Below are 72,089 nucleotides of genomic sequence, written 5' to 3'. Positions count from 1 at the left end.
AAACCCCATTCACACGTGGCAGGATCCTGATACACTGTGAAACCCCATGCACACCTGGCAGGATCCTGATACACTGTGAAACCCGATACACACCTGGCAGAATCCTGATACACTGTGAAAACCCCATACACACCTGGCAGGATCCTGATACACTGTGAAAACCCGAAACACACCTGGCAGGATTCTGATCCACTGTGAATCCCCACTCACACCTGGCAGGATCCTGATCCACTGTGAAACCCCCATACACACCTGGAAGGATCATGATGCACTGTGAAACCCCAGACACACCTGGCAGGATCCTGATGCACTGTGAAAACCCCATGCACACGTGGCAGGATCCTGATCCACTGTGAAAATCCCATACACACCTGGCAGGATCCTGATCCACTGTCAAAACCCCATACACACGTGGCAGGATCCTGATGCACTGTGAAACCCCCATACACACCTGGCAGGATCCTGCTACACTGTGAACACCCCATACACTACTGGCAGGATCCTGATGCACTGTGAAAACCCCATACACTCCTGGCAGGATCGTGATCCACTGTGAAAACCCCATACACTCATGGCAGGATACTGATCCACTCTGAAACCCCACTTACACCTGGCACGATCCTGATACACTGTGAATCCCCACTCACATCTGGCAGGATTCAGATGAACTGTGAAACCCCCATACACACCTGGAAGGATTCTGATACACTGTGAAACCGCCATACACACCTGGCAGGATCCTGATCCACTGTGAATCCCCCATACACACCTGGAAGGACCATGATACACTGTGAAAATCCCAGACACATCTGGCAGGATCCTGATACACTGTGAAAACCCCAGAAACATCTGGCAGGATCCGGATACACTGTGGAAACCCCAAACACACCTGGCAGTATCCTGATACCCAGTGAATCCCCATGCACACCTGGCAGGATCCTGCTACACTGTGGAACCCCCATACACACCTGGAAGGATCCTGATACACTGTGAAACCCCGTTCACATTTGGCATGATCTTGATACACTGTGAAACCCCAGACACATCTGGCAGGATTTTGATGCCCTTTGAAAACCCCATACACACCTGGCAGATCCTGAAACACTGTGAAACCCCATACACACCTGGCAGGAAACTGATACACTGTGAAAACCCCATACACACCTGGCAGGATCCTGACACACTGTGAAAACCCCATACACACCTGGCAGGATCCTGATATTTTGTGAAAACCCCATACACACCTGGCAGGACACTGATACACTGTGAAAGCCCCATACACACCTGGCAGGATCCTGATACACTGTCAAAACCCCATACACACCTGGCAGGGCACTGATACACTGTGAGAACCCCATACACACCTGGCAGGATGCTGATACACTGTGAAAACCCCATACACACATGACAGGACCCTGATACACTGTGAAAAAACCCATAAACACCTGGCAGGATCCTGATACACTGTGAAAACCCCATACACACCTGGCAGGATCCTGAAACACTGAGAAAACCCCAGACACACCTGGCAGGATCCTGCTACACTGTGAAAACCCCATCCACACCTGGCAGAATACTGTTGCACAGTGAAAACCCCATACACACCTGGCAGGATCCTGATACACTGTGAAAACACCAGACACACCTGGCAGTCTCCTGATACACTGTGAAAACCCCATGCACACCTGGATGGATCCTGAAACACTGTGAAAACCCCATACACACCTGGCAGAATACTGTTACACAGTGAAAACCCCATACACATCTGGCAGGATCCTGATACACTGTGAAAACACCATACACACCTGGCAGGATCCTGATACACTGTGAAAACCCCATACACACCTGGCAGGAACCTGATACACTGTGAAAACCCCATACACACCCGGCAGGATCCTGATACACTGTGAAAACACCATACACACCTGGCAGGATCCTGATACACTGTGAAAACACCATACACACCTGGCAGGATCCGGATAAACTGTGAAAACCACATACACATCTGGCAGGATCCTGATAAAGTGTGAAACCCCATACACACCTGGCAGGATCCTGATACACTGCGAAATCCCCAGACACACCTGTCAGGATCCTGATACACTGTGAAAACCCCATACACACCTGGCAGATCCTGATACACTGTGAAACTCCATACACACCTGGCAGGATCCAGATACACTGTGAAAACCCATACACACCTGGCAGGATCCTGATACACTGTGAAAACCCCATACACAGCTGGCAGGATCCTGATACACTGGGAAAACCCCATACACACCTGGCAGACCCTGATCCACTGTGAAAACCCCATACAACCTGGCAGGATCCTGATAAAGTGTGAAAACCCCATATACACATGGCAGGTTCCTGATCCACTGTGAAAACCCCAGACACAGCTGGCAGCATCCTGATAAACTGTAAAAACCCCATGCACGCCTGGCAGGATCCTGATCCACTGTGAAACCCCAAGCACACATGGCAGGATCCTGATCCACTGTGAAAACCCCATACATACCTGGAAAAATCCTGATACACTGTGAAAACCCCATACACACCTGGCTGGATCCTGATCCACTGTGAAACCCCATACACACCAACAGGTTCCTGATGCACTGTGAAACCACAAACACACCTGGCAGGATCCTGTTACATTGTGGAAACCCCATGCACATCTGGCAGGATACTGATACACTATGAAAACCCCATTCACACCTGGCAGGATCCTGATTCACTGTGAAACCTCATACACATTTGGCAGGATCCTGATACATTGTGAAATCCCCATACACACCGGGCAGGATCCTGATACACTGTGAAAACCCCGTACATACCTGCAGATCCTGATACACTGTGACAACCCCATACACACCTGGCAGGATCCTGATACACAGTGAAATCCCCATACACAACTGGCAGGATCCAGATTAACTGTGAAAACAACTGACACACCTGGCAAGATCCTGATAAACTGTGAAACCCCATCCACACCTTGCAGAATACTGTTGAACAGTGAAAACCCCATACACACCAGGCAGGATCCTGATACACTGTGAAAACACCATACACACCTGGCAGGATCCGGATACACTGTGAAAACCCCATAAACACCTGGCAGGAACCTGATACACTGTGAAAACCCCATACACACCCGGCAGGATTCTGATACACTGTGAAAACACCATACACACCTGGCAGGATCCTGATACACTGTGAAAACTCCATAAACACCTGGCAAGATCCTGATACACTGTGAAACCCCATACTCACCTGGCAGGATCCTATTAAGTTGTGGAAACCCCATACACATCTGGCAGGATCCTGATACACTGTGAAAACCCCATACACACCTGGCATATCCTGATACACTGTGAAACCCCATACACACCTGGCAGGATCCTGATACACTGTGAAAACTCCATAAACACCTGGCAAGATCCTGATACACTGTGAAACCCCATACTCACCTGGCAGGATCCTATTAAGTTGTGGAAACCCCATACAGATCTGGCAGGATCCTGATACACTGTGAAAACCCCATACACACCTGGCATATCCTGATACACTGTGAAACCCCATACACACCTGGCAGGATCCTGATACATTGTGAAAACCCCATGCACACCTGGAAGGATCCTGAAACACTGTGAAAACCCCATACACACCTGGCAGAATACTGTTACACAGTGAAAACCCCATACACATCTGGCAGGATCCTGATACACTGTGAAAACACCATACACACCTGGCAGGATCCGGATACACTGTGAAAATCCCACACACACCTGGCAGGAACCTGATACACTGTGAAAACCCCATACACATCCGGCAGGATTCGGATACACTGTGAAAACACCATACACACCTGGCAGGATCCTGATACACTGTGAAAACTCCATAAACACCTGGCAAGATCCTGATACACTGTGAAACCCCATACTCACCTGGCAGGATCCTATTAAGTTGTGGAAACCCCATACACATCTGGCAGGATCCTGATACACTGTGAAAACCCCATACACACCTGGCATATCCTGATACACTGTGAAACCCCATACACACCTGGCAGGATCCTGATACATTGTGAAAACCCCAGACACACCTGGCAGGATCCGGATAAACTGTGAAAACCACATACACACCTGGCAGGATCCTGATAAAGTGTGAAACCCCATACACACCTGGCAGGATCCTGATACACTGCGAAAACCCCAGACAAACCTGGCAGGATCCTGATACACTGTGAAAACCCCATACACACCTGGCAGGATCCAGATACACTGTGAAAACCCATAGAAACCTGGCAGGATCCTGATACACTGTGAAAACCCCATCCACACCTGGCAGAATACTGTTGCACAGTGAAAACCCCATACACACCTGGCAGGATCCTGATACACTGTGAAAACACCAGACACACCTGGCAGTCTCCTGATACACTGTGAAAACCCCATGCACACCTGGATGGATCCTGAAACACTGTGAAAACCCCATACACACCTGGCAGAATACTGTTACACGTTGAAAACCCCATACACATCTGGCAGGATCCTGATACACTGTGAAAACACCATACACACCTGGCAGGATCCTGATACACTGTGAAAACCCCATACACACCTGGCAGGAACCTGATACACTGTGAAAACCCCATACACACCCGGCAGGATCCTGATACACTGTGAAAACACCATACACACCTGGCAGGATCCTGATACACTGTGAAAACACCATACACACCTGGCAGGATCCGGATAAACTGTGAAAACCACATACACATCTGGCAGGATCCTGATAAAGTGTGAAACCCCATACACACCTGGCAGGATCCTGATGCACTGCGAAATCCCCAGACACACCTGGCAGGATCCTGATACACTGTGAAAACCCCATACACACCTGGCAGATCCTGATACACTGTGAAACTCCATACACACCTGGCAGGATCCAGATACACTGTGAAAACCCATACACACCTGGCAGGATCCTGATACACTGTGAAAACCCCACACACAGCTGGCAGGATCCTGATACACTGGGAAAACCCCATACACACCTGGCAGACCCTGATCCACTGTGAAAACCCCATACAACCTGGCAGGATCCTGATAAAGTGTGAAAACCCCATATACACATGGCAGGTTCCTGATCCACTGTGAAAACCCCAGACACAGCTGGCAGCATCCTGATAAACTGTAAAAACCCCATGCACGCCTGGCAGGATCCTGATCCACTGTGAAACCCCAAGCACACATGGCAGGATCCTGATCCACTGTGAAAACCCCATACATACCTGGAAAAATCCTGATACACTGTGAAAACCCCATACACACCTGGCTGGATCCTGATCCACTGTGAAACCCCATACACACAAACAGGTTCCTGATGCACTGTGAAACCACAAACACACCTGGCAGGATCCTGTTACATTGTGGAAACCCCATGCTCATCTGGCAGGATACTGATACACTATGAAAACCCCATTCACACCTGGCAGGATCCTGATTCACTGTGAAACCTCATACACATTTGGCAGGATCCTGATACATTGTGAAATCCCCATACACACCGGGCAGGATCCTGATACACTGTGAAAACCCCGTACATACCTGCAGATCCTGATACACTGTGACAACCCCATACACACCTGGCAGGATCCTGATACACAGTGAAATCCCCATACACAACTGGCAGGATCCAGATTAACTGTGAAAACAACTGACACACCTTGCAAGATCCTGATAAACTGTGAAACCCCATCCACACCTGGCAGAATACTGTTGAACAGTGAAAACCCCATACACACCTGGCAGGATCCTGATACACTGTGAAAACACAATACACACCTGGCAGGATCCGGATACACTGTGAAAACCCCATACACACCTGGCAGGAACCTGATACACGGTGAAAACCCCATACACACCCGGCAGGATTCTGATACACTGTGAAAACACCATACACACCTGGCAGGATCCTGATACACTGTGAAAACTCCATAAACACCTGGCAAGATCCTGATACACTGTGAAACCCCATACTCACCTGGCAGGATCCTATTAAGTTGTGGAAACCCCATACACATCTGGCAGGATCCTGATACACTGTGAAAACCCCATACACACCTGGCATATCCTGATACACTGTGAAACCCCATACACACCTGGCAGGATCCTGATACACTGTGAAAACTCCATAAACACCTGGCAAGATCCTGATACACTGTGAAACCCCATACGCACCTGGCAGGATCCTATTACGTTGTGGAAACCCCATACACATCTGGCAGGATCCTGATACACTGTGAAAACCCCATACACACCTGGCATATCCTGATACACTGTGAAACCCCATACACACCTGGCAGGATCCTGATACATTGTGAAAACCCCATGCACACCTGGAAGGATCCTGAAACACTGTGAAAACCCCATACACACCTGGCAGAATACTGTTACACAGTGAAAACCCCATACACATCTGGCAGGATCCTGATACACTGTGAAAACACCATACACACCTGGCAGGATCCGGATACACTGTGAAAACCCCATACACACCTGGCAGGAACCTGATACACTGTGAAAACCCCATACACACCCGGCAGGATTCTGATACACTGTGAAAACACCATACACACCTGGCAAGATCCTGATACACTGTGAAAACTCCATAAACACCTGGCAAGATCCTGATACACTGTGAAACCCCATACTCACCTGGCAGGATCCTATTAAGTTGTGGAAACCCCATACACATCTGGCAGGATCCTGATACACTGTGAAAACCCCATACACACCTGGCATATCCTGATACACTGTGAAACCCCATACACACCTGGCAGGATCCTGATACATTGTGAAAACCCCAGACACACCTGGCAGGATCCGGATAAACTGTGAAAACCACATACACACCTGGCAGGATCCTGATAAAGTGTGAAACCCCATACACACCTGGCAGGATCCTGATACACTGCGAAAACCCCAGACAAACCTGGCAGGATCCTGATACACTGTGAAAACCCCATACACACCTGGCAGGATCCAGATACACTGTGAAAACCCATAGAAACCTGGCAGGATCCTGATACACTGTGAAAACGCCATACACACCTGGCAGGATCCTGATACACTGGGAAAACCCCATACACACCTGGCAGACCCTGTTCCACTGTGAAAACCCCATACAACCTGGCAGGATCCTGATCCACTGTGAAACACCATACACACCAACAGGTTCCTGATGCAATGTGAAACCACAAACACACCTGGCAGGATCCTGTTACATTGTGGAAACCCCATGCACATCTGGAAGGATCCTGATACACTATGAAAACCCCATTCACACCTGGCAGGATCCTGATTCACTGTGAAACCTCATACACACCTGGCAGGATCCTGATACATTGTGAAATCCCCATACACACCGGGCAGGATCCTGATACACTGTGAAAACCCCGTACATACCTGGCAGATCCTGATACACTGTGACAACCCCATACACACCTGGCAGGATCCTGATACACAGTGAAAACCCCATACACAACTGGCAGGATCCTGATTAACTGTGAAAACAACATACACACCTGGCAAGATCCTGATAAACTGTGAAACCCCATACACACTTGGCAGCATCCTGATACACTGTGAAAATCCCATACACACCTGGCAGATTCTGATACGCTGTGAAATCCCCATACACACCTGGCAGATCCTGATACACTGTGAAAAACCCATACACACCTCGCAGGATCCTGAGACACTATGAAAACCCATACACACCTGGCAGGATCCTGATACACTGTGAAACCCCATACACACCTGGCAGGATCCTGATCCACAGTGAAATCCCATTCACATCTGGCAGGATCCTGATACACTGTGAAACCCCATACACACCTGGCAGGATCCTGATCCACTGTGAAACCCCGTTCACATTTGGCAGGATCCTGATACACTGTGAAACACCATAAACACCTGGCAGGATCCTGATCCACTGTGAAACCCCCATACACACCTGGAAGGATCCTGATACTCTGTGAAAACACCATTCACACCTGGCAGGATCCGGATCCTCTGTGAATACCCCATGCAGACCAGGCAGCATCCTGATACACTGTGAAAACCCCATACACACCTGGCAGGATCCTGATCCAATGTGAAACCCCATACACACCTGGCAGGATCCTGATACACTGCGAAAATAAATACACACCTGGCAGGATCCTGATCCACTGTGAAACCCCATACACACCTGGCAGGATCCTGATACACTGTGAAACCCCATACGCACCTGGCAGGACCCTGATACACTGTGAAACCCCATACACACCTGGCAGGATCCTGATACACTGTGAAAACCCCATACACACCTGGCCGATCCTGATACACTCTGAAAACCCCATACACACCTGGCAGGACCCTGATACACTGTGAAAACCCCAAACACACCTGGCAAGATCCAGATCCACAGTGAAACCCCATTCACATCTGGCAGGATCCTGATACACTGTGAAACCGCATACACACCTGGCAGGATCCTGATCCACTGTGAAACCCCGTTCACATTTGGCAGGATCCTGATATACTGTGAAACGCCATAAACACCTGGCAGGGTCCTGATCCACTGTGAAACCCCCATACACAACTGGAAGGATCCTGATACACTGTGAAAACGCCATTCACACCTGGCAGGATCCTGATCCACTGTGAAACCCCGTTCACATTTGGCAGCATCCTGATACACTGTGAAACCCCATACACACCTGGCAGGATCTTGATACTCTGTGAAACCCCAGACACATCTGGCAGGATCCTGATGCACTGTGAAAACCCCATACACACCTGGCAGATCCTGATACACTGTGAATACCCCATACACACTTGGCAGGATCCTGATGCGCTGTGAAAACCCCATGTACACCAGGCAGGATCCTGATACACAGTGAAACCCCATACACTGCTGGCAGGATCCTGATGCACTGTGAAACCCCATACACACCTGGCAGGATCCTGATACACTGTGAAAAACCCATACACACCTGGCAGGATACTGATAAATTGTGAAAACCCCATACACACCTAGCAGGATCCTGATACACTGTGAAAACCCCATACACACCTGGCAGGATCCTGATACACTGTGAAAACCCATACAAAGCTGGCAGGATCCTGATCCACTGTGAAACCCCATACACACCTGGCAGGATCCTGATCCACTGTGAAACCCCCATACATAGCTGGCAGGATCCTGTTCCACTTTGAAACCCCATACTCACCTGGCAGGACACTGATATACTGTAAAACCCCTTAAACACCTGGCAGGATCCTGATACACTGTGTAAACCCCATACACACCGGGCAGGATCCTGATACAGTGTGAAAACCCCATACACACCTGGCAGGATCCTGATCCACTGTGAAAACCCAATACATACCTGGCAGGATCCTGATACACTGTGAAAACCCCATACACACCTGGCAGGATCCTGATCCACTCTGAAACCCCATACACACCTGGCAGGTTCCTGATGCACTGTGAAAACACAAACACACCTGGCAGGATCCTGTTACATTGTGGAAACCCCATGCACATCTTGCAGGATCTGATACACTGTGAAAACCCCATTCACACCTGTCAGGATCCTGATCCACTGTGAAACCTCATACACACCTGGCAGGATCCTGATACATTGTGAAATCCCCATACACACCTGGCAGGATCCTGCTACACTGTGGAACCCCCATACACACCTGGAAGGATCCTGATACGCTGTGAAACCCCGTTCACATTTGGCATGATCTTGATACACTGTGAAACCCCAGACACATCTGGCAGGATTTTGATGCCCTTTGAAAACCCCATACACACCTGGCAGATCCTGATACACTGTGAAACCCCATACACACCTGGCAGGAAAATGATACACTGTGAAAACCCCATACACACCTGGCAGGATCCTGACACACTGTGAAAACCCCATACACACATGGCAGGAACCTGATATTTTGTGAAAACCCCATACACACCTGGCAGGACACTGATACACTGTGAAAGCCCCATACACACCTGGCAGGATCCTGATACACTGTCAAAACCCCATACACACCTGGCAGGGCACTGATACACTGTGAGAACCCCATACACCCCTGGCAGGATCCTGATACACTGTGAAAACCCCATACACACATGACAGGACCCTGATACACTGTGAAAAACCCATAAACACCTGGCAGGATCCTGACACACTGTGAAAACCCCATATACACCTGGCAGGATCCTGAAACACTGAGAAAACCCCAGACACACCTGGCAGGATCCTGCTACACTGTGAAAACCCCATCCACACCTGTCAGAATACTGTTGCACAGTGAAAACCCCATACATACCTGGCAGGATCCTGATACACTGTGAAAACACCAAACACACCTGGCAGTCTACTGATATTTTCTGTGAAAACCCCATGCACACCTGGAAGGATCCTGAAACACTGTGAAAACCCCATACACACCTGGCCGGATCCTGATCCAATGTGAAACCCCCATACACAGCTGGCAGGATCCTTTTCCACTTTGAAACCCCATACACACCTGGCAGGACACTGATATACTGTAAAACCCCTTAAACACCTGGCAGGATCCTGATACACTGTGAAAACCCCATACACACCGGGCAGGATCCTGATACAGTGTGAAAACCCCATACACACCCGGCAGGATCCTGATCCACTGTGAAAACCCCATTCATACCTGGCAGGATCCTGATACACTGTGAAAACCCCATACACACCTGGCAGGATCCTGATCCACTGTGAAACCCCATACACACCTGGCAGGTTCCTGATGCACTGTGAATCCACAAACACACCAGGCAGGATCCTTTTATATTGTGGAAACCCCATGCACATCTTGCAGGATACTGATACACTGTGAAATCCCCATTCACACCTGGCAGGATCCTGATCCACTGTGAAACCTCATACACACCTGGCAGGATCCTGATACATTGTGAAATCCCCATACACACCTGGCAGGATCCTGCTACACTGTGGAACCCCCATACACACCTGGAAGGATCCTGATACACTGTGAAACCCCGTTCACATTTGGCATGATCTTGATACACTGTGAAACCCCAGACACATCTGGCAGGATTTTGATGCCCTTTGAAAACCCCATACACACCTGGCAGATCCTGATACACTGTGAAACCCCATACACACCTGGCAGGAAACTGATACACTGTGAAAACCCCATACACACCTGGCAGGATCCGGACACACTGTGAAAACCCCATACACACCTGGCAGGAACCTGATATTTTGTGAAAACCCCATACACACCTGGCAGGACACTGATACACTGTGAAAGCCCCATACACACCTGGCAGGATCCTGATACACTGTCAAAACCCCATACACACCTGGCAGGGCACTGATACACTGTGAGAACCCCATACACACTTGGCAGGATCCTGATACACTGTGAAAACCCCATACACACATGACAGGACCCTGATACACTGTGAAAAACCCATAAACACCTGGCAGGATCCTGATACACTGTGAAAACCCCATACACACCTGGCAGGATCCTGAAACACTGAGAAAACCCCTGACACACCTGGCAGGATCCTGCTACACTGTGAAAACCCCATCCACACCTGGCAGAATACTGTTGCACAGTGAAAACCCCATACACACCTGGCAGGATCCTGATACACTGTGAAAACACCAACACACAAACCCCATGCACACCTGGAAGTATCCTGAAACACTGTGAAAACCCCATACACACCTGGCAGAATACTGTTACACAGTGAAAACCCCATACACATCTGGCAGGATCCTGATACACTGTGAAAACACCATACACACCTGGCAGGATCATGATACACTGTGAACACCCCATACACACCTGGCAGGAACCTGATACACAGTGAAAACCCCATACACACCCGGCAGGATCCTGATACACTGTGAAAACACCATACACACCTGGCAGGATCCTGATACACTGTGAAAACACCATACACACCTGGCAGGATCCGGATAAACTGTGAAAACCACATACACATCTGGCAGGATCCTGATAAAGTGTGAAACCCCATACACACCTGGCAGGATCCTGATACACTGCGAAAACCCCAGACACACCAGGTAGGATCCTGATACACTGTGAAAACCCCATACACACCTGGCAGATCCTGATAAACTGTGAAACTCCATACACACCTGGCAGGATCCAGATACACTGTGAAAACCCATACACACCTGGCAGGATCCTGATACACTGTGAAACCCCCATACATAGCTGGCAGGATCCTGTTCCACTTTGAAACCCCATACTCACCTGGCAGGACACTGATATACTGTAAAACCCCTTAAACACCTGGCAGGATCCTGATACACTGTGTAAACCCCATACACACCGGGCAGGATCCTGATACAGTGTGAAAACCCCATACACACCTGGCAGGATCCTGATCCACTGTGAAAACCCAATACATACCTGGCAGGATCCTGATACACTGTGAAAACCCCATACACACCTGGCAGGATCCTGATCCACTCTGAAACCCCATACACACCTGGCAGGTTCCTGATGCACTGTGAAAACACAAACACACCTGGCAGGATCCTGTTACATTGTGGAAACCCCATGCACATCTTGCAGGATCTGATACACTGTGAAAACCCCATTCACACCTGTCAGGATCCTGATCCACTGTGAAACCTCATACACACCTGGCAGGATCCTGATACATTGTGAAATCCCCATACACACCTGGCAGGATCCTGCTACACTGTGGAACCCCCATACACACCTGGAAGGATCCTGATACGCTGTGAAACCCCGTTCACATTTGGCATGATCTTGATACACTGTGAAACCCCAGACACATCTGGCAGGATTTTGATGCCCTTTGAAAACCCCATACACACCTGGCAGATCCTGATACACTGTGAAACCCCATACACACCTGGCAGGAAAATGATACACTGTGAAAACCCCATACACACCTGGCAGGATCCTGACACACTGTGAAAACCCCATACACACATGGCAGGAACCTGATATTTTGTGAAAACCCCATACACACCTGGCAGGACACTGATACACTGTGAAAGCCCCATACACACCTGGCAGGATCCTGATACACTGTCAAAACCCCATACACACCTGGCAGGGCACTGATACACTGTGAGAACCCCATACACCCCTGGCAGGATCCTGATACACTGTGAAAACCCCATACACACATGACAGGACCCTGATACACTGTGAAAAACCCATAAACACCTGGCAGGATCCTGACACACTGTGAAAACCCCATATACACCTGGCAGGATCCTGAAACACTGAGAAAACCCCAGACACACCTGGCAGGATCCTGCTACACTGTGAAAACCCCATCCACACCTGTCAGAATACTGTTGCACAGTGAAAACCCCATACATACCTGGCAGGATCCTGATACACTGTGAAAACACCAAACACACCTGGCAGTCTACTGATATTTTCTGTGAAAACCCCATGCACACCTGGAAGGATCCTGAAACACTGTGAAAACCCCATACACACCTGGCCGGATCCTGATCCAATGTGAAACCCCCATACACAGCTGGCAGGATCCTTTTCCACTTTGAAACCCCATACACACCTGGCAGGACACTGATATACTGTAAAACCCCTTAAACACCTGGCAGGATCCTGATACACTGTGAAAACCCCATACACACCGGGCAGGATCCTGATACAGTGTGAAAACCCCATACACACCCGGCAGGATCCTGATCCACTGTGAAAACCCCATTCATACCTGGCAGGATCCTGATACACTGTGAAAACCCCATACACACCTGGCAGGATCCTGATCCACTGTGAAACCCCATACACACCTGGCAGGTTCCTGATGCACTGTGAATCCACAAACACACCAGGCAGGATCCTTTTATATTGTGGAAACCCCATGCACATCTTGCAGGATACTGATACACTGTGAAATCCCCATTCACACCTGGCAGGATCCTGATCCACTGTGAAACCTCATACACACCTGGCAGGATCCTGATACATTGTGAAATCCCCATACACACCTGGCAGGATCCTGCTACACTGTGGAACCCCCATACACACCTGGAAGGATCCTGATACACTGTGAAACCCCGTTCACATTTGGCATGATCTTGATACACTGTGAAACCCCAGACACATCTGGCAGGATTTTGATGCCCTTTGAAAACCCCATACACACCTGGCAGATCCTGATACACTGTGAAACCCCATACACACCTGGCAGGAAACTGATACACTGTGAAAACCCCATACACACCTGGCAGGATCCGGACACACTGTGAAAACCCCATACACACCTGGCAGGAACCTGATATTTTGTGAAAACCCCATACACACCTGGCAGGACACTGATACACTGTGAAAGCCCCATACACACCTGGCAGGATCCTGATACACTGTCAAAACCCCATACACACCTGGCAGGGCACTGATACACTGTGAGAACCCCATACACACTTGGCAGGATCCTGATACACTGTGAAAACCCCATACACACATGACAGGACCCTGATACACTGTGAAAAACCCATAAACACCTGGCAGGATCCTGATACACTGTGAAAACCCCATACACACCTGGCAGGATCCTGAAACACTGAGAAAACCCCTGACACACCTGGCAGGATCCTGCTACACTGTGAAAACCCCATCCACACCTGGCAGAATACTGTTGCACAGTGAAAACCCCATACACACCTGGCAGGATCCTGATACACTGTGAAAACACCAACACACAAACCCCATGCACACCTGGAAGTATCCTGAAACACTGTGAAAACCCCATACACACCTGGCAGAATACTGTTACACAGTGAAAACCCCATACACATCTGGCAGGATCCTGATACACTGTGAAAACACCATACACACCTGGCAGGATCATGATACACTGTGAACACCCCATACACACCTGGCAGGAACCTGATACACAGTGAAAACCCCATACACACCCGGCAGGATCCTGATACACTGTGAAAACACCATACACACCTGGCAGGATCCTGATACACTGTGAAAACACCATACACACCTGGCAGGATCCGGATAAACTGTGAAAACCACATACACATCTGGCAGGATCCTGATAAAGTGTGAAACCCCATACACACCTGGCAGGATCCTGATACACTGCGAAAACCCCAGACACACCAGGTAGGATCCTGATACACTGTGAAAACCCCATACACACCTGGCAGATCCTGATAAACTGTGAAACTCCATACACACCTGGCAGGATCCAGATACACTGTGAAAACCCATACACACCTGGCAGGATCCTGATACACTGTGAAAACACCATACACACCTGGCAGGATCCTGATACACTGGGAAAACCCCACACACACCTGGCAGACCCTGATCCACTGTGAAAACCCCATGCAACCTGGCAGGACCCTGATAAAGTGTGAAAACCAGATACACAACTGGCAGGATCTTGATAAACTGTGAAAACCCCATACACACCTGGCAGGATCCTGATAAACTGTTAAAACCCCATACACACATGGCAGGTTCCTGATCCACTGTGAAAACCCCAGACACAGCTGGCAGCATCCTGATAAACTGTGAAAACCCCATGCACGCCTGGCAGGATCCTGATCCACTGTGAAAACCCAAGCACACATGGCAGGACCCTGATCCACTGTGAAAACCCCATACATATCTGGAAAAATCCTGATACACCGTGAAACCCCATGCACACCTGGCAGGATCCTGATCCACTGTAAAACCCCATACACACCAACAGGTTCCTGATGCACTGTGAAACCACAAACACACCTGGCAGGATCCTGATACATTGTGGAAACCCCATGCACATCTGGCAGGATACTGATACACTATGAAAACCCCATTCACACCTGGTAGGATCCTGATTCACTGTGAAACCTCATACACACCTGGCAGGATCCTGATACATTGTGAAATCCCCATACACACCGGGCAGGATCCTGATACACTGTGAAAACCCTGTACATACCTGGCAGATCCTGATACACTGAGAAAACCCCATACACACCTGGCAGGATCCTGATACACAGTGAAAACCCCATACACAACTGGCAGGATCCTGATTAACTGTGATAACAACTGACACACCTGGCAAGATCCTGCTAAACTGTGAAACCCCATCCACACCTGGCAGAATACTGTTGAACAGTGAAAACCCCATACACACCTGGCAGGATCCTGATACACTGTGAAAACACCAAACAAACCTGGAAGGATCCTGAAACACTGTGAAAACCCCATACACACCTGGCAGAATACTGTTACACAGTGAAAACCCCATACACATCTGGCAGGATCCTGATACACTGTGAAAACACCATACACACCTGGCAGGATCCTGATACACTGTGAAAACCCCATACACATCTGGCAGGAACCTGATACACTGTGAAATCCCCATACACACCGGGCAGGATCCTGATACACTGTGAAAACCCTGTACATACCTGGAAGATCCTGATACACTGTGAAAACCCCATACACACCTGGCAGGATCCTGATACACAGTGAAAACCCCATACACAACTGGCAGGATCCTGATTAACTGTGAAAACAACTGACACACCTGGCAAGATCCTGCTAAACTGTGAAACCCCATCCACACCTGGCAGAATACTGTTGAACAGTGAAAAACCCATACACACCTGGCAGGATCCTGATACACTGTGAAAACACCAAACACACCTGGCAGTATCCTGATACACTGTGAAAACCCCATGCACACCTGGAAGGATCCTGAAACACTGTGAAAACCCCATACACACCTGGCAGAATACTGTTACACAGTGAAAACCCCATACACATCTGGCAGGATCCTGATACACTGTGAAAACACCATACACACCTGGCAGGATCCTGATACACTGTGAAAACCCCATACACATCTGGCAGGAACCTGATACACTGTGAAAACACCATACACACCTGGCAGGATCCTGATACACTGTGAAAACACCATACACACCTGGCAGGATCCTGATACACTGTGAAAACTCCATACACACCTGGCAAGATCCTGATACACTGTGAAACCCCATACACACCTGGCAGGATCCTATTAAGTTGTGGAAACCCCATACACATCTGGCAGGATCCTGATACACTGTGAAAACCCCATACACACCTGGCATATCCTGATACACTGTGAAACCCCATACACACCTGGCAGGATCCTGATACATTGTGAAAATCCCAGACACACCTGGCAGGATCCGGAAAAACTGTGAAAACCACATACACACCTGGCAGAATCCTGATAAAGTGTGAAACCCCATACACACCTGGCAGGATCCTGATACACTGCGAAAACCCCAGACACACCTGGCAGGATCCTGATACACTGTGAAAACCCCATACACACCTGGCAGATCCTGATACACTGTGAAACTCCATACACACCTGGCAGGATCCAGATACACTGTGAAAACCCATAGACACCTGGCAGGATCCTGATACACTGTGAAAACCCCATACACACCTGGCAGGATCCTGATACACTGTGAAAACACCATACACACCTGGCAGGATCCAGATACACTGTGAAAACCCATAGACACCTGGCAGGATCCTGATCCACTGCGAAAACCCCAGACACAGCTGGCAGGATCCTGATAAACTGTGAAAACCCCATACACGCCTGGTAGGATCCTGATCCACTGTGAAACCCCAAACACACATGGCAGGATCCTGATCCACTGTGAAAACCCCATACACACCTGGAAAAATCCTGATACACTGTGAAAACCCCATACACACCTGGCAGGATCCTGATCCACTGTGAAACACCATACACACCAACAGGTTCCTGATGCACTGTGAAACCACAAACACTCCTGGCAGGATCCTGTTACATTGTGGAAACCCCATGCACATCTGGCAGGATCCTGATACACTATGAAAACCCCATTCACACCTGGCAGGATCCTGATTCACTGTGAAACCTCATACACACCTGGCAGGATCCTGATACACTGTGAAAACCCCGTACATACCTGGCAGATCCTGATACACTGTGACAACCCCATACACACCTGGCAGGATCCTGATACACAGTGAAAACCCCATACACATCTGGCAGGATCCTGATTAACTGTGAAAACAACATACACACCTGGCAAGATCCTGATAAACTATGAAACACCATACACACTTGGCAGGATCCTGATACACTGTGAAAATCCCATACACACCTGGCAGATTCTGATACGCTGTGAAAACCCCATACACACCTGGCAGGATCCGGATACACTGTGAAAACCCTATGCACACCTGGCAGATCCTGATACACTATGAAACCCCCACACACACCTGGCAGGATCCTGAACCACTGTGAAAACCCCATACACACTTGGCAGGATCCTGATACACTGTGAAAACACATACAAAGCTGGCAGGATCCTGATCCACTGTGAAACCCCATACACACCTGGCAGGATCCTGATCCACTGTGAAACCCCCATATACAGCTGGCAGGATCCTGTTCCACTTTGAAACCCCATACACACCGGGCAGGATCCTGATACAGTGTGAAAATCCCACACACACCTGGCAGGATCCTGATCCACTGTGAAAACCCCATACATACCTGGCAGGATCCTGATACACTGTGAAAACCCCATACACACCTGGCAGGATCCTGATCCACTGTGAAACCCCATACACACCTGGCAGGTTCCTGATGCACTGTGAAACCACAAACACACCTGGCAGGATCCTGTTACATTGTGGAAACCACATGCACATCTTGCAGGATCCTGATACACTATGAAAACCCCATTCACACCTGGCAGGATCCTGATCCACTGTGAAACCTCATACACACCTGGCAGGATCCTGATACATTGTGAAATCCCCATACACACCGGGCAGGATCCTGATACACTGTGAAAACCCCGTACATACCTGGCAGATCCTGATACACTGTGAAAACCCCATACACACCTGGCAGGATCCTGATACACAGTGAAAACCCCATACACAACTGGCAGGATCCTGATCAACTGTGAAAACCACATACACACCTGGCAAGATCCTGATAAACTGTTAAACCCCATACACACTTGGCAGGATCCTGATACACTGCGAAAATCCCATACACTCCTGGCAGATTCTGACACGCTGTGAAAACCCCATACACACCTGGCAGGATCCTGATACACTGTGAAAACCCCATACACACCTGGCAGGATCCTGAAACACTGAGAAAACCGCAGACACACCTGGCAGGATCCTGCTACACTGTGAAAACCCCATCCACACCTGGCAGAATACTGTTGCACAGTGAAAACCCCATACACACCTGGCAGGATCCTGATACACTGTGAAAACACCAACACACAAACCCCATGCACACCTGGAAGTATCCTGAAACACTGTGAAAACCCGATACACACCTGGCAGAATACTGTTACACAGTGAAAACCCCATACACATCTGGCAGGATCCTGATACACTGTGAAAACACCATACACACCTGGCAGGATCCTGATACACTGTGAAAACCCCATACACACCTGGCAGGAACCTGATACACTGTGAAAACCCCATACACACCCGGCAGGATCCTGATACACTGTGAAAACACCATACACACCTGGCAGGATACTGATACACTGTGAAAACACCATACACACCTGGCAGGATCCGGATAAACTGTGAAAACCACATACACATCTGGCAGGATCCTGATAAAGTGTGAAACCCCATAAACACCTGGCAGGATCCTGATACACTGCGAAAACCCCAGACACACCAGGTAGGATCCTGATACACTGTGAAAACCCCATACACACCTGGCAGATTCTGATAAACTGTGAAACTCCATACACACCTGGCAGGATCCAGATACACTGTGAAAACCCATACACACCTGGCAGGATCCTGATACACTGTGAAAACCCCATACACACATGGCAGGATCCTGATACACTGGGAAAACCCCATACACACCTGGCAGACCCTGATCCACTGTGAAAACCCCATACAACCTGGCAGGACCCTGATAAAGTGTGAAAACCCCATACATACCTGGCAGGATCTTGATAAACTGTGAAAACCCCATATACACCTGGCAGGATCCTGATAAACTGTTAAAACCCCATACACACATGGCAGGTTCCTGATCCACTGTGAAAACCCCAGACACAGCTGGCAGCATCCTGATAAACTGTGAAAACCCCATGCACGCCTGGCAGGATCCTGATCCACTGTGAAACCCCAAGCACACATGGCAGGACCCTGATCCACTGTGAAAACCCCATACATACCTGGAAAAATCCTGATACACCGTGAAAACCCCATGCACACCTGGCAGGATCCTGATCCACTGTAAAACCCCATACACACCAACAGGTTCCTGATACACTGTGAAACCACAAACACACCTGGCAGGATCCTGATACATTGTGAAATCCCCATACACACCGGGCAGGATCCGGATACACTGTGAAAACCCCGTACATACCTGGCAGATCCTGATACACTGTGAAAACCCCATACACACCTGGCAGGATCCTGATACGCAGTGAAAACCCCATACACAACTGGCAGGATCCTGATTAACTGTGAAAACAACTGACACACCTGGCAAGATCCTGCTAAACTGTGAAACCCCATCCACACCTGGCAGAATACTGTTGAACAGTGAAAACCCCAGACACACCTGGCAGGATCCTGATACACTGTGAAAACACCAAACACACCTGGCAGTATCCTGATACACTGTGAAAACCCCATGCACACCTGGAAGGATCCTGAAACACTGTGAAAACCCCATACACACCTGGCAGAATACTGTTACACAGTGAAAACCCCATACACATCTGGCAGGATCCTGATACACTGTGAAAACACCATACACACCTGGCAGGATCCTGATACACTGTGAAAACCCCATACACATCTGGCAGGAACCTGATACACTGTGAAAACACCATACACAGCTGGCAGGATCCTGATACACTGTGAAAACACCATACACACCTGGCAGGATCCTGATACACTGTGAAAACTCCATACACACCTGGCAAGATCCTGATACACTGTGAAACCCCATACACACCTGGCAGGATCCTATTAAGTTGTGGAAACCCCATACACATCTGGCAGGATCCTGATACACTGTGAAAACCCCATACACACCTGGCATATCCTGATACACTGTGAAACCCCATACACACCTGGCAGGATCCTGATACATTGTGAAAACCCCAGACACACCTGGCAGGATCCGGATAAACTGTGAAAACCACATACACACCTGGCAGAATCCTGATAAAGTGTGAAACCCCATACACACCTGGCAGGATCCTGATACACTGCGAAAACCCCAGACACACCTGGCAGGATCCTGATACACTGTGAAAACCCCATACACACCTGGCAGATCCTGATACACTGTGAAACTCCATACACACCTGGCAGGATCCAGATACACTGTGAAAACCCATAGACACGTCGCAGGATCCTGATATACTGTGAAAACCCCATACACACCTGGCAGGATCCTGATACACTGGGAATACCCCATACACACCTGGCAGACCCTGATCCACTGTGAAAACCCCATACAACCTGGCAGGATCCTGATAAACTGTGAAAACCCCAGACACACCTGGCAGGATCTTGATAAACTGTTAAAACCCCATACACACATGGCAGGTTCCTGATCCACTGCGAAAACCCCAGACACAGCTTGCAGGATCCTGATAAACTGTGAAAACCCAATACACGCCTGGTAGGATCCTGATCCACTGTGAAACCCCAAACACACATGGCAGGATCCTGATCCACTGTGAAAACCCCATACACACCTGGAAAAATCCTGATACACTGTGAAAACCCCATACACACCTGGCAGGATCCTGATCCACTGTGAAACACCATACACACCAACAGGTTCCTGATGCACTGTGAAACCACAAACACTCCTGGCAGGATCCTGTTACATTGTGGAAACCCCATGCACATCTGGCAGGATCCTGATACACTATGAAAACCCCATTCACACCTGGCAGGATCCTGATTCACTGTGAAACCTCATACACACCTGGCAGGATCCTGATACATTGTGAAATCCCCATACACACCGGGCAGGATCCTGATACACTGTGAAAACCCCGTACATACCTGGCAGATCCTGATACACTGTGACAACCCCATACACACCTGGCAGGATCCTGATACACAGTAAAAACCCCATACACATCTGGCAGGATCCTGATTTACTGTGAAAACAACATACACACCTGGCAGGATCCTGATAAACTGTGAAACCCCATACACACTTGGCAGGATCCTGATACACTGTGAAAATCCCATACACACCTGGCAGATTCTGATACGCTGTGAAAACCCATACACACCTGGCAGGATCCGGATACACTGTGAAAACCCTATGCACACCTGGCAGATCCTGATACACTGTGAAATCCCATACACACCTGGCAGGATCCTGATACACTATGGAAACCCATACACACCTGGCAGGATCCTGATGCGCTGTGAAAACCCCATGTACACCAGGCAGGATCCTGATACACAGTGAAACCCCATACACTGCCGGCAGGATCCTGATGCACTGTGAAACCCCATACACACCTGGCAGGATCCTGATACACTGTGAAAACCCCATACACACCTGGCAGGACACTGATAAATTGTGAAAACCCCATACACACCCGGCAGGATCCTGATACACTGTGAAAACCCCATACACACCTGGCAGGATCCTGATACACTATGAAACCCCCACACACACCTGGCAGGATCCTGAACCACTGTGAAAACCCCATACACACCTGGCAGGACACTGATATACTGTAAACCCCCTTAAACACCTGGCAGGATCCTGATACACTGTGAAAACCCCCTACACATCGGGAAGGATCCTGATACAGTGTGAAAACCCCATGCACACCTGGCAGGATCCTGATCCACTGTGAAACCCCATACACACCTGGCAGGTTCCTGATTCACTGTGAAAAAACAAACACACCTGGCAGGATCCTGTTACATTGTGGAAACCCCATGCACATCTTGCAGGATCCTGATACACTATGAAAACCCCATTCACACCTGGCAGGATCCTGATCCACTGTGAAACCTCATACACACCTGGCAGGATCCTGATACATTGTGAAATCCCCATACACACCGAGCAGGATCCTGATACACTGTGAAAACCCCGTACATACCTGGCAGATCCTGATACACTGTGAAAACCCCATACACATCTGGCAGGATCCTGATACACAGTGAAAACCCCATACACAACTGGCAGGATCCTGATCAACTGTGAAAACCACATACACACCTGGCAAGATCCTGATAAACTGTTAAACCCCATACACACTTGGCAGGATCCTGATACACTGCGAAAATCCCATACACTCCTGGCAGATTCTGACACGCTGTGAAAACCCCATACACACCTGGCAGGATCCTGATACACTGTGAAAACCCCATACACACCTGGCAGATCCTGATACACTGTGAAACCCCATACACACCTGGCAGGATCCTGATACACTATGAAAACCCATACACTCCTTGCAGGATCCTGATACACTGTAAAACCCCATACACACCTGGCAGGATCCTGATCCACAGTGAAACCCCATTCACATCTGGCAGGATCCTGATACACTGTGAAACGCCCTACACAGCTGGCAGGATCCTGATCCACTGTGAAACCCCGTTCACATTTGGCAGGATCCTGATACACTGTGAAACCCCATAAACACCTGGCAGGAACCTGATCCACTGTGAAACACCCATACACACCTGGAAAGATACTGATACACTGTGAAAACACCATTCACACCTGGCAGGATCCGGATCCACTGTGAATACCCCATACACACCTGGCAGGATACTGACACACTGTGAAAACCCTATACACACCTTGCAGGATCCTGATCCAATGTGAAAACCCCATACACACCTGGCAGGATCCTGATACACTGTGAAAACAAATACACACCTGGCAGGATCCTGATCCACTGTGAATCCCCATACACACCTGGCAGGATCCTGATCCACTGTGAAACCCCATACACACCTGGCAGGACCCTGATACACTGTGAAACCCCATATACACCTGGCAGGATCCTGATACACTGTGAAAACCCCATACACACAGGGCAGGATCCTGATACACTGTGAAAACCCCATGCACACCTGGCAGGATCCTGATCCACTGTGAATACCCCATACACACCTGGCAGATCCTGATACACTGTGAAAACCCCATACACACCTGGCAGGACCCTGATACACTGTGAAAACCCGAAACACACCTGGCAGGATCCAGATCCACAGTGAAACCCCATTCACATCTGGCAGGATCCTAATACACTGTGAAACCGCATACACACCTGGCAGGATCCTGATCCACTGTGAAACCCCGTTCACATTTGGCAGGATCCTGATACACTGTGAAACCCCATAAACACCTGGCAGGATCCTGATCCACTGTGAAACCGCCATACACAACTGGAAAGATCCTGATACACTGTGAAAACACCATTCACACCTGGCAGGATCCTGATCCACTGTGAAACCCCGTTCACATTTGGCAGCATCCTGATACACTGTGAAACCCCATACACACCTGGCAGGATCTTGATACACTGTGGAAACCCCATGCACACCTGGCATATCCTGATGCACTGTGAATACCCCATACACACCTGGCAGGATCCTGATGCACTGTGAAAACCCCATGTACACCAGGCAGGATCCGGATACACAGTGAAACCCCATACACACCTGGCAGGAACCTGATGCACTGTGAAACCCCATACACACCTGGCAGGATCCTGATACACTTTGAAAACCCCATACACACCTGGAAGGTTCCTGATACACTGTGAAAACCCCATACGCACCTGGCAGGATCCTGATACAATATGAAAACCCCCATACACACCTGGCAGGATCCTGATCCACTGTGAAAATCCCATACACACCTGGCAGGATCCTGATACACTGTGAAAACCCATACAAAGCTGGCAGGATCCTGATCCCCTGTGAAACCCCATACACACCTGGCAGGATCCTGAAACACTGTGAAACCCCCATACACACCTGGCAGGATCCTGATAAACTGTTAAAACCCCATACACACATGGCAGGTTCCTGATCCACTGTGAAAACCCCAGACACAGCTGGCAGGATCCTGATAAACTGTGAAAACCCCATACACGTCTGGCAGGATCCTGGTCCACTGTGAAACCCCAAACACACATGGCAGGATCCTGATCCACTGTGAAAACCCCATACAAACCTGGAAAAATCCTGATACACTGTGAAAACCCCATACACAGCTGGCAGGATCCTGATGCACTGTGAAACCCCATACACACCTGGCAGGATCCTGTTACATTGTGGAAACCCCATGCACATCTGGCAGGATCCTGATACACTCTGAAAACCCCATTCACACCTGGCAGGATCCTGATCCACTGTGAAACCTCATACACACCTGGCAGGATCCTGATACATTGTGAAATCCCCATACACACCGGGCAGGATCCTGATACACTGTGAAAACCCCGTACATACCTGGCAGATCCTGATACACTGTGAAAACCCCATACACACCTGGCAGGATCCTGATACACAGTGAAAACCCCATACACAACTGGCAGGATCCTGATTAACTGTGAAACCCCACACACACTTGGCAGGATCCTGATACACTGTGAAAACCCATACAAAGCTGGCAGGATCCTGATCCACTGTGAAACCCCATACACACCTGGCAGGATCCTGAAACACTGTGAAACCCCCATACACACCTGGCAGGATCCTGATAAACTGTTAAAACCCCATACACACATGGCAGGTTCCTGATCCACTGTGAAAACCCCAGACACAGCTGGCAGGATCCTGATAAACTGTGAAAACCCCATACACGCAAGGCAGGATCCTGGTCCACTGTGATACCCCAAACACACATGGCAGGATCCTGATCCACTGTGAAAACCCCATACAAACCTGGAAAAATCCTGATACACTGTGAAAACCCCATACACACCTGGAAGGATCCTGATACTCTGTGAAAACTCCATTCACACCTGGCAGGATCCGGATCCACTGTGAATACCCCATGCAGACCTGGCAGCATCCTGATACACTGTGAAAACAAATACACACCTGGCAGCATCCTGATCCATTGTGAAACCCCATACACACCTGGCAGGATCCTGATCCACTGTGAAACCCCCATGCACACCTGGCAGGATCCTGTTACACTGTGAAACCCCATATACACCTGGCAGGAACCTGATACACTGTGAAACCCCATACACACCTGGCAGGATCCTGATACACTGTGAAAACCCCATACACACCGGGCAGGATCCTGATACACTGTGAAAACCCCATACTCACCTGGCAGGATCCTGATCCACTGTGAAAACCGCATACACACCTGGCCGATCCTGATACACTCCGAAAACCCCATACACACCTGGCAGGACCCTGATACACTGTGAAAACCCCAAACACACCTGGCAGGATCCTGGTCCACTGTGAAACCCCAAACACACATGGCAGGATCCTGATCCACTGTGAAAACCCCATACAAACCTGGAAAAATCCTGATACACTGTGAAAACCCCATACACAGCTGGCAGGATCCTGATGCACTGTGAAACCCCATACACACCTGGCAGGATCCTGTTACATTGTGGAAACCCCATGCACATCTGGCAGGATCCTGATACACTATGAAAACCCCATTCACACCTGGCAGGATCCTGATCCACTGTGAAACCTCATACACACCTGGCAGGATCCTGATACATTGTGAAATCCCCATACACACCGGGCAGGATCCTGATACACTGTGAAAACCCCGTACATACCTGGCAGATCCAGATACACTGTGAAAACCCCATACACACCTGGCAGGATCCTGATACACAGTGAAAACCCCATACACAACTGGCAGGATCCTGATTAACTGTGAAACCCCATACACACTTGGCAGGATCCTGATACACTGTGAAAATCCCATACACACCTGGCAGATTCTGATACGCTGTGAAAACCCCATACACACCTGGCAGGATCCGGATACACTGTGAAAACCCTATGCACACCTGGCAGATCCTGATACACTGTGAAACCCCATACACACCTGGCAGGATCCTGATACACTATGAAAACCCATACACACCTGGCAGGATCCTGATACACTGTGAAACCCCATACACACCTGGCAGGATCCTGATCCACAGTGAAACCCCATTCACATCTGGCAGGATCCTGATACACTGTGAAACCCCATACACACCTGGCAGGATCCTGATCCACTGTGAAACCCCGTTCTCACTTGGCAGGATCCTGATACACTGTGAAACACCATAAACACCTGGCATAATCCTGATCCACTGTGAAACCCCCATACACACCTGGAAGGATCCTGATACTCTGTGAAAACACCATTCACACCTGGCAGGATCCGGATCCACTGTGAATACCCCATGCAGACCTGGCAGCATCCTGATACACTGTGAAAACCCCATACACACCTGGCAGGATCCTGATCCAATGTGAAAACCCCATACACACCTGGCAGGATCCTGATACACTGTGAAAACATATACACACCTGGCAGCATCATGATCCACTGTGAAACCCCATACACACCTGGCAGGATCCTGATCCACTGTGAAACCCCCATACACACCTGGCAGGATCCTGTTACACTGTGAAACCCCATACACACCTGGCAGGACCCTGATACACTGTGAAACCCCATACACACCTGGCAGGATCCTGATACACTGTGAAAACCCCATACACACCGGGCAGGATCCTGATACACTGTGAAAACCCCATACTCACCTGGCAGGATCCTGATCCACTGTGAAAACCCCAGACACACCTGGCCGATCCTGATACACTCCGAAAACCCCATACACACCTGGCAGGACCCTGATACACTGTGAAAACCCCAAACACACCTGGCAGGATCCAGATCCACAGTGAAACCCCATTCACATCTGGCAGGATCCTGATACACTGTGAAACCGCATACACACCTGGCAGGATCCTGATCCACAGTGAAACCCCGTTCACATTTGGCAGGATCCTGATATACTGTGAAACCCCATAAACACCTGGCAGGATCCTGATCCACTGTGAAACCCCCATCCACAACTGGAAGGATCCTGATACATTGTGAAAACGCCATTCACACCTGGCAGGATCCTGATCCACTGTGAAACCCCGTTCACATTTGGCAGCATCCTGATACACTGTGAAACCCCATACACACCTGGCAGGATCTTGATACTCTGTGAAACCCCAGACACATCTGGCAGGATCCTGATGCACTGTGAAAACCCCATACACCCCTGGCAGATCCTGATACACTGTGAATACCCCATACACACCTGCCAGGATCCTGATGCGCTGTGAAAACCCCATGTACACCAGGCAGGATCCTGATACACAGTGAAACCCCATACACTGCTGGCAGGATCCTGATGCACTGTGAAACCCCATACACACCTGGCAGGATCCTGATGCACTGTGAAAACCCCATACACACCTGGCAGGATACTGATCCACTGTGAAAACCGCATACACACCTGGCCGATCCTGATACACTCCGAAAACCCCATACACACCTGGCAGGACCCTGATACACTGTGAAAACCCCAAACACACCTGGCAGGATCCTGGTCCACTGTGAAACCCCAAACACACATGGCAGGATCCTGATCCACTGTGAAAACCCCATACAAACCTGGAAAAATCCTGATACACTGTGAAAACCCCATACGCAGCTGGCAGGATCCTGATGCACTGTGAAACCCCATACACACCTGGCAGGATCCTGTTACATTGTGGAAACCCCATGCACATCTGGCAGGATCCTGATACACTATGAAAACCCCATTCACACCTGGCAGGATCCTGATCCACTGTGAAACCTCATACACACCTGGCAGGATCCTGATACATTGTGAAATCCCCATACACACCGGGCAGGATCCTGATACACTGTGAAAACCCCGTACATACCTGGCAGATCCAGATACACTGTGAAAACCCCATACACACCTGGCAGGATCCTGATACACAGTGAAAACCCCATACACAACTGGCAGGATCCTGATTAACTGTGAAACCCCATACACACTTGGCAGGATCCTGATACACTGTGAAAATCCCATACACACCTGGCAGATTCTGATACGCTGTGAAAACCCCATACACACCTGGCAGGATCCGGATACACTGTGAAAACCCTATGCACACCTGGCAGATCCTGATACACTGTGAAACCCCATACACACCTGGCAGGATCCTGATACACTATGAAAACCCATACACACCTGGCAGGATCCTGATACACTGTGAAACCCCATACACACCTGGCAGGATCCTGATCCACAGTGAAACCCCATTCACATCTGGCAGGATCCTGATACACTGTGAAACCCCATACACACCTGGCAGGATCCTGATCCACTGTGAAACCCCGTTCTCACTTGGCAGGATCCTGATACACTGTGAAACACCATAAACACCTGGCATAATCCTGATCCACTGTGAAACCCCCATACACACCTGGAAGGATCCTGATACTCTGTGAAAACACCATTCACACCTGGCAGGATCCGGATCCACTGTGAATACCCCATGCAGACCTGGCAGCATCCTGATACACTGTGAAAACCCCATACACACCTGGCAGGATCCTGATCCAATGTGAAAACCCCATACACACCTGGCAGGATCCTGATACACTGTGAAAACATATACACACCTGGCAGCATCCTGATACACTGTGAAACCCCATACACACCTGGCAGGATCCTGATCCACTGTGAAACCCCCATACACACCTGGCAGGATCCTGTTACACTGTGAAACCCAATACACACCTGGCAGGACCCTGATACACTGTGAAACCCCATACACACCTGGCAGGATCCTGATACACTGTGAAAACCCCATACACACCAGGCAGGATCCTTATACACTGTGAAAACCCCGTACATACCTGGCAGATCCAGGTACACTGTGAAAACCCCATACACACCTGGCAGGATCCTGATACACAGTGAAAACCCCATACACAACTGGCAGGATCCTGATTAACTGTGAAACCCCATACACACTTGGCAGGATCCTGATACACTGTGAAAATCCCATACACACCTGGCAGATTCTGATACGCTGTGAAAACCCCATACACACCTGGCAGGATCCGGATACACTGTGAAAAGCCTATGCACACCTGGCAGATCCTGATACACTGTGAAACCCCATACACACCTGGCAGGATCCTGATACACTATGAAAACCCATACACACCTGGCAGGATCCTGATACACTGTGAAACCCCATACACACCTGGCAGGATCCTGATCCACAGTGAAACCCCATTCACATCTGGCAGGATCCTGATACACTGTGAAACCCCATACACACCTGGCAGGATCCTGATCCACTGTGAAACCCCGTTCTCACTTGGCAGGATCCTGATACACTGTGAAACACCATAAACACCTGGCATAATCCTGATCCACTGTGAAACCCCCATACACACCTGGAAGGATCCTGATACTCTGTGAAAACACCATTCACACCTGGCAGGATCCGGATCCACTGTGAATACCCCATGCAGACCTGGCAGCATCCTGATACACTGTGAAAACCCCATACACACCTGGCAGGATCCTGATCCAATGTGAAAACCCCATACACACCTGGCAGGATCCTGATACACTGTGAAAACATATACACACCTGGCAGCATCCTGATCCACTGTGAAACCCCATACACACCTGGCAGGATCCTGATCCACTGTGAAACCCCCATACACACCTGGCAGGATCCTGTTACACTGTGAAACCCCATACACACCTGGCAGGACCCTGATACACTGTGAAACCCCATACACACCTGGCAGGATCCTGATACACTGTGAAAACCCCATACACACCGGGCAGGATCCTGATACACTGTGAAAACCCCAGACACACCTGGCCGATCCTGATACACTCCGAAAACCCCATACACACCTGGCAGGACCCTGATACACTGTGAAATCCCCAAACACAACTGGCAGGATCCAGATCCACAGTGAAACCCCATTCACATCTGGCAGGATCCTGATACACTGTGAAACCGCATACACACCTGGCAGGATCCTGATCCACAGTGAAACCCCGTTCACATTTGGCAGGATCCTGATATACTGTGAAACCCCATAAACACCTGGCAGGATCCTGATCCACTGTGAAACCCCCATCCACAACTGGAAGGATCCTGATACATTGTGAAAACGCCATTCACACCTGGCAGGATCCTGATCCACTGTGAAACCCCGTTCACATTTGGCAGCATCCTGATACACTGTGAAACCCCATACACACCTGGCAGGATCTTGATACTCTGTGAAACCCCAGACACATCTGGGAGGATCCTGATGCACTGTGAAAACCCCATACACCCCTGGCAGATCCTGATACACTGTGAATACCCCATACACACCTGCCAGGATCCTGATGCGCTGTGAAAACCCCATGTACACCAGGCAGGATCCTGATACACAGTGAAACCCCATACACTGCTGGCAGGATCCTGATGCACTGTGAAACCCCATACACACCTGGCAGGATCCTGATACACTGTGAAAACCCCATACACACCTGGCAGGATACTGATCCACTGTGAAAACCGCATACACACCTGGCCGATCCTGATACACTCCGAAAACCCCATACACACCTGGCAGGACCCTGATACACTGTGAAAACCCCAAACACACCTGGCAGGATCCTGGTCCACTGTGAAACCCCAAACACACATGGCAGGATCCTGATCCACTGTGAAAACCCCATACAAACCTGGAAAAATCCTGATACACTGTGAAAACCCCATACACAGCTGGCAGGATCCTGATGCACTGTGAAACCCCATACACACCTGGCAGGATCCTGTTACATTGTGGAAACCCCATGCACATCTGGCAGGATCCTGATACACTATGAAAACCCCATTCACACCTGGCAGGATCCTGATCCACTGTGAAACCTCATACACACCTGGCAGGATCCTGATACATTGTGAAATCCCCATACACACCGGGCAGGATCCTGATACACTGTGAAAACCCCGTACATACCTGGCAGATCCAGATACACTGTGAAAACCCCATACACACCTGGCAGGATCCTGATACACAGTGAAAACCCCATACACAACTGGCAGGATCCTGATTAACTGTGAAACCCCATACACACTTGGCAGGATCCTGATACACTGTGAAAATCCCATACACACCTGGCAGATTCTGATACGCTGTGAAAACCCCATACACACCTGGCAGGATCCGGATACACTGTGAAAACCCTATGCACACCTGGCAGATCCTGATACACTGTGAAACCCCATACACACCTGGCAGGATCCTGATACACTATGAAAACCCATACACACCTGGCAGGATCCTGATACACTGTGAAACCCCATACACACCTGGCAGGATCCTGATCCACAGTGAAACCCCATTCACATCTGGCAGGATCCTGAGACACTGTGAAACCCCATACACACCTGGCAGGATCCTGATCCACTGTGAAACCCCGTTCTCACTTGGCAGGATCCTGATACACTGTGAAACACCATAAACACCTGGCATAATCCTGATCCACTGTGAAACCCCCATACACACCTGGAAGGATCCTGATACTCTGTGAAAACACCATTCACACCTGGCAGGATCCGGATCCACTGTGAATACCCCATGCACACCTGGCAGCATCCTGATACACTGTGAAAATCCCATACACACCTGGCAGGATCCTGATCCAATGTGAAAACCCCATACACACCTGGCAGGATCCTGATACACTGTGAAAACATATACACACCTGGCAGCATCCTGATCCACTGTGAAACCCCATACACACCTGGCAGGATCCTGATCCACTGTGAAACCCCCACACACACCTGGCAGGATCCTGTTACACTGTGAAACCCCATACACACCTGGCAGGACCCTGATACACTGTGAAACCCCATACACACCTGGCAGGATCCTGATACACTGTGAAAACCCCATACACACCGGGCAGGATCCTGATACACTGTGAAAACCCCATACTCACCTGGCAGGATCCTGATCCACTGTGAAAACCCCAGACACACCTGGCCGATCCTGATACACTCCGAAAACCCCATACACACCTGGCAGGACCCTGACACACTGTGAAAACCCCAAACACACCTGGCAGGATCCAGATCCACAGTGAAACCCCATTCACATCTGGCAGGATCCTGATACAATGTGAAACCGCATACACACCTGGCAGGATCCTGATCCACAGTGAAACCCCGTTCACATTTGGCAGGATCCTGATATACTGTGAAACCCCATAAACACCTGGCAGGATCCTGATCCACTGTGAAACCCCCATCCACAACTGGAAGGATCCTGATACATTGTGAAAACGCCATTCACACCTGGCAGGATCCTGATCCACTGTGAAACCCCGTTCACATTTGGCAGCATCCTGATACACTGTGAAACCCCATACACACCTGGCAGGATCTTGATACTCTGTGAAACCCCAGACACATCTGGCAGGATCCTGATGCATTGTGAAAACCCCATACACCCCTGGCAGATCCTGATACACTGTGAATACCCCATACACACCTGCCAGGATCCTGATGCGCTGTGAAAACCCCATGTACACCAGGCAGGATCCTGATACACAGTGAAACCCCATACACTGCTGGCAGGATCCTGATGCACTGTGAAACCCCATACACACCTGGCAGGATCCTGATACACTGTGAAAACCCCATACACACCTGGCAGGATACTGATAAATTGTGAAAAACCCATACACACCTGGCAGGATTCTGATACACTGTGAAAACCCCATACACACCTGACAGGATCCTGATACACTATGAAACCCCCACACACACCTGGCAGGATCCTGATCCACTGTGAAAACCCCATACACACCTGGCAGGATCCTGATACACTGTGAAAACCCATACAAAGCTGGCAGGATCCTGATCCACTGTGAAACCCCATACACACCTTGCAGGATGCGGAACCACTGTGAATACCCCATGCAGACCTGGCAGCATCCTGATACACTGTGAAACGCCATACACACCTGGCAGGATCCTGATCCACTGTGAAACCCCGTTCACAATTGGCAGGATCCTGATACACTGTGAAACCCCATAAACACCTGGCAGGATCCTGATCCACTGTGAAACACCCATACACACCTGGAAAGATACTGATACACTGTGAAAACACCATTCACACCTGGCAGGATCCGGATCCACTGTGAATACGCCATACACACCTGGCAGGATACTGACACACTGTGAAAACCCCATACACACCTTGCAGGATCCTGATCCAATGTGAAAACCCCATACACACCTGGCAGGATCCTGATACACTGTGAAAACAAATACACACCTGGCAGGATCCTGATCCACTGTGAAACCCCATAGACACCTGGCAGGATCCTGATCAACTGTGAAACCCCCATACACACCTGGCAGGATCCTGTTACACTGTGAAGCCCCATACACACCTGGCAGGACCCTGATACACTGTGAAACCCCATACACACCTGGCAGGATCCTGATACACTGTGAAAACCCCATACACACTGGGCAGGATCCTGATACACTGTGAAAACCCCATGCACACCTGGCAGGATCCTGATCCACTGTGAAAACCCCATACACACCTGGCAGATCCTGATACACTGCGAAAACCCCATACACACCTGGCAGGACCCTGATACACTGTGAAAACCCGAAACACACCTGGCAGGATCCAGATCCACAGTGAAACCCCATTCACATCTGGCAGGATCCTAATACACTGTGAAACCGCATACACACCTGGCAGGATCCTGATCCACTGTGAAACCCCGTTCACATTTGGCAGGATCCTGATACACTGTGAAACCCCATAAACACCTGGCAGGATCCTGATCCACTGTGAAACCGCCATACACAACTGGAAAGATCCTGATACACTGTGAAAACACCATTCACACCTGGCAGGATCCTGATCCACTGTGAAACCCCGTTCAAATTTGGCAGCATCCTGATACACTGTGAAACCCCATACACACCTGGCAGGATCTTGATACACTGTGAAAGCCCCATGCACACCTGGCAGGATCCTGATGCACTGTGAAACCCCATACACACCTGGCAGGATCCTGTTACATTGTGGAAACCCCATGCACATCTGGCAGGATCCTGATACACTATGAAAACCCCATTCACACCTGGCAGGATCCTGATCCACTGTGAAACCTCATACACACCTGGCAGGATCCTGATACATTGTGAAATCCCCATACACACCGGGCAGGATCCTGATACACTGTGAAAACCCCGTACATACCTGGCAGATCCAGATACACTGTGAAAACCCCATACACACCTGGCAGGATCCTGATACACAGTGAAAACCCCATACACAACTGGCAGGATCCTGATTAACTGTGAAACCCCATACACACTTGGCAGGATCCTGATACACTGTGAAAATCCCATACACACCTGGCAGATTCTGATACGCTGTGAAAACCCCATACACACCTGGCAGGATCCGGATACACTGTGAAAACCCTATGCACACCTGGCAGATCCTGATACACTGTGAAACCCCATACACACCTGGCAGGATCCTGATACACTATGAAAACCCATACACACCTGGCAGGATCCTGATACACTGTGAAACCCCATACACACCTGGCAGGATCCTGATCCACAGTGAAACCCCATTCACATCTGGCAGGATCCTGATACACTGTGAAACCCCATACACACCTGGCAGGATCCTGATCCACTGTGAAACCCCGTTCTCACTTGGCAGGATCCTGATACACTGTGAAACACCATAAACACCTGGCATAATCCTGATCCACTGTGAAACCCCCATACACACCTGGAAGGATCCTGATACTCTGTGAAAACACCATTCACACCTGGCAGGATCCGGATCCACTGTGAATACCCCATGCAGACCTGGCAGCATCCTGATACACTGTGAAAACCCCATACACACCTGGCAGGATCCTGATCCAATGTGAAAACCCCATACACACCTGGCAGGATCCTGATACACTGTGAAAACATATACACACCTGGCAGCATCCTGATCCACTGTGAAACCCCATACACACCTGGCAGGATCCTGATCCACTGTGAAACCCCCATACACACCTGGCAGGATCCTGTTACACTGTGAAACCCCATACACACCTGGCAGGACCCTGATACACTGTGAAACCCCATACACACCTGGCAGGATCCTGATACACTGTGAAAACCCCATACACACCGGGCAGGATCCTGATACACTGTGAAAACCCCATACTCACCTGGCAGGATCCTGATCCACTGTGAAAACCCCAGACACACCTGGCCGATCCTGATACACTCCGAAAACCCCATACACACCTGGCAGGACCCTGATACACTGTGAAAACCCCAAACACACCTGGCAGGATCCAGATCCACAGTGAAACCCCATTCACATCTGGCAGGATCCTGATACACTGTGAAACCGCATACACACCTGGCAGGATCCTGATCCACAGTGAAACCCCGTTCACATTTGGCAGCATCCTGATACACTGTGAAACCCCATACACACCTGGCAGGATCTTGATACTCTGTGAAACCCCAGACACATCTGGCAGGATCCTGATGCACTGTGAAAACCCCATACACCCCTGGCAGATCCTGATACACTGTGAATACCCCATACACACCTGCCAGGATCCTGATGCGCTGTGAAAACCCCATGTACACCAGGCAGGATCCTGATACACAGTGAAACCCCATACACTGCTGGCAGGATCCTGATGCACTGTGAAACCCCATACACACCTGGCAGGATCCTGATACACTGTGAAAACCCCATACACACCTGGTAGGATACTGATCCACTGTGAAAACCGCATACACACCTGGCCGATCCTGATACACTCCGAAAACCCCATACACACCTGGCAGGACCCTGATACACTGTGAAAACCCCAAACACACCTGGCAGGATCCTGGTCCACTGTGAAACCCCAAACACACATGGCAGGATCCTGATCCACTGTGAAAACCCCATACAAACCTGGAAAAATCCTGATACACCGTGAAAACCCCATACACAGCTGGCAGGATCCTGATGCACTGTGAAACCCCATACACACCTGGCAGGATCCTGTTACATTGTGGAAACCCCATGCACATCTGGCAGGATCCTGATACACTATGAAAACCCCATTCACACCTGGCAGGATCCTGATCCACTGTGAAACCTCATACACACCTGGCAGGATCCTGATACATTGTGAAATCCCCATACACACCGGGCAGGATCCTGATACACTGTGAAAACCCCGTACATACCTGGCAGATCCAGATACACTGTGAAAACCCCATACACACCTGGCAGGATCCTGATACACAGTGAAAACCCCATACACAACTGGCAGGATCCTGATTAACTGTGAAACCCCATACACACTTGGCAGGATCCTGATACACTGTGAAAATCCCATACACACCTGGCAGATTCTGATACGCTGTGAAAACCCCATACACACCTGGCAGGATCCGGATACACTGTGAAAACCCCGTACAGACCTGGAAAAATCCTGATACACTGTGAAAACCCCATACACACCTGGCAGGATCCTGATACACTATGAAAACCCATACACACCTGGCAGGATCCTGATACACTGTGAAACCCCATACACACCAGGCAGGATCCTGATCCACAGTGAAACCCCATTCACATCTGGCAGGATCCTGATACACTGTGAAACCCCATACACACCTGGCAGGATCCTGATCCACTGTGAAACCCCGTTCTCACTTGGCAGGATCCTGATACACTGTGAAACACCATAAACACCTGGCATAATCCTGATCCACTGTGAAACCCCCATACACACCTGGAAGGATCCTGATACTCTGTGAAAACACCATTCACACCTGGCAGGATCCGGATCCACTGTGAATACCCCATGCAGACCTGGCAGCATCCTGATACACTGTGAAAACCCCATACACACCTGGCAGGATCCTGATCCAATGTGAAAACCCCATACACACCTGGCAGGATCCTGATACACTGTGAAAACATATACACACCTGGCAGCATCATGATCCACTGTGAAACCCCATACACACCTGGCAGGATCCTGATCCACTGTGAAACCCCCAACACACCTGGCAGGATCCTGTTACACTGTGAAACCCCATACACACCTGGCAGGACCCTGATACACTGTGAAACCCCATACACACCTGGCAGGATCCTGATACACTGTGAAAACCCCATACACACTGGGCAGGATCCTGATACACTGTGAAAACCCCATACTCACCTGGCAGGATCCTGATCCACTGTGAAAACCCCAGACACACCTGGCCGATCCTGATACACTCCGAAAACCCCATACACACCTGGCAGGATCCTGATACACTGTGAAAACCCCATACTCACCTGGCAGGATCCTGATCCACTGTGAAAACCCCAGACACACCTGGCCGATCCTGATACACTCCGAAAACCCCATACACACCTGGCAGGACCCTGATACACTGTGAAAACCCCAAACACACCTGGCAGGATCCAGATCCACAGTGAAACCCCATTCACATCTGGCAGGATCCTGATACACTGTGAAACCGCATACACACCTGGCAGGATCCTGATCCACAGTGAAACCCCGTTCACATTTGGCAGGATCCTGATATACTGTGAAACCCCATAAACACCTGGCAGGATCCTGATCCACTGTGAAACCCCCATCCACAACTGGAAGGATCCTGATACATTGTGAAAACGCCATTCACACCTGGCAGGATCCTGATCCACTGTGAAACCCCGTTCACATTTGGCAGCATCCTGATACACTGTGAAACCCCATACACACCTGGCAGGATCTTGATACTCTGTGAAACCCCAGACACATCTGGCAGGATCCTGATGCACTGTGAAAACCCCGTACACCCCTGGCAGATCCTGATACACTGTGAATACCCCATACACACCTGCCAGGATCCTGATGCGCTGTGAAAACCCCATGTACACCAGGCAGGATCCTGATACACAGTGAAACCCCATACACTGCTGGCAGGATCCTGATGACTGTGAAACCCCATACACACCTGGCAGGATCCTGATACACTGTGAAAACCCCATACACACCTGGCAGGATACTGATAAATTGTGAAAATCCCATACACACCTGGCAGGATCCTGATACACTGTGAAAACCCATACACACCTGACAGGATCCTGATACACTATGAAACCCCCACACACACCTGGCAGGATCATGATCCACTGTGAAAACCCCATACACACCTGGCAGGATCCTGATACACTGTGAAAACCCATACAAAGCTGGCAGGATCCTGATCCACTGTGAAACCCCATACACACCTTGCAGGATGCGGAACCACTGTGAATACCCCATGCAGACATGGCAGCATCCTGATACACTGTGAAACCCCATACACACCTGGCAGGATCCTGATCCACTGTGAAACCCCGTTCACAATTGGCAGGATCCTGATACACTGTGAAACCCCATAAACACCTGGCAGGATCCTGATCCACTGTGAAACACCCATACACACCTGGAAAGATACTGATACACTGTGAAAACACCATTCACACCTGGCAGGATCCGGATCCACTGTGAATACGCCATACACACCTGGCAGGATACTGACACACTGTGAAAACCCCATACACACCTTGCAGGATCCTGATCCAATGTGAAAACCCCATACACACCTGGCAGGATCCTGATACACTGTGAAAACAAATACACACCTGGCAGGATCCTGATCCACTGTGAAACCCCATAGACACCTGGCAGGATCCTGATCAACTGTGAAACCCCCATACACACCTGGCAGGATACTGTTACACTGTGAAGACCCATACACACCTGGCAGGACCCTGATACACTGTGAAACCCCATACACACCTGGCAGGATTTTGATACACTGTGAAAACCCCATACACACTGGGCAGGATCCTGATACACTGTGAAAACCCCATGCACACCTGGCAGGATCCTGATCCACTGTGAAAACCCCATACACACCTGGCAGATCCTGATACACTGCGAAAACCCCATACACACCTGGCAGGACCCTGATACACTGTGAAATCCCGAAACAAACCTGGCAGGATCCAGATCCACAGTGAAACCCCATTCACATCTGGCAGGATCCTAATACACTGTGAAACCGCATACACACCTGGCAGGATCCTGATCCACTGTGAAACCCCGTTCACATTTGGCAGGATCCTGATACACTGTGAAACCCCATAAACACCTGGCAGGATCCTGATCCACTGTGAAACCGCCATACACAACTGGAAAGATCCTGATACACTGTGAAAACACCATTCACACCTGGCAGGATCCTGATCCACTGTGAAACCCCGTTCACATTTGGCAGCATCCTGATACACTGTGAAACCCCAGACACACCTGGCAGGATCTTGATACACTGTGAAAGCCCCATGCACACCTGGCAGGATCCTGATGCACTGTGAAAACCCCATGTACACCAGGCAGGATCCTGATACACAGTGAAACCCCATACACACCTGGCAGGAACCTGATGCACTGTGAAACCCCATACACACCTGGCAGGATCCTGATAAATTGTGAAAACCCCATACACACCTGGAAGGTTCCTGATACACTGTGAAAACCCCATACGCACCTGGCAGGATCCTGATACAATATGAAACCCCCATACACACCTGGCAGGATCCTGATCCACTGTGAAAATCCCATACACACCTGGCAGGATCCTGATACACTGTGAAAACCCATACAAAGCTGGCAGGATCCTGATCCACTGTGAAACCCCATACACACCTGGCAGGATCCTGAAACACTGTGAAACCCCCATACACACCTGGCAGGATCCTGATAAACTGTTAAAACCCCATACACACATGGCAGGTTCCTGATCCACTGTGAAAACCCCAGACACAGCTGGCAGGATCCTGATAAACTGTGAAAACCCCATACACGCCTGGCAGGATCCTGATCCACTGTGAAACCCCAAACACACATGGCAGGATCCTGATCCACTGTGAAAACCCCATACACACCTGGAAAAATCCTGATACACTGTGAAAACCCCATACACACCTGGCAGGATCCTGATGCACTGTGAAACCCCATACACACCTGGCAGGATCCTGTTACATTGTGGAAAACCCATGCACATCTGGCAGGATCCTGATACACTATGAAAACCCCATTCACACCTGGCAGGATCCTGATCCACTGTGAAACCTCATACACACCTGGCAGGATCCTGATACATTGTGAAATCCCCATACACACCGGGCAGGATCCTTATACACTGTGAAAACACCGTACAGACCTGGCAGATCCTGATACGCTGTGAAAACCCCATACACACCTGGCAGGATCCTGATTCACAGTGAAAACCCCATACACAACTGGCAGGATCCTGATTTGCTGTGAAACCCCATACACACTTGGCAGGATCCTGATACACTGTGAAAATCCCATACACACCTGGCAGATTCTGATACGCCGTGAAAACCCCATACACACCTGGCAGGATCCGGATACACTGTGAAAACCCTATGCACACCTGGCAAATCCTGATACACTGTGAAACCCCATACACACCTGGCAGGATCCTGATGCACTATGAAAACCCATACACACCTGGCAGGATCCTGATACACTGTGAAACCCCATACACACCTGGCAGGATCCTGATCCACAGTGAAACCCCATTCACATCTGGCAGGATCCTGATACACTGTGAAACCCCATACACACCTGGCAGGATCCTGATCCACTGTGAAACCCCGTTCACATTTGGCAGGATCGTGATACACTGTGAAATACCATAAACACCTGGCATAATCCTGATCCACTGTGAAACCCCCATACACACCTGGAAGGATCCTGATACTCTGTGAAAACACCATTCACACCTGGCAGAATCCGGATCCACTGTGAATACCCCATGCAGACCTGTCAGCATCCTGATACACTGTGAAAACAAATACACACCTGGCAGCATCCTGATCCACTGTGAAACCCCACACACACCTGGCAGGATCCTGATCCACTGTGAAACCCCCATACACACCTGGCAGGATCCTGTTACACTGTGAAACCCCATACACACCTGGCAGGACCCTGATACACTGTGAAACCCCATACACACCTGGCAGGATCCTGATACACTGTGAAAACCCCATACACACCGGGCAGTATCCTGATACACTGTGAAGACCCCATACTAACCTGGCAGGATCCTGATCCACTGTGAAAACCCCATACACACCTGGCCGATCCTGATACACTCCGAAAACCCCATACACACCTGACAGGACACTGATACACTGTGAAAACCCCAAACACACCTGGCAGGATCCAGATCCACAGTGAAACCCCATTCACATCTGGCAGGATCCTGATGCACTGTGAAACCGCATACACACCTGGCAGGATCCTGATCCACTGTGAAACCCCGTTCACATTTGGCAGGATCCTGATATACTGTGAAACCCCATAAACACCTGGCAGGATCCTGATCCACTGTGAAACCCCCAATCCACAACTGGAAGGATCCTGATACACTGTGAAAACGCCATTCACACCTGGCAGGATCCTGATCCACTGTGAAACCCCGTTCACATTTGGCAGCATCCTGATACACTGTGAAACCCCATACACACCTGGCAGGATCTTGATACTCTGTGAAACCCCAGACACATCTGGCAGGATCCTGATGCACTGTGAAAACCCCATACACCCCTGGCAGATCCTGATACACTGTGAAAACCCCATGTACACCAGGCAGGATCCTGATACACAGTGAAACCCCATACACTGCTGGCAGGATCCTGATGCACTGTGAAACCCCATACACACCTGGCAGGATCCTGATACACTGTGAAAACCCCATACACACCTGGCAGGATACTGATAAATTGTGATAACCCCATACACACCTGGCAGGATCCTGATAAATTGTGAAAACCCCATACACACCTGGAAGGTTCCTGATACACTGTGAAAACCCCATACGCACCTGGCAGGATCCTGATACAATATGAAAACCCCCATACACACCTGGCAGGATCCTGATCCACTGTGAAAATCCCATACACACCTGGCAGGATCCTGATACAATATGAAAACCCCCATACAAAGCTGGCAGGATCCTGATCCACTGTGAAACCCCATACACACCTGGCAGGATCCTGATAAACTGTTAAAACCCCATACACACATGGCAGGTTCCTGATCCACTGTGAAAACCCCAGACACAGCTGGCAGGATCCTGATAAACTGTGAAAACCCCATACACGCCTGGCAGGATCCTGGTCCACTGTGAAACCCCAAACACACATGGCAGGATCCTGATCCACTGTGAAAACCCCATACAAACCTGGAAAAATCCTGATACACTGTGAAAACCCCATACACAGCTGGCAGGATCCTGATGCACTGTGAAACCCCATACACACCTGGCAGGATCCTGTTACATTGTGGAAACACCATGCACATCTGGCAGGATCCTGATACACTATGAAAACCCCATTCACACCTGGCAGGATCCTGATCCACTGTGAAACCTCATACACACCTGGCAGGATCCTGATACATTGTGAAATCCCCATACACACCGGGCAGGATCCTGATACACTGTGAAAACCCCGTACATACCTGGCAGATCCTGATACACTGTGAAAACCCCATACACACCTGGCAGGATCCTGATACACAGTGAAAACCCCATACACAACTGGCAGGATCCTGATTAACTGTGAAACCCCATACACACTTGGCAGGATCCTGATACACTGTGAAAACCCATACAAAGCTGGCAGGATCCTGATCCACTGTGAAACCCCATACACACCTGGCAGGATCCTGAAACACTGTGAAACCCCCATACACACCTGGCAGGATCCTGATAAACTGTTAAAACCCCATACACACATGGCAGGTTCCTGATCCACTGTGAAAACCCCAGACACAGCTGGCAGGATCCTGATAAACTGTGAAAACCCCATACACGCCTGGCAGGATCCTGGTCCACTGTGAAACCCCAAACACACATGGCAGGATCCTGATCCACAGTGAAAACCCCATACAAACCTGGAAAAATCCTGATACACTGTGAAAACCCCATACACACCTGGAAGGATCCTGATACTCTGTGAAAACACCATTCACACCTGGCAGGATCCGGATCCACTGTGAATACCCCATACACACCTGGCAGGATCCTGATCCACTGTGAAACCCCCATACACACCTGGCAGGATCCTGTTACACTGTGAAACCCCATACACACCTGGCAGGAACCTGATACACTGTGAAACCCCATACGCACCTGGCAGGATCCTGATACACTGTGAAAACCCCATACACACCGGGCAGGATCCTGATACACTGTGAAAACCCCATACTCACCTGGCAGGATCCTGATCCACTGTGAAAACCGCATACACACCTGGCCGATCCTGATACACTCCGAAAACCCCATACACACCTGGCAGGACTCTGATACACTGTGAAAACCCCAAACACACCTGGCAGGATCCTGGTCCACTGTGAAACCCCAAACACACATGGCAGGATCCTGATCCACTGTGAAAACCCCATACAAACCTGGAAAAATCCTGATACACTGTGAAAACCCCATACACAGCTGGCAGGATCCTGATGCACTGTGAAACCCCATACACACCTGGCAGGATCCTGTTACATTGTGGAAACCCCATGCACATCTGGCAGGATCCTGATACACTATGAAAACCCCATTCACACCTGGCAGGATCCTGATCCACTGTGAAACCTCATACACACCTGGCAGGATCCTGATACATTGTGAAATCCCCATACACACCGGGCAGGATCCTGATACACTGTGAAAACCCCGTACATACCTGGCAGATCCTGATACACTGTAAAAACCCCATACACACCTGGCAGGATCCTGATACACAGTGAAAACCCCATACACAACTGGCAGGATCCTGATTAACTGTGAAACCCCATACACACTTGGCAGGATCCTGATACACTGTGAAAATCCCATACACACCTGGCAGATTCTGATACGCTGTGAAAACCCCATACACACCTGGCAGGATCCTGATCCAATGTGAAAACCCCATACACACCTGGCAGGATCCTGATCCACTGTGAAAACCGCATACACACCTGGCAGCATCCTGATCCACTGTGAAACCCCATACACACCTGGCAGGATCCTGATCCACTGTGAAAACCGCATACAAACCTGGCCGATCCTGATACACTCCGAAAACCCCATACACACCTGGCAGGACCCTGATACACTGTGAAAACCCCAAACACACCTGGCAGGATCCTGGTCCACTGTGAAACCCCAAACACACATGGCAGGATCCTGATCCACTGTGAAAACCCCATACAAACCTGGAAAAATCCTGATACACTGTGAAAACCCCATACACAGCTGGCAGGATCCTGATGCACTGTGAAACCCCATACACACCTGGCAGGATACTGTTACATTGTGGAAACCCCATGCACATCTGGCAGGATCCTGATACACTATGAAAACCCCATTCACACCTGGCAGGATCCTGATCCACTGTGAAACCTCATACACACCTGGCAGGATCCTGATACATTGTGAAATCCCCATACACACCGGGCAGGATCCTGATACACTGTGAAAACCCCGTACATACCTGGCAGATCCTGATACACTGTGAAAACCCCATACACACCTGGCAGGATCCTGATACACAGCGAAAACCCCATACACAACTGGCAGGATCCTGATTAACTGTGAAACCCCATACACACTTGGCAGGATCCTGATACACTGTGAAAATCCCATACACACCTGGCAGATTCTGATACGCTGTGAAAACCCCATACACACCTGGCAGGATCCGGATACACTGTGAAAACCCTATGCACACCTGGCAGATCCTGATACACTGTGAAACCCCATACAAACCTGGCAGGATCCTGATACACTATGAAAACCCATACACACCTGGCAGGATCCTGATACACTGTGAAACCCCATACACACCTGGCAGGATCCTGATCCACAGTGAAACCCCATTCACATCTGGCAGGATCCTGATACACTGTGAAACCCCATACACACCTGGCAGGATCCTGATCCACTGTGAAACCCCGTTCTCACTTGGCAGGATCCTGATACACTGTGAAACATCATAAACACCTGGCATAATCCTGATCCACTGTGAAACCCCCATACACACCTGGAAGGATCCTGATACTCTGTGAAAACACCATTCACACCTGGCAGGATCCGGATCCACTGTGAATACCCCATGCAGACCTGGCAGCATCCTGATACACTGTGAAAACCCCATACACACCTGGCAGGATCCTGATCCAATGTGAAAACCCCATACACACCTGGCAGGATCCTGATACACTGTGAAAACATATACACACCTGGCAGCATCCTGATCCACTGTGAAACCCCATACACACCTGGCAGGATCCTGATCCACTGTGAAACCCCCATACACACCTGGCAGGATCCTGTTACAGTGTGAAACGCCATACACACCTGGCAGGACCCTGATACACTGTGAAACCCCATACACACCTGGCAGGATCCTGATACACTGTGAAAACCCCATACACACCGGGCAGGATCCTGATACACTGTGAAAACCCCATACTTACCTGGCAGGATCCTGATCCACTGTGAAAACCCCATACACACCTGGCCGATCCTGATACACTCCGAAAACCCCATACACACCTGGCAGGACCCTGATACACTGTGAAAACCCCAAACACACCTGGCAGGATCCAGATCCACAGTGAAACCCCATTCACATCTGGCAGGATCCTGATACACTGTGAAACCGCATACACACCTGGCAGGATCCTGATCCACAGTGAAACCCCGTTCACATTTGGCAGGATCCTGATATACTGTGAAACCCCATAAACACCTGGCAGGATCCTGATCCACTGTGAAACCCCCATCCACAACTGGAAGGATCCTGATACAATGTGAAAACGCCATTCACACCTGGCAGGATCCTGATCCACTTTGAAACCCCGTTCACATTTGGCAGCATCCTGATAAACTGTGAAACCCCATACACACCTGGCAGGATCTTGATACTCTGTGAAACCCCAGACACATCTGGCAGGATCCTGATGCACTGTGAAAACCCCATACACCCCTGGCAGATCCTGATACACTGTGAATACCCCATACACACCTGCCAGGATCCTGATGCGCTGTGAAAACCCCATGTACACCAGGCAGGATCCTGATACACAGTGAAACCCCATACACTGCTGGCAGGATCCTGATGCACTGTGAAACCCCATACACACCTGGCAGGATCCTGATACACTGTGAAAACCCCATACACACCTGGCAGGATACTGATAAATTGTGAAAAACCCATACACACCTGGCAGGATCCTGATACACTGTGAAAACCCCATACACACCTGACAGGATCCTGATACACTATGAAAACCCCACACACACCTGGCAGGATCCTGATCCACTGTGAAAACCCCATACACACCTGGCAGGATCCTGATACACTGTGAAAACCCATACAAAGCTGGCAGGATCCTGATCCACTGTGAAACCCCATACACACCTTGCAGGATGCGGAACCACTGTGAATTCCCCATGCAGACCTGGCAGCATCCTGATACACTGTGAAACGCCATACACACCTGGCAGGATCCTGATCCACTGTGAAACCCCCATACACACCTGGAAGGATCCTGATACTCTGTGAAAACACCATTCACACCTGGCAGGATCCGGATCCACTGTGAATACCCCATGCAGACCTGGCAGCATCCTGATACACTGTGAAAACCCCATACACACCTGGCAGGATCCTGATCCAATGTGAAAACCCCATACACACCTGGCAGGATCCTGATACACTGTGAAAACATATACACACCTGGCAGCATCCTGATCCACTGTGAAACCCCATACACACCTGGCAGGATCCTGATCCACTGTGAAACCCCCATACACACCTGGCAGGATCCTGTTACACTGTGAAACCCCATACACACCTGGCAGGACCCTGATACACTGTGAAACCCCATACACACCTGGCAGGATCCTGATACACTGTGAAAACCCCATACACACCGGGCAGGATCCTGATACACTGTGAAAACCCCATACACACCTAGCAGCATCCTGATCCACTGTGAAACCCCATACACACCTGGCAGGATCCTGATCCACTGTGAAACCCCGTTCACATTTGGCAGGATCCTGATACACTGTGAAACCCCATAAACACCTGGCAGGATCCTGATCCACTGTGAAACACCCATACACACCTGGAAAGATACTGATACACTGTGAAAACACCATTCACACCTGGCAGGATCCGGATCCACTGTGAATACGCCATACACACCTGGCAGGATACTGACACACTGTGAAAACCCCATACACACCTTGCAGGATCCTGATCCAATGTGAAAACCCCGTACACACCTGGCAGGATCCTGATACACTGTGAAAACAAATACACACCTGGCAGGATCCTGATCCACTGTGAAACCCCATAGACACCTGGCAGGATCCTGATCCACTGTGAAACCCCCATACACACCTGGCAGGATCCTGTTACACTGTGAAACCCCATACACACCTGGCAGGACCCTGATACACTGTGAAACCCCATACACACCTGGCAGGATCCTGATACACTGTGAAAACCCCATACACACTGGGCAGGATCCTGATACACTGTGAAAACCCCATGCACACCTGGCAGGATCCTGATCCACTGTGAAAACCCCATACACACCTGGCAGATCCTGATACACTGCGAAAACCCCATACACACCTGGCAGGACCCTGATACACTGTGAAAACCCGAAACACACCTGGCAGGATCCAGATCCACAGTGAAACCCCATTCACATCTGGCAGGATCCTAATACACTGTGAAACCGCATACACACCTGGCAGGATCCTGATCCACTGTGAAACCCCGTTCACATTTGGCAGGATCCTGACACACTGTGAAACCCCATGAACACCTGGCAGGATCCTGATCCACTGTGAAACCGCCATACACAACTGGAAAGATCCTGATACACTGTGAAAACACCATTCACACCTGGCAGGATCCTGATCCACTGTGAAACCCCGTTCACATTTGGCAGCATCCTGATACACTGTGAAACCCCATACACACCTGGCAGGATCTTGATACACTGTGAAAGCCCCATGCACACCTGGCATATCCTGATGCACTGTGAATACCCCATACACACCTGGCAGGAACCTGATCCACTGTGAAAACCCCATGTACACCAGGCAGGATCCTGAAACACAGTGACACCCCATACACACCTGGCAGGAACCTGATGCACTGTGAAACCCCATACACACCTGGCAGGATCCTGATACACTTTGAAAACCCCATACACACCTGGCAGGAACCTGATAAATTGTGAAAACCCCATACACACCTGGAAGGTTCCTGATACACTGTGAAAATCCCAATAGCAACTGGCAGGATCCTGATACAATATGAAACCCCCATACACACCTGGCAGGATCCTGATCCACTGTGAAAATCCCATACACACCTGGCAGGATCCTGATACACTGTGAAAACCCATACAATGCTGGCAGGATCCTGATCCACTGTGAAACCCCATACACACCTGGCAGGATCCTGAAACACTGTGAAACCCCCATACACACCTGGCAGGATCCTGATAAACTGTTAAAACCCCATACACACATGGCAGGTTCCTGATCCACTGTGAAAACCCCAGACACAGCTGGCAGGATCCTGATAAACTGTGAAAACCCCATACACGCCTGGCAGGATCCTGATCCACTGTGAAACCCCAAACACACATGGCAGGATCCTGATCCACTGTGAAAACCCCATACACACCTGGAAAAATCCTGATACACTGTGAAAACCCCATACACACCTGGCAGGATCCTGATGCACTGTGAAACCCCATACACACCTGGCAGGATCCTGTTACATTGTGGAAACCCCATGCACATCTGGCAGGATCCTGATACACTATGAAAACCCCATTCACACCTGGCAGGATCCTGATCCACTGTGAAACCTCATACACACCTGGCAGGATCCTGATACATTGTGAAATCCCCATACACACCGGGCAGGATCCTTATACACTGTGAAAACCCCGTACATACCTGGCAGATCCTGATACACTGTGAAAACCCCATACACACCTGGCAGGATCCTGATACACAGTGAAAACCCCATACACAACTGGCAGGATCCTGATTAACTGTGAAACCCCATACACACTTGGCAGGATCCTGATACACTGTGAAAATCCCATACACACCTGGCAGATTCTGATACGCTGTGAAAACCCCATACACACCTGGCAGGATCCGGATACACTGTGAAAACCCTATGCACACCTGGCAGATCCTGATACACTGTGAAACCCCATACACACCTGGCAGGATCCTGATGCACTATGAAAACCCATACACACCTGGCAGGATCCTGATACACTGTGAAACCCCATACACACCTGGCAGGATCCTGATCCACAGTGAAACCCCATTCACATCTGGCAGGATCCTGATACACTGTGAAACCCCATACACACCTGGAAGGATCCTGATCCACTGTAAAACCCCGTTCACATTTGGCAGGATCGTGATACACTGTGAAACACCATAAACACCTGGCATAATCCTGATCCACTGTGAAACCCCCATACACACCTGGAAGGATCCTGATACTCTGTGAAAACACCATTCACACCTGGCAGAATCCGGATCCACTGTGAATACCCCATGCAGACCTGGCAGCATCCTGATACACTGTGAAAACAAATACACACCTGGCAGCATCCTGATCCACTGTGAAACCCCACACACACCTGGCAAGATCCTGATCCACTGTGAAACCCCCATACACACCTGGCAGGATCCTGTTACACTGTGAAACCCCATACACACCTGGCAGGACCCTGATACACTGTGAAACCCCATACACACCTGGCAGGATCCTGATACACTGTGAAAACCCCATACACACCGGGCAGTATCCTGATACACTGTGAAGACCCCATACTAACCTGGCAGGATCCTGATCCACTGTGAAAACCCCATACACACCTGGCCGATCCTGATACACTCCGTAAACCCCATACACACCTGGCAGGACCCTGATACACTGTGAAAACCCCAAACACACCTGGCAGGATCCAGATCCACAGTGAAACCCCATTCACATCTGGCAGGATCCTGATACACTGTGAAACCGCATACACACCTGGCAGGATCCTGATCCACTGTGAAACCCCGTTCACATTTGGCAGGATCCTGATATACTGTGAAACCCCATAAACACCTGGCAGGATCCTGATCCACTGTGAAACCCCCATACACAACTGGAAGGATCCTGATACACTGTGAAAACGCCATTCACACCTGGCAGGATCCTGATCCACTGTGAAACCCCGTTCACATTTGGCAGCATCCTGATACACTGTGAAACCCCATACACACCTGGCAGGATCTTGATACTCTGTGAAACCCCAGACACATCTGGCAGGATCCTGATGCACTGTGAAAACCCCATACACACCTGGCAGATCCTGATACACTGTGAATACCCCATACACACCTGCCAGGATCCTGATGCGCTGTGAAAACCCCATGTACACCAGGCAGGATCCTGATACACAGTGAAACCCCATACACTGCTGGCAGGATCCTGATGCACTGTGAAACCCCATACACACCTGGCAGGATCCTGATACACTGTGAAAACCCCATACACACATGGCAGGATACTGATAAATTGTGATAAACCCATACACACCTGGCAGGATCCTGATACACTGTGAAAACCCCATACACACCTGGCAGGATCCTGATGCACTGTGAAACCCCATACACACCTGGCAGGATCCTGTTACATTGTGGAAACCCCATGCACATCTGGCAGGATCCTGATACACTATGAAAACCCCATTCACACCTGGCAGGATCCTGATCCACTGTGAAACCTCATACACACCTGGCAGGATCCTGATACATTGTGAAATCCCCATACACACCGGGCAGGATCCTTATACACTGTGAAAACCCCGTACATACCTGGCAGATCCTGATACACTGTGAAAACCCCATACACACCTGGCAGGATCCTGATACACAGTGAAAACCCCATACACAACTGGCAGGATCCTGATTAACTGTGAAACCCCATACACACTTGGCAGGATCCTGATACACTGTGAAAATCCCATACACACCTGGCAGATTCTGATACGCTGTGAAAACCCCATACACACCTGGCAGGATCCGGATACACTGTGAAAACCCTATGCACACCTGGCAGATCCTGATACACTGTGAAACCCCATACACACCTGGCAGGATCCTGATACACTATGAAACCCCATACACACATGGCAGGATCCTGATACACTGTGAAACCCCATACACACCTGGCAGGATCCTGATCTACAGTGAAACCCCATTCACATCAGGCAGGATCCTGATACACTGTGAAACCCCATACACACCTGGCAGGATCCTGATCCACTGTGAAACCCCGTTCACATTTGGCAGGATCGTGATACACTGTGAAACACCATAAACACCTGACATAATCCTGATCCACTGTGAAACCCCCATACACACCTGGAAGGATCCTGATACTATGTGAAAACACCATTCACACCTGGCAGAATCCGGATCCACTGTGAATACCCCATGCAGACCTGGCAGCATCCTGATACACTGTGAAAACAAATACACACCTGGCAGCATCCTGATCCACTGTGAAACCCCCTACACACCTGGCAGGATCCTGATCCACTGTGAAACCCCCATACACACCTGGCAGGATCCTGTTACACTGTGAAACCACATACACACCTGGCAGGACCCTGATACACTGTGAAACCCCATACACACCTGGCAGGATCCTGAAACACTGTGAAAACCCCATACACACCGGGCAGGATCCTGATACACTGTGAAGACCCCATACTCACCTGGCAGGATCCTGATCCACTGTGAAAACCCCATACACACCTGGCCGATCCTGATACACTCAGAAAACCCCATACACACCTGGCAGGACCCAGATACACTGTGAAAACCCCAAACACACCTGGCAGGATCCAGATCCACAGTGAAACCCCGTTCACATTTGGCAGGATCCTGATGTACTGTGAAACCCCATAAACACCTGGCAGGATCCTGATCCACTGTGAAACCCCCATACACAACTGGAAGGATCCTGATACACTGTGAAAACGCCATTCACACCCGGCAGGATCCTGATCCACTGTGAAACCCCGTTCACATTTGGCAGCTTCCTGATACACTGTGAAACCCCATACACACCTGGCAGGTTCTTGATACTCTGTGAAACCCCAGACACATCTGGCAGGATCCTGATGCACTGTGAAAACCCCATACACCCCTGGCAGATCCTGATACACTGTGAATACCCCATACACACCTGGCAGGATCCTGATGCGCTGTGAAAACCCCATGTACACCAGGCAGGATCCTGATACACAGTGAAACCCCATGCACTGCTGGCAGGATCCTGATGCACTGTGAAACCCCATACACACCTGGCAGGATCCTGATACACTGTGAAAACCCCATACACACCTGGCAGGATACCGATAACTTGTGATAACCCCATACACACCTGGCAGGATCCTGATACACTGTGAAAACCCATACAAAGCTGACAGGATCCTGATCCACTGTGAAACCCCATACACAGCTGGCAGGATCCTGACACACTGTGAAAACCCCATACACACCGGGCAGGATCCTGATACACTGTGAAAACCCCATACTCACCTGGCAGGATCCTGATCCACTGTGAAAACCCCATACACACCTGGCCGATCCTGATACACTCTGACAACCCCATACACACCTGGCAGGACCCAGATACACTGTGAAAACACCAAATACACCTGGCACGATCCAGATCCACAGTGAAACCCCATTCACATCTGGCAGGATCCTGATACACTGTGAAACCGCATACACACCTGGCAGGATCCTGATCCACTGTGAAACCCCGTTCACATTTGGCAGGATCCTGATATACTGTGAAACCCCATAAACAGCTGGCAGGATCCTGATCCACTGTGAACCCCCCATACACAACTGGAAGGATCCTGATACACTGTGAAAACGCCATTCACACCTGGCAGGATCCTGATCCACTGTGAAACCCCGTTCACATTTGGCAGCATCCTGATACACTGTGAAACCCCATACACACCTGGCAGGATCTTGATACTCTGTGAAACCCCAGACACATCTGGTAGGATCCTGATGCACTGTGAAAACCCCATACACACCGGGCAGGATCCTGATACACTGTGAAAACCCCATACTCACCTGGCAGGATCCTGATCCACTGTGAAAACCCCATACACACCTGGCCGATCCTGATACACTCTGACAACCCCATACACACCTGGCAGGACCCTGATACACTGTGAAAACACCAAATACACCTGGCACGATCCAGATCCACAGTGAAACCCCATTCACATCTGGCAGGATCCTGATACACTGTGAAACCGCATACACACCTGGCAGGATCCTGATCCACTGTGAAACCCCGTTCACATTTGGCAGGATCCTGATATACTGTGAAACCCCATAAACAGCTGGCAGGATCCTGATCCACTGTGAATCCCCCATACACAACTGGAAGGATCCTGATACACTGTGAAAACGCCATTCACACCTGGCAGGATCCTGATCCACTGTGAAACCCCGTTCACATTTGGCAGCATCCTGATACACTGTGAAACCCCATACACACCTGGCAGGATCTTGATACTCTGTGAAACCCCAGACACATCTGGTAGGATCCTGATGCACTGTGAAAACCCCATACACACCTGGCAGAACCTGATACACTGTGATTACCCCATACACACCTGGCAGGATCCTGATGCGCTGTGAAAACCCCATGTACACCAGGCAGGATCCTGATACACAGTGAAACCCCACACACTGCTGGCAGGATCCTGACAAACTGTGAAACCCCATACACAGCTGGCAGGATCCTGATACATTGTGAAAAACCCATACACACCTGGCAGGATACTGATAAATTGTGAAAACACCATACACACCTGGCAGGATCCTGATACACTGTGAAAACCCCATACACACCTGGCAGGATCCTGATACACTATGAAACCCCCACACACACCTGGCAGGATCCTGATCCACTGTGAAAACCCCATACACACCTGGCAGGATCCTGATACACTGTGAAAACCCATACAAAGCTGGCGGGATCCTGATCCACTGTGAAACCCCATACACACCTGGCAGGATCCTGATTCACTGTGAAACCCCATAAACACCTGGCAGGATCCTGATCCACTGTGAAACCCCCATACACACCTGTCAGGATCCTGATCCACTGTGAAAACCCCATACACACCTGGCAGGATCCTGATACACTGTGAAAACCCATACAAAGCTGGCAGGATCCTGATCCACTGTGAAACTCCATACACACCTGGCAGGATCCTGATGCACTGTGAAAACCCCATACACCCCTGGCAGATCCTGATACACTGTGAATACCCCATACAGACCTGGCAGGATCCTGATGCGCTGTGAAAACCCCATGTACACCAGGCAGGATCCTGATACACAGTGAAACCCCATGCACTGCTGGCAGGATCCTGATGCACTGTGAAACCCCATACACACCTGGCAGGATCCTGATACACTGTGAAAACCCCATACACACCTGGCAGGATACCGATAACTTGTGATAACCCCATACACACCTGGCAGGATCCTGATACACTGTGAAAACCCATACAAAGCTGACAGGATCCTGATCCACTGTGAAACCCCATACACAGCTGGCAGGATCCTGACACACTGTGAAAACCCCATACACACCGGGCAGGATCCGGATACACTGTGAAAACCCCATACTCACCTGGCAGGATCCTGATCCACTGTGAAAACCCCATACACACCTGGCCGATCCTGATACACTCTGACAACCCCATACACACCTGGCAGGACCCAGATACACTGTGAAAACACCAAATACACCTGGCACGATCCAGATCCACAGTGAAACCCCATTCACATCTGGCAGGATCCTGATACACTGTGAAACCGCATACACACCTGGCAGGATCCTGATCCACTGTGAAACCCCGTTCACATTTGGCAGGATCCTGATATACTGTGAAACCCCATAAACAGCTGGCAGGATCCTGATCCACTGTGAATCCCCCATACACAACTGGAAGGATCCTGATACACTGTGAAAACGCCATTCACACCTGGCAGGATCCTGATCCACTGTGAAACCCCGTTCACATTTGGCAGCATCCTGATACACTGTGAAACCCCATACACACCTGGCAGGATCTTGATACTCTGTGAAACCCCAGACACATCTGGTAGGATCCTGATGCACTGTGAAAACCCCATACACACCGGGCAGGATCCTGATACACTGTGAAAACCCCATACTCACCTGGCAGGATCCTGATCCACTGTGAAAACCCCATACACACCTGGCCGATCCTGATACACTCTGACAACCCCATACACACCTGGCAGGACCCTGATACACTGTGAAAACACCAAATACACCTGGCACGATCCAGATCCACAGTGAAACCCCATTCACATCTGGCAGGATCCTGATACACTGTGAAACCGCATACACACCTGGCAGGATCCTGATCCACTGTGAAACCCCGTTCACATTTGGCAGGATCCTGATATACTGTGAAACCCCATAAACAGCTGGCAGGATCCTGATCCACTGTGAATCCCCCATACACAACTGGAAGGATCCTGATACACTGTGAAAACGCCATTCACACCTGGCAGGATCCTGATCCACTGTGAAACCCCGTTCACATTTGGCAGCATCCTGATACACTGTGAAACCCCATACACACCTGGCAGGATCTTGATACTCTGTGAAACCCCAGACACATCTGGTAGGATCCTGATGCACTGTGAAAACCCCATACACACCTGGCAGAACCTGATACACTGTGATTACCCCATACACACCTGGCAGGATCCTGATGCGCTGTGAAAACCCCATGTACACCAGGCAGGATCCTGATACACAGTGAAACCCCACACACTGCTGGCAGGATCCTGACAAACTGTGAAACCCCATACACAGCTGGCAGGATCCTGATACATTGTGAAAAACCCATACACACCTGGCAGGATACTGATAAATTGTGAAAACACCATACACACCTGGCAGGATCCTGATACACTGTGAAAACCCCATACACACCTGGCAGGATCCTGATACACTATGAAACCCCCACACACACCTGGCAGAATCCTGATCCACTGTGAAAACCCCATACACACCTGGCAGGATCCTGATACACTGTGAAAACCCATACAAAGCTGGCGGGATCCTGATCCACTGTGAAACCCCATACACACCTGGCAGGATCCTGATTCACTGTGAAACCCCATAAACACCTGGCAGGATCCTGATCCACTGTGAAACCCCCATACACACCTGTCAGGATCCTGATCCACTGTGAAAACCCCATACACACCTGGCAGGATCCTGATACACTGTGAAAACCCATACAAAGCTGGCAGGATCCTGATCCACTGTGAAACTCCATACACACCTGGCAGGATCCTGATCCACTGTGAAACCCCATACACAGCTGGCAGGATCCTGTTCCACTGTGAAACCCCATACACACCTGGCAGGACACTGATATACTGTAAAACCCCTTAAACACCTGGCAGGATCCTGATACACTGTGAAAACCCCATACACAGCGGGCAGGATCCTGATACAGTGTGAAAATCCCATACACACCTGGCAGGATCCTGATCCACTGTGAAAACCCCATACATACCTGGCAGGATCCTGATACACTGTGAAAACCCCATACACACCTGGCAGGATCCTGATCCACTGTGAAACCCCATACACACCTGGCAGGTTCCTGATGCACTGTGAAAGCACAAACACACCTGGCAGGATCCTGTTACATTGTGGAAACCCCATGCACATCTGGCAGGATCCTTTTACACTGTGAAAACCCCATTCACACCTGGCAGGATCCTGATCCACTGTGAAACCTCATACACACCTGGCAGGATCCTGAAACATTGTGAAATCCCCACACACACCGGGCAGGATCCTGGTACACTGTGAAAACCCCGTACATACCTGGCAGATCCAGATACACTGCGAAAACCCCATACACACCTGGCAGGATCCTGATACACAGTGAAAACCCCATACACAACTGGCAGGATCCTGATCAACTGTGAAAACCAAATACACACCTGGCAAGATCCTGATAAACTGTGAAACCCCATTCACACTTGGCAGGATCCTGATACACTGCGAAAATCCCATACACTCCTGGCAGATTCTGATACGCTGTGAAAACCCCATACACACCTGGCAGGATCCTGATACACTGTGAAAACCCCATACACACCTGGCAGATCCTGATACACTGTGAAACCCCATACACACCTGGCAGGATCCTGATACACTATGAAAACCCATATACTCCTTGCAGGATCCTGACACACTGTGAAACCCCATACACACCTGGCAGGATCCTGATCCACAGTGAAACCCCATTCACATCTGGCAGGATCCTGATACACTGTGAAACGCCATACACACCTGGCAGGATCCTGATCCACTGTGAAACCCCGTTCACATTGGGCAGGATCCTGATACACTGTGAAACGCCATGAACAACTGGCAGGATCCTGATCCACTGTGAAACACCCATACACAACTGGAAAGATCCTGATGCACTGTGAAAACACCATTCACACCTGGCAGGATCCGGATCCACTGTGAATACCCCATACACACCTGGCAGGATCCTGACACACTGTGAATACCCCATACACACCTTGCAGGATCCTGATCCAATGTGAAAACCCCATACACACCTGGCAGGATCCTGATACACTGTGAAAACAAATACACACCTGGCAGGATCCTGATCCACTGTGAAAACCCAAACACACCTGGCAGGATCCTGATCCACTATGAAACCCCCATACACACCTGGCAGGATCCTTTTACACTGTGAAACCCCATACACAATTGGCAGGACCCTGATCCACTGTGAAACCCCATTCACACCTGGCAGGATCCTGATACACTGTGAAAACCCCATACACACCGGGCAGGATCCTGATACACTGTGAAAATCCCATGCACACCTGGCAGGATCCTGATCCACTGTGAAAACCCCATACACACCTGGCAGATCCTGATACACTGTGAAAACCCCAGACACACCTGGCAGGACCCTGATACACTGTGAAAACCCGAAACACACCTGGCAGGATCCAGATCCACAGTGAAACCCCATTCACATCTGGCAGGATCCTAATACACTGTGAAACCGCATACACACCTGGCAGGATCCTGATCCACTGTGAAACCCCGTTCACATTTGGCAGGATCCTGATACACTGTGAAACCCCATAAACACCTGGCAGGATCCTGAACCACTGTGAAACCGCCATACACAACTGGAAAGATCCTGATACACTGTGAAAACACCATTCACACCTGGCAGGATCCTGATCCACTGTGAAACCCCGTTCACATTTGGCAGCATCCTGATACACTGTGAAACCCCATACACACCTGGCAGGATCTTGATACACTGTGAAAACACCATGCACACCTGGCATATCCTGATGCACTGTGAATACCCCATACACACCTGGCAGGATCCTGATGCACTGTGAAAACCCCATGTACACCAGGCAGGATCCTGATACACAGTGAAACCCCATACACACCTGGCAGGAACCTGATGCACTGTGAAACCCCATACATACCTGGCAGGATCCTGATAAAATTTGAAAACCCCATACACACCTGGCAGGATCCTGATAAATTGTGAAAACCCCATACACACCTGGAAGGATCCTGATACACTGTGAAAACCCCATACGCACCTGGCACGATCCTGATACCATAAGAAACCCCCATACACACCTGGCAGTTTTCTGATACACTGTGAAAACCCAAACATAGCCGGCAGGATCCTGATCCACTGTGAAACCCCATACACACCTGGCAGGATCCTGATACACTGTGAAACCCCCATACACACCTGTCAGGATCCTGTTACACTGTGAAACCCCATACACACCTGGCAGGACACCGATAAACTGAATAACCCCATAAACACCTGGCAGGATCCTGATACACTGTGAAAACCCCATACACACCTGGCAGGATCCTGATCCACTGTGAAAACCTCATACACACGTGGCAGGATACTGGTGCACTATGAACACCCCCATACACACCTGGCAGCATCCTGATACACTGAGAAAACCCAAAGACACCTGGCAGGTAACTGTTACACTGTGAAACCCCATGCACACCTGGCAGGATCCTGATACACTGTGAAAACCCCATACACACCTGGCAGGATCCTGATGCACTGTGAAAACCCCATACACAACTGGCAGGATTCTGACACACTGTGAATACCCCAGACACACCTGGCAGGATCCTGATACAATGTGAAAACCCCATACACACCTGGCAGGATCCTGATACACTGTGAAACCCCCATACACACCTGGAAAGACCCTGATACACTGTGAAAACACCATTCACACCTGGCAGGATCCGGATCCACTGTGAATACCCCATGCACACCTGGCAGGATCCTGATCCACTGTGAAAACCCCATACACACCTGGCAGGATCCTGATCCAATGTGAAAACCCCATACACACCTGGCAGGATCCTGATACACTGTGAAAACAAATACACACCTGGCGGGATCCTGATCCACTGTGAAACCCCATACACACCTGGCAGGATCCTGATCCACTGTGAAACCCCCATGCACACCTGGCAGGATCCTGTTACACTGTGAAACCCCATACACACCTGGGAGGAACCTGATGCACTGTGAAACCCCATACACCCCTGGCAGGATCCTGATACACTGTGAAAACCCCATACACACCGGGCAGGATCTTGATACACTGTGAAAACCCCATACACACCTGGCAGGACCCTGACACACTGTGAAAACCCCAAACACACCTGGCAGGATCCAGATCCACAGTGAAACCCCATTCACATCTGGCAGGATCCTGATACACTGTGAAACCGCATATACACCTGACAGGATTCTAATCCACTGTGAAACCCCGTTCACATTTGGCTGTATCCTGATACACTGTGAAACCCCATAAACACCTGGCAGGATCCTGATCCACTGTGAAACCCCCACACAACTGGAAAGATCCTGATACACTGTGAAAACGCCATTCACACTTGGCAGGATCCTGATCCACTGTGAAACCCCGTTCACATTTGGCAGCATCCTGATACACTGTGAAACCCCATACACACCTGGCAGGATCTTGATACTCTGTGAAACCCCAGACACATCTGGCAGGATCCTGATGCACTGTGAAAACCCCATACACACCTTGCAGATCCTGATACACTGTGAATACCCCATACACACCTGGCAGGTTCCTGAAGCACTGTGAAAACCCCATGTACACCAGGCAGGATCCTGATACACAGTGAAACCCCATACACTCCTGGCAGGATCCTGATACACTGTGAAACCCCATACACACCTGGCAGCGTCCTGATACACTATGAAACCCCCATACACACCTGGCAGGATCCTGATCCACTGTGAAAACCCCATACACACCTGGCAGGATCCTGATACACTGTGAAAACCAATACAAAGCTGGCAGGATCCTGATCCGCTGTGAAACCTCCATACACACCTGTCAGGATCCTGATCCACTGTGAAACCCCCATACACACCTGGCAGGATCCTGTTACACTGTGAAACCCCACACACACCTGGCATGACACTGATACACTGCAAAAGCCCATGAACACCTGGCAGGATCCTGATACACTATGAAAACCCCATACACACCGGGCAGGATGCTGATACACTGTGAAAACCCCATACACACCTGGCAGGATCCTGATCCACTGTGAAAACCCCATACACACCTGGCAGGATCCTAATACACTGTGAAAACCCCATACACACCTGGCAGGATCCCGATCCACTGTGAAACCCCATACACACCTGGCAGGTTCCTGATGCACTGTGAAAGCACAAACACACCTGGCTGGATCCTGTTACATTGTGGAAACCCCATGCACATCTGGCAGGATCCTGATACACTGTGAAAACCCCATTCACACCTGGCAGGATCCTGATCCACTGTGAAACCTCATACACACCTGTCAGGATCCTGATACATTGTGAAATACCCATACAAAGCTGGCATGATCTTGATCCACTGTGAAACCTCCATACACACCTGGCAGGATCCTGATCCACTGTGAAACCCCCATACACACCTGGCAGGATCCTGTTACACTGTGAAACCCCATACACACCTGGCAGGACAATGATATACTGTAAAATCCCATGAACACCTGGCAGGATCCTGATACACTGTGAAAACCCCATACACACCGGGCAGGATCCTGATACACTGTGAAAACCCCATACACACCTGGCAGGATCCTGATCCACTGTGAAAACCCCATACATACCAGGCAGGATCCCGATCCACTGTGAAACCCCATACACACCTGGCAGGTTCCTGATGCACTGTGAAAGCACAAACACACCTGGCAGGATCCTGTTACATTGTGGAAACCCCATGCACATCTGGCAGGATCCTGATACACTGTGAAACCGCATATACACCTGACAGGATTCTAATCCACTGTGAAACCCCGTTCACATTTGGCTGTATCCTGATACACTGTGAAACCCCATAAACACCTGGCAGGATCCTGATCCACTGTGAAACCCCCACACAACTGGAAAGATCCTGATACACTGTGAAAACGCCATTCACACTTGGCAGGATCCTGATCCACTGTGAAACCCCGTTCACATTTGGCAGCATCCTGATACACTGTGAAACCCCATACACACCTGGCAGGATCTTGATACTCTGTGAAACCCCAGACACATCTGGCAGGATCCTGATGCACTGTGAAAACCCCATACACACCTTGCAGATCCTGATACACTGTGAATACCCCATACACACCTGGCAGGTTCCTGAAGCACTGTGAAAACCCCATGTACACCAGGCAGGATCCTGATACACAGTGAAACCCCATACACTCCTGGCAGGATCCTGATACACTGTGAAACCCCATACACACCTGGCAGCGTCCTGATACACTATGAAACCCCCATACACACCTGGCAGGATCCTGATCCACTGTGAAAACCCCATACACACCTGGCAGGATCCTGATACACTGTGAAAACCAATACAAAGCTGGCAGGATCCTGATCCGCTGTGAAACCTCCATACACACCTGTCAGGATCCTGATCCACTGTGAAACCCCCATACACACCTGGCAGGATCCTGTTACACTGTGAAACCCCACACACACCTGGCATGACACTGATACACTGCAAAAGCCCATGAACACCTGGCAGGATCCTGATACACTATGAAAACCCCATACACACCGGGCAGGATGCTGATACACTGTGAAAACCCCATACACACCTGGCAGGATCCTGATCCACTGTGAAAACCCCATACACACCTGGCAGGATCCTAATACACTGTGAAAACCCCATACACACCTGGCAGGATCCCGATCCACTGTGAAACCCCATACACACCTGGCAGGTTCCTGATGCACTGTGAAAGCACAAACACACCTGGCTGGATCCTGTTACATTGTGGAAACCCCATGCACATCTGGCAGGATCCTGATACACTGTGAAAACCCCATTCACACCTGGCAGGATCCTGATCCACTGTGAAACCTCATACACACCTGGCAGGATCCTGATACATTGTGAAATACCCATACAAAGCTGGCATGATCTTGATCCACTGTGAAACCTCCATACACACCTGGCAGGATCCTGATCCACTGTGAAACCCCCATACACACCTGGCAGGATCCTGTTACACTGTGAAACCCCATACACACCTGGCAGGACAATGATATACTGTAAAATCCCATGAACACCTGGCAGGATCCTGATACACTGTGAAAACCCCATACACACCGGGCAGGATCCTGATACACTGTGAAAACCCCATACACACCTGGCAGGATCCTGATCCACTGTGAAAACCCCATACATACCAGGCAGGATCCCGATCCACTGTGAAACCCCATACACACCTGGCAGGTTCCTGATGCACTGTGAAAGCACAAACACACCTGGCAGGATCCTGTTACATTGTGGAAACCCCATGCACATCTGGCAGGATCCTGATACACTGTGAAAACCCCATTCACACCTGGCAGGACCCTGATCCACTGTGAAACCTCATACACACCTGGAAGGATCCTGATCCACTGTGAAATCCCCATACACACCTGGCAGGATCCTAATACACTGTGAAAACCCCATACACACCTGGCAGGATCCCGATCCACTGTGAAACCCCATACACACCTGGCAGGTTGCTGATGCACTGTGAAAGCACAAACACACCTGGCTGGATCCTGATACATTGTGGAAACCCCATGCACATCTGGCAGGATCCTGATACACTGTGAAAACCCCATTCACACCTGGCAGGATCCTGATCCACTGTGAAACCTCATACACACCTGGCAGGATCCTGATACATTGTGAAATCCCCATACAAAGCTGGCATGATCTTGATCCACTGTGAAACGTCCATACACACCTGGCAGGATCCTGATCCACTGTGAAACCCCCATACACACCTGGCAGGATCCTGTTACACTGTGAAACCCCATACACACCTGGCAGGACAATGATATACTGTAAAATCCCATACACACCTGGCAGGATCCTGATACACTGTGAAAACCCCATACACACCCGGCAGGATGCTGATACACTGTGAAAACCCCATACACACCTGGCAGGATCCTGATCCACTGTGAAAACCCCATACACACCTGGCAGGATCCTGATACTCTGTGAAAACCCCATACACACCTGGCAGGATCCTGATACACTGTGAAAACCCCATTCACACCTGGCAGGATCCTGAGCCACTGTGAAACCTCATACACACCTGGCAGGATCCTGATACATTGTGAAATCCCCATACACACCGGACAGGATCCTGATACACTGCGAAAACTCTGTATATACTTGGCAGATCCTGATACACTGTGAAAACCCCATAAACAACTGGCAGGATCCTGATCCACTGTGAAACACCCAAACACAACTGGAAAGATCCTGATGCACTGTGAAAACACCATTCACACCTGGCAGGATCCGGATCCACTGTGAATACCCCATACACACCTGGCAGGATCCTGACACACTGTGAATAGCCCATACACACCTTGCAGGATCCTGATCCAATCTGAAAACCCCATACACACCTGGCAGGATCCTGATACACTGTGAAAACAAATACACACCTGGCCGGATCCTGATCCACTGTGAAACCCCATACACACCTGGCAGGATCCTGATCCACTGTGAAACCCCCATACACACCTGGCAGGATCCTGTTTCACTGTGAAACCCCATACACACCTGGCAGGACCCTGATACACTGTGAAACCCCATACACACCTGGCAGGATCCTGTTACACTGTGAAACCACATACACACCTGGCAGGACCCTGATACACTGTGAAACCCCATACACACCTGGCAGGATCCTGATACACTGTGAAAACCCCATACACACCGGGCAGGATCCTGATACACTGTGAAAACCCCATGCACACCTGGCAGGATCCTGATCCACTGTGAAAACCCCATACACACCTGGCAGATCCTGATACACTGTGAAAACCCCAGACACACCTGGCAGGACCCTGATACACTGTGAAAACCCGAAACACACCTGGCAGGATCCAGATCCACAGTGAAACCCCATTCACATCTGGCAGGATCCTTATACACTGTGAAACCGCATACACACCTGGCAGGATCCTAATACACTGTGAAACCGCATACACACCTGGCAGGATCCTGATCCACTGAGAAACCCCGTTCACATTTGGCAGGATCCTGTAACACTGTGAAACCCCATAAACACCTGGCAGGATCCTGATCCACTGTGAAACCGCCATACACAACTGGAAAGATCCTGATACACTGTGAAAACACCATTCACACCTGGCAGGATCCTGATCCACTGTGAAACCCCGTTCACATTTGGCAGCATCCTGATACACTGTGAAACCCCATACACACCTGGCAGGATCTTGATACACTGTGAAAACCCCATGCACACCTGGCATATCCTGATGCACTGTGAATACCCCATACACACCTGGCAGGATCCTGATGCACTGTGAAAACCCCATGTACACCAGGCAGGATCCTGATACACAGTGAAACCCCATACACACCTGGCAGGAACCTGATGCACTGTGAAACCCCATACACACCTGGCAGGAGCCTGATACACTTTGAAAACCCCATACACACCTGGCAGGATCCTGATAAATTGTGAAAGCCCCATACACACCTGGAAGGATCCTGATACACTGTGAAAACCCCATACGCACCTGGCACGATCCTGATACAATATGATACCCCCATACACACCTGGCAGGATCCTGATCCACTGTGAAAACCCCATACACACCTGGCAGGATCCTGATACACTGTGAAAACACATACAAAGCTGGCAGGATCCTGATCCACTGTGAAACCCCATACACACCTGGCAGGATCCTGATACACTGTGAAACCCCCATACACACCTGGCAGGATCCCGTTACACTGTGAAACCCCATACACACCTGGCAGGACACCGATATACTGTATAACCCCATAAACACCTGGCAGGATCCTGATACACTGTGAAAACCCAATACACACCGGGCAGGATCCCGATACACTGTGAAAACCCCATACACACCTGGCAGGATCCTGATCCACTGTGAAAACCCCATACACACCTGGCAGATCCTGATACACTGTGAAAACCCCAAAGTCACCTGCCAGGAACCTGATACACTGTGAAAACCCCAAACACATCTGGCAGGATCCTGATCCACTGTGAAAACCCCATACACACGTGGCAGGATACTGGTGCACTGTGAACACCCCCATACACACCTGGCAGGATCCTGATACACTGAGAAAACCCAAACGCATCTGGCAGGTAACTGTTACACTGTGGAACCCCATACACACCTGGCAGGATCCTGATACACTGTGAAAACCCCATACACACCTGGCAGGATCCTGATGCACTGTGAAAACACCATACACAACTGGCAGGATTCTGACACACTGTGAATACCCCATACACACCGGCCAGGATCCTGATACAATGTGAAAACCCCATACACACCTGGCAGGATCCTGATACACTGTGAAACCCCCATACACACCTGGAAAGACCCTGATACACTGTGAAAATACCATTCACACCTGGCAGGATCCGGATCCACTGTGAATACCCCATGCACACCTGGCAGGATCCTGATACACTGTGAAAACCCCATACACACCTGGCAGGATCCTGATCCAATGTGAAAACCCCATACACACCTGGCAGGATCCTGATACACTGTGAAAACACCATTCACATCTGGCAGGATCCGGATCCACTGTGAATACCCCATGCACACCTGGCAGGATCCTGATACACTGTGAAAACCCCATACACACCTGGCAGGATCCTGATCCAATGTGAAAACCCCATACACACCTGGCAGGATCCTGATCCACTGTGAAACCCCATACACACCTGGCAGGATCCTGATCAACTGTGAAACCCCCATACACACCTGGCAGGATCCTGTTACACTGTGAAACCCCATACACCCCTGGCAGGATCCTGATACACTGTGAAAACCCCATACACACCTGGCAGGATCATGATCCACTGTGAAAACCCCATACACTCCTGGCAGATCCTGATCCACTCTGTAAACCCCATACACACCTGGCAGGACCCTGATCCACTGTGAAAACCCCAAACACACCTGGCAGGATCCTGATACACTGTGAAACTGCATATACACCTGGCAGGATTCTGATCCACTGTGAAACCCCGTTCACATTTGGCTGTATCCTGATACACTGTGAAACCCCATAAACACCTGGCAGGATCCTGATCCACTGTGAAACCCCCATACACAACTGGAAAGATCCTGATACACTGTGAAAACGCCATTCACACTTGGCAGGTTCCTGATCCACTGTGAAACCCCGTTCACATTTGGCAGCATCCTGATACACTGTGAAACCCCATACACACCTGGAAGGATCTTGATACTCTGTGAAACCCCAGACACATCTGGCCGGATCCTGATGCACTGGGAAAACCCCATACACACCTGGCAGATCCTGATACAGTGTGAATACCCCATACACACCTGGCAGGATCCTGAAGCACTGTGAAAACCCCATGTACACCAGGCAGGATCCTGATACACAGTGAAACCCCATACACTCCTGGCAGGATCCTGATGCACTGTGAATCCCCAAACACACCTGGCAGGATCCTGATACACTGTGAAAACCCCATACACACCTGGCAGGATCCTGATAAATTGTGAAAACCCCATACACACCTGGCAGGATCCTGATACACTGTGAAAACCCCATACACACCAGGCAGCGTCCTGATACACTATGAAACCCCCATACAAACCTGGCAGGATCCTGATCCACTGTGAAAACCCCATACACACCTGGCAGTATCCGGATACACTGTGAAAACCCATACAAAGCTGGCAGGATCCTGATCTACTGTGAAACCTCCATACACACCTGGCAGGATCCTGATCCACTGTGAAACCCCCATACACACCTGGCAGGATCCTGTTACACTGTGAAACCCCACACACACCTGGCAGGACACTGATATACTGTAAAATCCAATGAACACCTGGCAGGATCCTGATACACTGTGAAAACCCCATACACATCGGGCAGGATCCTGATACACTGTGAAAACCCCATACACACCTGGCAGGATCCTGATCCACTGTGAAAACCCCATACACACCTGGCAGGATCCTGATACACTGTGAAAACCCCATATACACCTGGCAGGATCCCGATCCACTGTGAAACCCCATACACACCTGGCAGGTTCCTGATGCACTGTGAAAGCACAAACACACCTGGCAGGATCCTGTTACATTGTGGAAACCCCATGCACATCTGGCAGGATCCTGATACACTGTGAAATCCCCATACAAACCTGGCAGGATCCTGATCCACTGTGAAAACCCCATACACACCTGGCAGTATCCTGATACACTGTGAAAACCCATACAAAGCTGGCAGGATCCTGATCCACTGTGAAACCTCCATACACACCTGGCAGGATCCTGATCCACTGTGAAACCCCCATACACACCTGGCAGGATCCTGTTACACTGTGAAACCCCACACACACCTGGCAGGACACTGATATACTGTAAAATCCCATGAACACCTGGCAGGATCCTGATACACTGTGAAAACCCCATACACACCGGGCAGGATCCTGATACACTGTGAAAACCCCATACACACCTGGCAGGATCCTGATCCACTGTGAAAACCCCATACACACCTGGCAGGATCCCAATCCACTGTGAAACCCCATACACACCTGGCAGGTTCCTGATGCACTGTGAAAGCACAAACACACCTGGCAGGATCCTGTTACATTGTGGAAACCCCATGCACATCTGACAGGATCCTGATACACTGTGAAAACCCCATTCACACCTGGCAGGGTCCTGATCCACTGTGAAACCTCATACACACCTGGCAGGATCCTGATACATTGTGAAATCCCCATACAAAGCTGGCAGGATCCTGATCCACTGTGAAACCCCATACACACCTGGCAGGACACTGATATACTGTAAAATCCCATGAACACCTGGCAGGATCCTGATACACTGTGAAAACCCCATACACACCGGGCAGGATCCTGATACACTGTGAAAACCCCATACACACCTGGCAGGATCCTGATCCACTGTGAAAACCCCATACACACCTGGCAGGATCCTGATACACTGTGAAAACCCCATACACACCTGGCAGTATCCCGATCCACTGTGAAACCCCCATACACACCTGGCAGGTTCCTGATGCACTGTGAAAGCACAAACACACCTGGCAGGATCCTGTTACATTGTGGAAACCCCATGCACATCTGGCAGGATCCTGAAAGACTGTGAAAACCCCATTCACACCTGGCAGGATCCTGATCCACTGTGAAACCTCATACACACCTGGCAGTATCCTGATACATTGTGAAATCCCCATACACACCGGACAGGATCCTGATACACTGTGAAAACCCCGTATATACCTGGCAGATCCTGATACACTGTGAAACCCCATACACACCTGGCAGGATCCTGATACACAGTGAAAACCCCATACACAACTGGCAAGATCCTGATAAACCGTGAAACCCCATACACACTTGGCAGGATCCTGATACACTGTAAAACCCTATACACACCTGGCAGGATCCTGATACACTATGAAAACTCATACACATTTGGCAGGATCCTGATACACTGTGAAACCCCATACACACCTGGCAGAATCCTGATCCACAGTGAAACCCCATTCACATCTGGCAGGATCCTGATACACTGTGAAACCCCATACACACCTGGCAGGATCCTGATCCACTGTGAAACCCCGTTCACATTTGGCAGGATCCTGATACACTGTGAAACCCCATACACACCTGGCAGGTTCCTGATGCACTGTGAAAGCACAAACACACCTGGCTGGATCCTGTTACATTGTGGAAACCCCATGCACATCTGGCAGGATCCTGATACACTGTGAAAACCCCATTCACACCTGGCAGGATCCTGATCCACTGTGAAACCTCATACACACCTGGCAGGATCCTGATACATTGTGAAATACCCATACAAAGCTGGCATGATCTTGATCCACTGTGAAACCTCCATACACACCTGGCAGGATCCTGATCCACTGTGAAACCCCCATACACACCTGGCAGGATCCTGTTACACTGTGAAACCCCATACACACCTGGCAGGACAATGATATACTGTAAAATCCCATGAACACCTGGCAGGATCCTGATACACTGTGAAAACCCCATACACACCGGGCAGGATCCTGATACACTGTGAAAACCCCATACACACCTGGCAGGATCCTGATCCACTGTGAAAACCCCATACATACCAGGCAGGATCCCGATCCACTGTGAAACCCCATACACACCTGGCAGGTTCCTGATGCACTGTGAAAGCACAAACACACCTGGCAGGATCCTGTTACATTGTGGAAACCCCATGCACATCTGGCAGGATCCTGATACACTGTGAAAACCCCATTCACACCTGGCAGGACCCTGATCCACTGTGAAACCTCATACACACCTGGAAGGATCCTGATCCACTGTGAAATCCCCATACACACCTGGCAGGATCCTAATACACTGTGAAAACCCCATACACACCTGGCAGGATCCCGATCCACTGTGAAACCCCATACACACCTGGCAGGTTGCTGATGCACTGTGAAAGCACAAACACACCTGGCTGGATCCTGATACATTGTGGAAACCCCATGCACATCTGGCAGGATCCTGATACACTGTGAAAACCCCATTCACACCTGGCAGGATCCTGATCCACTGTGAAACCTCATACACACCTGGCAGGATCCTGATACATTGTGAAATCCCCATACAAAGCTGGCATGATCTTGATCCACTGTGAAACGTCCATACACACCTGGCAGGATCCTGATCCACTGTGAAACCCCCATACACACCTGGCAGGATCCTGTTACACTGTGAAACCCCATACACACCTGGCAGGACAATGA

The sequence above is a fragment of the Heterodontus francisci genome, unplaced genomic scaffold (assembly GCF_036365525.1).
Source record: "Heterodontus francisci isolate sHetFra1 unplaced genomic scaffold, sHetFra1.hap1 HAP1_SCAFFOLD_54, whole genome shotgun sequence".
NCBI classification, from domain to species: domain Eukaryota; kingdom Metazoa; phylum Chordata; class Chondrichthyes; order Heterodontiformes; family Heterodontidae; genus Heterodontus; species Heterodontus francisci.
The sequence above is the reverse complement of the archived record's forward strand: the minus strand, read 5'-3'. Positions refer to the sequence as shown.